Consider the following 70,941-nt stretch of genomic DNA (forward strand, 5'->3'; position numbering starts at 1 on the left):
GCTAATTAGTGGTTGCTGCACTCGTCCGATTTATCTCTTTTCATTTGTTTGCTCGTTTTCCCATCAATCAGACTGGCGAACTTCCCTAATCGATGTCGCCTCTCGCGCAGCCGATGAGCATGTCACATGTCAGAACCACTGCCGATGGGTTCGTTTCCACGCAACCCAACTGTTGGGCACCCACTTACGTGGCTATCTGACACCCCATAACAACCCTACGGCCCACTAGTCGAGATGGCCATCCGAACCCGTCTCGATTAGGGTTATAATTAAAATCCATCTACACCGTCGAAGCGATACGCGCCCGAATCACAGCCCTTATTTGGACGTCTCCGTCTCTGTAAATCCCGGCGAAGATCGACGCCTATTCGCAGCCGCGATCGCGTCGCCGCCTTCTTTCCTGTCGTCCTTTCGGTTGGCCTCCCTCCCGTGCCTCCGCCTCCGCCTCTGGTATTCCCGATTGTTTCCGTTTCCAATCCACGTTCTCCATCTCCAGAGGCAGGGAAGCTTCACTAGTTTCTTTTTCCTGATCTAGAGCAGGTCGGGGACTTCGCTCAGCTTCCTGGTTCTGGTTATCTGATGGCTGGCGGTAACTTCTTGGGAAGAGTCATCAGCTACGTCGTCAACGAGGTGGTCGTCGAAGGCCTCGCTAACAAGTAACCCTCTGTTCCTTTATTGGTTCCCATGCTATCTCGCAGCCTGTTCTTTTTTTCCTTGGGTGTATGCTTCTTAATCTTCTAGATGGGTCTTCTGATCCATTTCTCGTTCGACTCGTTCCTTCGAAGCTGCAAAGGCATCTTTTAGTTTATCTCTCTTCTTCTGTATTCCGTTCCTGTAGACTGTATTTCAGGCATATGCCGCCGGCTGGGGAGATCGAGTGCACCCTTTTAGCATAGCCAATTGACGTCCGTGTGGTAACGAGGTCACATTTGTTTGAGAACTGATTGCACCTGGTCTATGCTTCTGAGAATTGTTTGTTTTCCCTATCTTTTGACAAATATTTCACTTAGATGATTAAGAAACCTGCTTCTTTTGCAATTTATACAACCACGATGATCCCACAGGCCGTGATGATTCTATGGAAATGATCGCATGCCAGTTTATCTTTTTTTGTTTGCAGTATAATAAATACCCTTTAAAATTTTCTCCTTTTTATATATATTTTTAGATCATTTGGACTGCTTTATATTTTATGTTCTTTTCAAGCTTGTCCTGTTTACAGATTTTAGAATTATAAGAATCTTCTTGTTAGACAGCTCACAAAACTGTAATCATCCTTCGGATCTGTAATGACTACTGTGGAGGTGATGGACCATCTATAGGACCGAAGTCGTTGTCATTCTATTCAAGTGCTTTACAACATAAAACTATTTGCAGTGTTATATCCTTTGCATTCATTTTATATCGAATATGATTCGTCTGTTTTATGGTTTATGTTTGTGTTTGAAGCAAGAAAATTTTCCTTTTACTCTGTCTCCTTAGTTGATAAATGCATGGTATGTCTATTTTATGGTTTATATTTGTATTTGAAGTCAGAAAAAGTTGTCCTTTTGCTTTGTCTCATTACTGGAGAGATTCAGAGAGGTTTGTCTGCTTTATGAGTTTATATTTGTATTTGAAGCAACAAAATTTTGGTGCAAACTCACTGTTGCATTTGAATGATGGTAAGCCACATGTTCGTACCAACTGTTCTGGCTTGGTTGCCAGATTTTCTTTCTCAAGTTTTCTGGTTCATCCAAGAATGTTAATTTAGATTTTTGTGGTCATTTGATATAACCTTGACGTTATGATTCGGTGTGAACAGCCGTGCCTTTCAAAGGTTTGCTGTGAGAACTTCTAAAGCTATAGAAGATGTTTCTACTAAAGGTAAATTATCTTTGCTTTCTGTCTTTTTGGAAATGTAGATGTAATCCAGCTCATATTCCTGAGCCTGAAAAAACATATGCTTTTCCATCAACGGACATAAATATAACTCATGGGTTAGTTTGAAATATTTTGTGGATTTTGATTAGAAGTATTGCAAAATTCGAAGTACCAGAATGTCCTGTGGGTTTTTCTTAGGAATTGTTGTGAAAATCGGATGACCAGTACCAGGGTCTTTGATAGCTTTGTCTTTCACTGTAGGATTGTTGCTTATTCTACAATATGTGTGCTTGATTTGTGTTTTGTGAAGTATGCATCTCAACCGGTGGGATCTATGCAATTTTGATGCCTTTTAAATTGCAGAATTTGACCTTTTAAGTTTTACAGATCACCTTACTATTCTCAGGATACCAAAAAGAAAGTGCTAGACTATACTCATTGGCACATCTTAGCAGTATGATGCGGTATAGAAAGAACTTGCAAACTGTATTCATTGCTCAAACTGTGTCCATTGGTGAACATCGTTGCAAAGATCTTGTAGTTATGTAATATAAAGGCTAGCAATCTAATTTACAGTTAAAATATATGAAAGACTGATCATTTTTTGTAAATTATCATTCTGAGTTGGCAGTAAATTTCTTGCTTGATCTTGTAGTTATGTAATATAAAGGCTAGCAATCTAATTTACAGTTAAAAATATATGAATGACTGATCATTTTTTGAAAATTATCATTCTGAGTTGGCAGTAAAATTCTGGCTTGGGGCAACTTCGTTTTCATTTGCTACTTTTGATGTCTCTTGCAGCTGCTCAGGCAAGAGAACGACTTGTTGCGCAACTGAAGGATGCCACAAAAGATGATGATGTATGTCTTTATTCATAGAACAGTCTTTTGCTAGCCTCTAAGCTTTTCTGTTGAATTCTTCATGTGATGCCCTCTAATCTGTCCAGCTTCGTTTTTGCAGTCCTTCAGGAGGCCTTGAATACTTAAGAAGGTTCTTGTTAGATCCATGAAGTCATATTGTGAAGCTGTGTTATGCCAGTAGACCATGATTTGTGCAGCCGCAGAAAGAAATGCTTGTGGTGCTATACCGGCTCAGATAGTTTTATTCGTATCACGCTCTTTACTGTAATAGGTGCAATAAAGTGTCAGAAATTGATGTAGTAATACAAGTTATTTTGCAACATAAGATGGTGGCAATGAAATTGCTACCATGTGTTATTCTTTTTCTTTTTTTCTTTCTTTTTGTACCTCTATTCCTTTCTGTGTTGATTTTAACCTCGCTCGTCGACCAGTTGCTGCGGCAATGAAATTAAGATATCATGATTATATAATCAGTGATGCAGTCCAGGGTAAAAAGAATTATAACGTTCAATAAAATGATCTCCGAGGTTTTGTCGTGCCCTAAAGAATAGTTATTGGTTTTTGCTGGGTTAGTCCCAGAGAATTGCAATGTCGGTGTAATGAGCGAGGGTTGGACGAGGGTATAACTCGGTTCCTAATCACTGTAGAAGTCGGGGCTGCAGCTAGCCATGTCGATGAACTATCTGCCCATGCGTGATTCCTAAACATGATTATAGAATATGAATCAAATCCTCGATGGATTCTGAGCGAAACCCTTGGTAGTTTAGGCCCCTGGTTTTTAGGAAGCTGAGCTGTGTCAAAGCGTCATCCGAGTAGAGGGCAAAACAAGGGTAAAAATGAAGCATTTGGTCTCTGCGGAGAGGAAAGAAGAAAAATGCAGACAAAAAGAACGAGCAACCCACGCAAACAACAATCTCTTTGACAAAGACTGAAATTTGACAAAATTTTCTTTTACAACAATCTCTTTCCTTTTATACAGATGTACAGTCATGCAATCAAACTGCAAGAAGTACACAATTGTAATCCACATGCATTTCCAAGCTTCCAAAACCCACGAATTTACAGTTGATGAACATATTGTACTCATATAGGCCCTGAAAGTTCAGAAGATTCCTCCATTTACAGTTGATGAACATATTGTACTCACCTAGGCCCTGAAAGTTCAATTGCTTCTACCACAAACGAAGAATCCTCCATGAAGTCTATATACTTTGGAGTAAGCTGCTCTGAAGATCTTGACTTTGGGGTGTCCATCCTCTGTGAGGCTTCCCACTTTTCAGCAAGCCCATCACCTTCCAACATTCTTACCACCTCTGACATCTTTGGGCGCTGGGAAGGGTGAAATTGCGTGCAAAGCAGAGCCACTTGAATCATCTCCTCAAGCTCAACTCTGTTATAGTTATTTTTGAGGTCTTTGTCCACCATCATGTACAGCTTGTTCTCTTGATGGAGTTTCTTTACCTGTGAATGTCAAAGATAACATTAACCAAACTGCAGATCATTGAGCCAGTAACAAGGTTATAACCAACATGTCCATCTTGAGTTTTACTATTATTCATGCAACAATTTTGTGAAAGTCGAAACTGCATGTTTACAGATATATAGTACAGTGTGCTGTCATTGAATTTCTAACTCTCCATATTGTTATTGCAGCGTTATTTGTGGTTGGATGTATGAGTGAAGCAGGTTTTACATCTCCTTACCTAAATCACTTCTCATATTAGATATACCATGTGTGCATTTCAAATAAATGTAAAAGAAAACAACTGAACTACAGGGTACAACTATTCGATACATGTCCATTCTGAATAAACTATATTCATGGTGCGCACTCCAAGTCATGAGGAACATATGGCATTTCATCCATTTCAGTCAACAAAAGCTTCTTTGCATTATCTTTGGCAGTTTACAACAGAAAGTTCCATCTGACACCCCATTTCATGAATACAGTTGCATACGCAGATCTGCATTCCATTACTGATTTCTTTAGAAGCTTGAAAAAGATTACTTGCTAACTTCTCGTTCTCATTTTTTCAGGACATGTTAGTTTAAACCCAAAAGCATACGTGTGGTAATCTTGACATGTCTGGAATTTAGATAAGCATGAAACAGCTAACTATGAAGCACAACACCAGTGCTAACTGATAAAATGGAATGTGATTACAAAGCTTGATGAAAGTTTATTGACATGATCACTATTTATACAAGTTAGATGATAAGATTTTCCTCAACAAATCAGCGAGATTTCCTCGCGCATTTGGGGAAATCTTATCTATTGTTATGCCCCTGCGAGATTGAGCCCCTATCAAGGATGCTGATCTTGGACCGATGCAATGAAAATAGTTTGCGGATGAGAGGCTTTGTGAGTGAGTCTGCTAGTTGATCAGCCGTATGTACGTGAGAAACACATAGTTGATGTCTGACCATTTGATCTCGCACAAAGTGAAAGTTGATGGCAATGTGTTTAATGCGTGAGTGAAATACTAGATTGGCGCATAGGTAGGTGGCTCCGACATTCTCACAATATATTGTAGGAGTAAGGGTAGAGTTGATGTCAAGTTCCTTAAGCAGATTCGTGATCCAATTGAGTTCTGCAGTAGTGATGGTGATGACACAGTATTTAGCTTTAGTTGTAGATCGTGTGACTATCTTTCGCTTCTTAAAACTCCAACTGATTCGATTAGCTCCAAGGAAGACAATATACTCTCACGAGGATGTTCTATTATCAAAGTTCCCTGCCCAATCAACATTGACAATGGCATGGAGATGAAGTGAGGAGTGTTTATGAAGAAAGAGTCCATAATTGAGGGTCCCTTTAAGATATCGCAAGATTCGTTTAATTACAGACCAATGCATAGTAGATGGCCGATGTATGAATTGTGATAATTTATTAACTGCAAATGAGATGTCTGGACGGGTGAAAGCTAAGTACTGTAAGGAGCCAAGTACTTGTTGGCAAAGATTGAAATTTCATATTGTACCGAAATTTCGAGACTTATTCGGTACGGTATACCGAGTGATATATATATATATATATATAGGTAAACCGCTCGGTTTACCTCTATGCGGGGCAACGTCGCCTCTCTTCTTGGGCGATGTCGCCTCGATTAAAAAAAAAAAATTACGATGTCTCCTGCCTTCTCGGGCGATGTAGCCGAGGTAACGTCGAAGATAAAAAAAATTGCAGGCGACGTCGCCCGAGAAGGGAAAAAAAAATCTTCGCCTCTCTCCGCCCTACGACGACGATGCCTCTCTCCCGCGCACGAATGAAAAGTCGCCGACAGATGAGGAGAGCGACGATCTCTAGGTTCTCCATTTTTTTCCTATTTCTTTCTTCACCGTCTACCTCTTCTTTCTTCTCCCTCAGTCACCGTCGACGATAACTTCTCAATCGACGGTACCGCTCGGTCCATGTACCGGTCTACTGACGGACTGGTACGTACCGCCCGATACGGGCAGTATCATTTGGTATTGCAGACCTTGCTTGTCGGTATTGAGTAGGGTCCGTAGTAGAGCTTTCATCACATAATTTAAGTGGTTCACTAGTATAGAGGAGAGTTGTAACCTCTTTCGCGTCCTGCATATTCGTCTTTGATAATAAATCTTGAATATACTTTCTCTATGATAGGAAGAGTTCTCAAGATTTATATGTTGCTTCCACTTCTAGAAAGTAGCTCAAGGTTCCTAGATCTTTGAGGGAGAATCGACTTGCCAATTGCTGGAGAAATTCTTTGATCTTCATAGGATTATTGCCTGTGATAATAATGTCATCAAGTTGTCATAAGTGCCAACCTTTTGTGATGGCCAAACTGAGGATAAGTTGGATAGTTGTATGGAACTGAATGTCTCTGTGAAGTCAACACCAGGTCGTTGATGAAACCCTTTGGCCACTAGACGTGCTTTATATCTGGCAACGAATCTATCTGGGTTCCCCTTTATTCGAAAGACCCACTTACACTCGATGATATTTTATGTGTGATGAAAGAGAACAAGGGTCTATGTAGAGTTATGGAGGGTCAAGGACGTGACGCGGTTTGAAAATATCACTTTTAGAGTGTGTTGTCATTGAATGTCCAGGGGCCATGGGATTGTTACGTTATGTTGTAGGTATAAGTGGTGGAGAGTCAGTGACACGAGCCTGGTTAGGCTAAGGTACTTCAATGTCATTGGGTCCAGTTGAAGGTAAAGATAGTGGTTGTGTTTCTAAAGGCATTGCTTCATCAATAAGGGGAATTTGTAAAGAAGGAAGTGGAGAAGTAGTGGAGGGAGTGAGGAGCTGCGGAACTGAAGTAACAATAGAGTATGAATCCTGAGGGGAAGGACTGGACGGTGTTGTGGGAGGCTCGTTTGATAGGATCGGAGGTATACTCCAGTGATGTATGTTTGTTGGAGTGGCTCGCATGGCAGGAGACTCATGGTTTTGAAAAGAAAAGGTAGACTCCACAAAAATAACGTGACGTGATATAAAGACTTTTTGAGTTTAGAGATCGTAGTATCGGAAAGCATTATGTTCAAAAGAATATCCTATAAAAATATGAGGCTTAGATCTTGGTGTTATCTTATGTGAGGCACAAGGACATAGCTATGGATAATATAGACATCCAAATACTTTGAGTTTCTGAAGATTTAGAAGTTTATAAAATAGTTTTTCAAATGATGACTGATATTGTAGGACTAAAGTGAGCATACGATTAATAAGGTAGACTATAGTTTGAAAGACTGCTGACCAAAAGGTTGGTGGCATGGAGGCTTGATGTAAAAGTGTGAGACCAATTTCAACTATATAATGATGTTTGTGTTTGGCAGAGCCAACTAGTTGAGGAGTATATAAGGGTGACTTAAGGTGTTGTATACCACAAGCTAAGAGACATGATATGAGGGTTTGATATTCACCTCCGCCATTAGAGTAAACTGTTTTAATTGTAGACTAAATAAAGTTCTTGACCAACTTTCTAAAGTCGGTAAAGATTATTGAAACTTCATATTTTTTATGAAGATGATATAACCATATGTACTTAATGAAATAGTTTACGAAAATGATATAAGATCTGAACTTATCAAAAGAAGTGGTTGGGGCAGGGCCCCAAACATCGGTATAAATAATTTTAAACAATTTAGAGCAGGATATGGAAGATGTTCCAAAAGGTAGTCTATGACTTTTAGTGCGAAGACCAGCATCACAATGAATTATAATGCTACTTGTTTTAAAAGTAGGAAGAGAGTAACGAAAAAATAATTTCTGCTAGATAGAGAACGAGGGATGACCAAAACGACGATGCCACACATCAATTGAAGTTGCAAATGAAGAGTGAACAATGGGTTGGGTTATTTGTGGAGATGACGGCCACTCGTAAATGTTATCTTTGTTCTGGCCTCGGACCAAGGATGCCCCCGTGCTTAAATCCTTAACAAGAAAAGAGTCAGAAAAGAATTCAATTAAAGTATTATTTTGTTTGTAAAATTAAAAAATGAAAATGATGTTTCTTTTAATGTGAGATGCACACAGAACATCATCGAGTGTAAAAATTATGATATATGAATTAAGCGTTGTGGAACCAATATGATTAATGAAGATTCCTTTACCGTCACTGATGATGATGTCTTCATTTTCACCATAGTTGTTGTGGATAGACAAGTTCTGTAGATCATAAGTGATATGATGAGAGGCCCCAGAGTCAATAATCTAATTATGTTGACTAGTAGTCGGAGTAGTCATGAGATTCGCTTGAGGCCAATTTGATGGAGCAGGAAGTCTGGGTCAAGACGGATAGACTTTTGCGGAGTGTCCGACTTTATCACACAACTGACAAACGACTCATTGTTGGTTTATGTGGTCAGGACGCCAGGGATGATGGTTATTGAAGTTGTCACTTTGATAGTTGTTGAAGTTGTGATTGAAATGTTGATGATATGGATAAGGGGAGGTTTGTTTGGTACCCATAGGTTCAAGAGGCATCTTGGCCAAACCTTTATTGATGTTCTTGTTATACTGGTTGCTTTTATTCTTGGATTTTTGATTGACTTGAGCTGTGATGGTTGGTCCTGGCAACCTATCATCGCGCTTCAAATATGTCTCATAGTCAGTCAACTTGTCATAGAGTTCTTCGAATGATATCGGTGAGTCGCATGCCTGAATTGCTGCTGTCAGCGTCTCCTAAGCCATTGAGGGTGTGGACTATGACTTCTTCGTCACTGAGGGAATGATCTATCAAAGCCAAGTCATCGATGACAACTTTTATATTTTGTAGATAATCAACAATAGTACTTTCCTTTTGTTTTATTTTCATTAGACTGGATATGAGACTGAGCATCCGAGTATGCGAGTGATTTGCTAAGGTGGTTTGCAACTTGCACCATGCTTCTACAGTAGTGTCACATGAAGATATGAGTGGAGCGATGGATCCAACGATTGAGGCTTGAATTGCTTGGAGGATGAGACGATCTTGGCATAACCATAGTTTGTGGGTCGGATTTGATACTGGACTGAGTTCTCCTAAAATGGTGATCATCGTTGGTGAATAACTGAGAGAGCCATCGACGTAGCCTAGTAGATCATATCTAAATAGGAGATTAGAAAATTGTATACGCCAAGATACGTAGTTGCCACCTTTGGATAATTTGAAGAGGATTAGAGTTGCAGCATTGATGGAGATAAGGTTCGTATGTTGAGAAGTGCTATGGTTCCCTACAAGAACAATACATGGAGCGTTAGAGGTAGATGATGAAGACATTTTGAGGATAAGTACCGATCTGAGGGATCAAGTTGGGAGTCTACGGTAGATCAACAGGGAGTCGCTTCCTGGGCAGCTGGTGGCGTTGGTGATGATCAAGCTCGACTGCCTCTTGAAGCAGGCAAGATTGCAACCGCCAGATGAGAAGCAGCAGTAGATCTCAGCAGATTTGAGCAGAGATCTATTGGTGGAGGAAGAATCGACAAGTATGTGTTGCGACCGCAAATCTGTGAGAGATCTACAGTTCTTGCCACAAATCGGTGAGAGAACTACAGTTCGTGCCACAGATCTGTGTTGCCACTGCAACTTCCGTGAGTCGCAAGGAGGACAGTGCTGGGGTGTGATGGGGCAGAGAGCGCGACGAGGTTGTAGAGGCAGGGCAGTGTTTCTTCCTCTTTGCTTCTCTATTTTGCCACCCAAAACTCCCACCTTTCTTCGTTGAGGGAGAAGGTTAGGCTTTGCCTTCGCAGGAAGAAGGTGGGGGCACTTACGTCCTATTGTCCGCTAGAGGCTTGAAGTCCACCGACTGTGATTAGATTGGCAGCGAAGAAAGAAGGCCATCGAGCAGCGGCGGATGTGACAAGGTTGGCGCAGGTGACAACCTTGACGTCATAGGTTCATCGCTGAGGACAACAAGGAGATCGAGGTAGTGAGTGATCGGTGAAGAGGCTGTCGTAGAGTAGGACCTGTAGGGAGGCAAGGCCAGTGAGGGATAAGAGCGGCCTAGTGAGATATGGATGAGGTGCTAGTCATAAGTGCCCAGCAAGCCAATCACGTGAGTGATAGCACGTGTGACTTGATACAGAATCTTTTTGCTTATTATATTTTGGCGTATATCACTTTATAACTATTGCATAAATGCATATATATTGTGATGTCCTTGGATTTGTGCAATGGGAATCGGATCGTGATGAGATCACGATAATGAGATCGATTCACCTTTAAACACATATCCTAAATAATCCCGGTCATAGGTTACTCGAGAGGGACATCGTGATAACCGGATAGACTGGTGTGCTGTATACCCGTCCATATGATGGATGCAGCTGGTCTCATAGCTGCTCGTGTAGGGACACTAGGGATACAGTACAGGTGCTCATTGGAGAATGAGTTCACTGATTGATCCGCTTACGGAATGCTGGATGGTTGATGATGCCTTATTGTCAGACAACAATTCCGTAGTCCTAGTGGTGTATCTGGTTCTTAGACTTGAGACACCAAGGATGTCCTGTATGAGTGCTCCACTCTTTGATACCAGACTTATAGGTTTGGCTGTTCCCAGATCTAGTACAGCTGGTCATTGGGAGTGGTAGTCGACCTTACGAGGGCTATTGAGTGTCGATAGAGGATCATCCACTCTCGGTATCATGAGAGGAATATCCCATGTGTTCTTGCTCAGACAAATCCCTGGCCAGGGTCATTCGGGTTGAGAGAGAAAGAGTTCTCCGGGAGAATCCGATTAGAGCGAGACTCGAGTAGAAACCGTATGGGTCTGACAGCACCATGCTCGATATACGGTCTCTGGGATATTAGATGGATGAGGGACTATAGGTACATGGTAACTGAGGACAGACAGGTCCAATGGATTGGATTCCCCTGTATCGTCTGGGGACTACGGCGTAGTGGCCTAGTACTTCCGTAGTCGATGAGTCGAGTGAATTATTACAGAGATAATAATTCACTTAGTTAGAAGGAGTTCTGACAGGTATGACTCACGGCCAGCTCGATATTGGGCCTAGAGGGTCACACACATATGGTAGGCATTGCGATGAGTAGAGGTTTGGATATGAGATATCCGACGGAGCCCTTGTCTTATTGGATGCAGATCCAATACCCACTAGGGAAAGGACCCATTAGGGTTTTGACACGGGATCTCTATAAATAGGAGGGATTCACAGCCTCATAGGCTAGAGTCTTTGCTTACCCTTCCTATTCTCCTCTCCCTCTCCACCTCAGAGTAGGCCTGGAGTTTTGAGGAGCGTCGTCGCAACCCTGCTGTGTGGATCACCGCTAGAGAGGAGGACGCTTGACCTCCTTCACCCTCTCCTAAGGATCTGCAAGGAAACAGGGATATACGATCTCCCTAGGTAACACAATCTTTATACGCAGTTTTGTGTTTTGCGAATTTTTGCGCACCAATCTTCGCACGACGACGAACATCTTTTTGGGAATCGGGGATTTTGTTTTCTTGTTCTTCCGCTGCGCATATGATGTCGCCCCCAATGATTTCCCAACAGTGGTATCAGAGCCAGGTTGTTCGTGCGAATGATTGGTTTTGAACTGCGTGTATTGTGTTTAGGAAGAATTTTGACGTCAAAATCGTTGACGCAAAAGCAAGGAAGGGCAACAACAGTTGCTGCCCTCGATCTGCATGCCTGCAGCCACCTGCAGCGGCAGCCGCAGCCGTAGCCAGGCAGCACAGCGCCGGCGCATGCGCAAGCGCTGTGCCTGCAGCAGCCGGCCGGCGGCCTGCTTGCAGCAGGCTTGCTGCCGGCGGGGCTGGCAACCCACGGGCAGAGGCGCCGCAGGGCAGCGGCGCCTACCGCCGAAAGGAAGCGGCGCCTGCCGCCGCAGGGCAGCGACGCGCGACGCCTGCCGCCGCAGGGCAGCGACGCGCGACGCCTGCCGCCGCTGCTCCCGCGGGCGAAACCCCCCCCACAGGGGCGGCCGCCCGGCGGGACAGCACCGCCTGCGGAGGCAACGGCGCCCGAAGAGGGCGCCCACCCGCAGCGGCATCGCCGCCAGCGGGCGTGCCGCCTGAAGGCGAGGGCAGTGCCCTCGCCCCGCCGCACAGGCCGCCGCCGGCAGGGTGGCGGCGGCGGCAGCAGCGAAAAGGGGAAAGGGTATTAGGGTTTTCTGCGCAAAAGACAGTTTTGCCCCTCGGAATTTGAGAAATTCCAGTTTCTGTCTTTTGTCCAAATTACGAAAATACCCTTAGGAATTGAGAAATTCCCTATATATCCCTGATTTCAGAAAATATTAATTAATTAAAAGGTTTAGTTGATTATTATTTTTATTATTATCTAGTAGTCCTACATGATGATGATTATTTATACATGTGATGTATGATGAGTGGACGGATGATCATGGACCGTGTGATGTGTGTACTTGTGATTATTATTATTGAGGTCTGCGAACCTCCATTATATTTCTCGTTTATTGTCGGGCCTGCGTGCCTATGATTAAGTTGTAATCACATGAGGAGGCGCAGCGGGAGCGTGGAAGCCATAGCGGGACCCACGAGACGGACGATCGTAATGCATGGAGATGCATCAAGATGTCGACGGAACCGACGAGGACGAGATGGACGATCACAAGGCATGGAGATGCACCGTTGCACACATAGATCTTGATGTGAGTGATTAGGCCTACTGGCTCGGGCCTAATCATATTAGGTTGTGGTCCATGATCATCTGGTGTGATTGCTTATACACATACTAGATATGTATATATATTTGCATGCGATGTATATATATATTAAATATGTATATGTGTGACATGTCATATTAGGAGACCAAATCATAGAAACATCTCTCGATAATATTAAGTCGGTAAACGTGAGGCAATTAGATTGACCCACGTGGCCTTCCATCGTTATGAGTAGGAACCGAATCCCGGTGTAGGTTGAGTTGGTCGAGTCCCTCGAGACTCACCTATATCGCGATTCGCTATCTTGCTTACGACATAGAGATGTCACCGGTGACCTGAGGGCATGATATGCTTGGTCGAGTCCCTCGAGGGTATATCATCAAATCAGACTCATCTTGTAACGAAGGTGTTGACTTAACCGAGCATCATGGTTGGTCGAGTCCCTCGAGGCCATGGTGATTCGGAGGCCGAACAGGACGGGAATCACAAGGAATTGTGATCGGCAAGAGTTGTCTACCTTTTAGGCTTAGTGTGATTGGTCGAGTCCCTCGAGGTTACACTAAGACGCTGATTGGATCCTGATCCCCACTAGAAGTCTGCCGGAGACTTCCGTTTCACGTGCTGAGGGTGTCGCGTGACTCGTTAGTAAAATAGTGGGAGCATATTAAGATAGAAGTCCATATCTTGATAGTTTATTTCTTGCAAAATCTGCATGTTATTCATTTTTGCTACATCTTTATTTTCAGAAAATGTCGCTTTCAAATCCCTTACGTGGCATACTTGATGTCAACCGCCTCACTGGTCCAAATTATACGGATTGGCTCCGTAACTTGAGAATTGTTCTCACAGCGGAGAAAATCGTGTACGTCCTTGATACAGTGATGCCTACGCCCGAAGAAGGGGCAAGCGAGGATGAGATCACTCGTTACGTGAAGTACATTGATGACTCCACTCTTGCTCAGTGCTATATGTTGGGCTCTATGACTCCAGAGTTACAGAGACAACATGAAAAGATGGATGCCAGATCCATTCTCCTACATGTCCGTAAATTGTTTGAGGAACAGGGAAGGACTCAACGATATGAGATATCCAAGAGCCTTTTCCGCGCTAGGATGACTGAGGGGACACCGGTTCAGAACCATGTCCTAAAGATGATTGAGTGGATAGAGAAACTCACAGGTCTAGGAATGGTCCTAGAGGATAACTTGTGTGTGGACATTGTGCTTCAGTCCCTACCAGATTCCTTTTCACAGTTCATAATGAACTTTAATATGAACAAGCTTGAGGTGACTCTCCCAGAGCTCCTCAATATGTTGAGGGAGGCAGAGAGTACTATTAAGAAAGAGAAGCCAGTTCTCTACACTGGTGAGACCAGAAAGAAAAGGAAAGCAGAAAGGTCCCTTAAGAAGGGAAAGGGCAAGGGCAAACAAGGTAAAGCAAAGGTTGCTAAGAAAGACCCAACAAAGGACAAAGGCCAGTGCTTCCACTGTGGTAAAGATGGGCACTCGAAGAGAAACTGCAAAGAGTACCTTGCAGAAAGGGCGAAACAAAAGCTTGATGAAGCTTCAGGTACATTCATGATCAGTCTCCATTTGTCAGACTCTTATGATAACACATGGGTATTAGATACCGGTAGTGCTTATCATATATGTAATTCGTTGCAGGTTCTGGCAAGGCCTAGGAGACTAGAGAGAGGCGAGATGGACCTCAAGATGGGTAATGGAGCAAAAGTTGCTGTATTAGCTGTTGGCGAGGTCGCCCTACATCTGCCTAGTGGAGCTTTTATTGCATTAGATGCATGTTATTTTGTTCCTTCTATTATCAAAAACATTATCTCCATTTCATGTTTAACAGTTAGTGGATATAAATTTGTTTTTGAGAACAATGGTTGTTCGATATTATTAGATGATAAGATCATCACGAAAGGAACATTGCATAATGGTTTATTTATGTTAGACACCACTCCACATATCATGAATATAAATGTGTCCAAAAGGAAACGAGATGAGTTGAACAGTGCATACCTGTGGCATTGTAGGCTAGGTCACATCCATGAAAGAAGGATTCAAAAGTTGCTAAATGATGGATATCTAGATCCATTCGACTATGTGTCATATGCAACTTGTGAGCCTTGCATTCGTGGAAAACTGACCAACTCTCCATTTAGTGGAACTGGAGAGAGAGCCACTGAGTTGTTGGAACTCATACATAGTGATGTATGTGGACCCATGTCAACTCATGCCATTGGAGGTTACTCCTACTTCATTACATTTACTGATGATTTCTCAAGGTATGGATATGTGTACTTAATGAAGTACAAGTCCGAGGCCTTTGAGAAATTCAGAGAGTATAAGAATGAGGTGGAGAACCAGACTGGAAAGAGTATCAAAACTCTTCGATCAGATCGAGGAGGTGAGTACTTAAGTACAGAGTTTACTCACTTCCTCAAGGACCATGGGATATTATCCCAATGGACACCTCCTTATACACCTCAGCTCAATGGTGTCTCTGAAAGGAGAAATCGTACATTATTAGATATGGTACGGTCCATGATGAGTTTCGCTGACCTACCCATCTTATTCTAGGGATATGACCTAGAAACCGCAGCTTACCTTCTGAACAGAGTTCCAACTAAGTCGGTGGTGTCTACACCATATGAGATATGGAAAGGGAAGAAGCCTGATCTTAAAGTAGTTAAGATTTGGGGTTGCTCTGCCCATGTTAAAAGACACAACCCCGATAAGTTAGAATCAAGGACAGGGCGATGTAAATTTGTGGGATACCCCAAGGAAACTTGTGGGTATTACTTCTATCATCTCGAGGATCAAAAGGTCTTTGTAGCTAAGAGAGCAGTGTTCCTTGAGAAGGAACACATTCTTGACGGAGACAGTGGGAGAATGATAGAATTGAGCGAGGTTGGAGAACCAAGCTCAAGCACCACTCTACAGCCCGAGTCTGTTCAGGTATCTAATACACAAGTTTCAACTTTACGCAGGTCTGATAGAGTATCCCATCCTCCTGAGAGATATGTGGGACATATTAGAGCAGAGGATGTAGAGGATATTGATCCTCAGACCTACGAGGAGGCTATTATGAGTATAGACTCCGGGAAGTGGAAAGAAGCCATGAATTCTGAGATGGATTCTATGTACTCCAATAAGGTTTGGAACCTAGTTGATGCACCCGAAGGTATTGTACCCATCGGTTGCAAGTGGATCTTTAAGAAAAAGATCGGAGTAGATGGAAAGGTAGAGACCTATAAAGCAAGGCTAGTGGCTAAGGGGTATCGTCAAAGGCAAGGTGTTGACTACGACGAAACTTTCTCACCCGTAGCAATGCTAAAATCCATCAGAATTCTATTGGCTATTGCAGCACACTATGATTATGAGATCTGGCAGATGGATGTGAAAACCGCATTCCTCAACAGGAACCTGGAGGAGGAGGTGTATATGATGCAACCTGAGGGATTCGTGTCCAAGAACTGCCCAGATAAGGTGTGTAGGTTGCTTAGATCCATTTATGGACTAAAGCAAGCTTCCCGAAGTTGGAACATAAGATTTGATGAGGCAATCAGATCTTATGACTTCGTTAAGAACGAAGATGAGCCTTGTGTATACAGAAAGGTAAGTGGGAGCGCTATTAGCTTTTTGGTGTTATATGTGGATGACATCCTCATCATTGGGAATGACATAGGAATGCTATCCACAATAAAGGCTTGGTTATCTAGACACTTCTCCATGAAGGACTTAGGAGAAGCATCTTATATCTTGGGGATTAGAATCTATAGAGATAGATCCAAAAGGATGCTTGGCTTGTCCCAGTCCAGGTACATAGAAACTATTGTCAAAAGGTTTGGCATGGAAAATTCCAAAAGAGGTCTCATACCGATGAGACATGGGATATCGCTTTCTACGAGTATGTCCCCAAAGACTCCAGAAGAAAGGGCGAACATGGATATGATACCTTATGCCTCAGCAATAGGGTCTATCATGTATGCAATGCTATGTACTAGGCCTGATATAGCGCATGCTCTGAGTGTCACGAGCAGGTATCAGGCGGATCCAGGCTTGGAGCACTGGAAAGCAGTAAAGTGTATCCTTAAGTACTTGAGAAGGACTAAGGATCTTTTACTAGTATATGGAGGTAATAGCCTTAAGGTTGAAGGCTACACTGACTCAAGTTTTCAGTCTGATGTCGATGATAGCAAGTCGAATTCAGGGTATGTGTACACCTTGAATGGAGGAGCAGTATGCTGGAAGATTTCCAAGCAAGATACCACTGCTGACTCGACCACAGAGGCGGAGTACATTGCTGCATCAGATGCAGCAAAGGAGGGAGTCTGGTTGAAGAAGTTCATCACAGATTTGGGAGTCGTGCCGGATAGTGAGGAGCCGATTTCCCTATATTGCGACAACAACGGGGCAATTGCTCAAGCGAAGGAACCTAGGTCTCATCAGAAATCTAAGCATGTTCTGAGGAGGTTCCACCTTATCAGAGAGATCGTGACCCGAGGAGATGTAGCAGTGGAAAGAGTTCCATCCGAAGATAACATTGCAGATCCACTAACAAAGCCATTGTCTCAGATTGTCTTTGAGCGTCACAGGGGTCTGATGGGGATCAGACACATAGGTGATTGGCTTTAGGTCAAGTGGGAGATTGCTAGTCATAAGTGCCCAGCAAGCCAATCACGTGAGTGATAGCACGTGTGACTTGATACAGAATCTTTTTGCTTATTATATTTTGGCGTATATCACTTTATAACTATTGCATAAATGCATATATATTGTGATGTCCTTGGATTTGTGCAATGGGAATCGGATCGTGATGAGATCACGATAATGAGATCGATTCACCTTTAAACACATATCCTAAATAATCCCGGTCATAGGTTACTCGAGAGGGACATCGTGATAACCGGATAGACTGGTGTGCTGTATACCCGTCCATATGATGGATGCAGCTGGTCTCATAGCTGCTCGTGTAGGGACACTAGGGATACAGTACAGGTGCTCATTGGAGAATGAGTTCACTGATTGATCCGCTTACGGAATGCTGGATGGTTGATGATGCCTTATTGTCAGACAACAATTCCGTAGTCCTAGTGGTGTATCTGGTTCTTAGACTTGAGACACCAAGGATGTCCTGTATGAGTGCTCCACTCTTTGATACCAGACTTATAGGTTTGGCTGTTCCCAGATCTAGTACAGCTGGTCATTGGGAGTGGTAGTCGACCTTACGAGGGCTATTGAGTGTCGATAGAGGATCATCCACTCTCGGTATCATGAGAGGAATATCCCATGTGTTCTTGCTCAGACAAATCCCTGGCCAGGGTCATTCGGGTTGAGAGAGAAAGAGTTCTCCGGGAGAATCCGATTAGAGCGAGACTCGAGTAGAAACCGTATGGGTCTGACAGCACCATGCTCGATATACGGTCTCTGGGATATTAGATGGATGAGGGACTATAGGTACATGGTAACTGAGGACAGACAGGTCCAATGGATTGGATTCCCCTGTATCGTCTGGGGACTACGGCGTAGTGGCCTAGTACTTCCGTAGTCGATGAGTCGAGTGAATTATTACAGAGATAATAATTCACTTAGTTAGAAGGAGTTCTGACAGGTATGACTCACGGCCAGCTCGATATTGGGCCTAGAGGGTCACACACATATGGTAGGCATTGCGATGAGTAGAGGTTTGGATATGAGATATCCGACGGAGCCCTTGTCTTATTGGATGCAGATCCAATACCCACTAGGGAAAGGACCCATTAGGGTTTTGACACGGGATCTCTATAAATAGGAGGGATTCACAGCCTCATAGGCTAGAGTCTTTGCTTGCCCTTCCTATTCTCCTCTCCCTCTCCACCTCAGAGTAGGCCTGGAGTTTTGAGGAGCGTCGTCGCAACCCTGCTGTGTGGATCACCGCTAGAGAGGAGGACGCTTGACCTCCTTCATCCTCTCCTAAGGATCTGCAAGGAAACAAGGATATACGATCTCCCTAGGTAACACAATCTTTATACGCAGTTTTGTGTTTTGCGGATTTTTGCGCACCAATCTTCGCACGACGACGAACATCTTTTTGGGAATCGGGGATTTTGTTTTCTTGTTCTTCCGCTGCGCATATGATGTCGCCCCCAATGATTTCCCAACATGAGGAAGCTCTATTGAGGAAGAAGAGAGTGACTTGGATGACGCCCACGAAGTCCAATGCCGTGAGTAGTAAGTTGCCTTGTTGCGACGGATCTGTCGAGGGAGGCGCAGGTGATGGACGAACTACCGAGTTATGGTCGGCCGACCGACAACGACAAAAAGATGCGTCCGGTGGCCGACTTCAGAGTTGCGAAGAAGTACCGTAATCGCTATTGGGAAGAAAGCGACGGCTACTGGACAGTCGTTGTCGTCTCATATTAATGTCGCCGAAGGTGGGCCAAGGCAGAGGAGGAAGCTCAGGGAGATCGACGGCGAAAGCAGGACCAAGCATGGTCTTGCTAGAGCCGAGCAGGCCTCAGAGGACGAGGGAGGCGAGAAGAGAGAGTTCTCAACGTCGGCTCGGTGGAACAGGTCTTACTCTAGGAAGAAGAGGGGGAGGAAGCTGCAGTCGTTGTCGATCTGTGAGATGCATGCACAACTCACCAAGCACTTCTCCCGTTGTACTCAGCCATCTGGAATAGGTTGTTGAGGCAAGCGACCACTCGTCGACTCACGAAGGGAAAGGGAAGACGTCGGGGTATTATGTTAGCACTGTAAGTAGTAGTGTACTGTGAGTTCACAAGCTCACTGTGAACTGCGGCGTCTTCAAGCGAGAAATCAACCGCAGTGAGATGTTGCGCTTTTGCAGGAACGACGGTGGGGTTGCTAGGGACGAATGAGCGATTGGAGTAGAAGACGAAGGTACCACAAAGCAATTAAGGTTCTTCGTCAGGAGGTGGCAGGACTCGGTGAGGATCGATTGTTATTGTTGGACAACGAGAAGAGAGCTTACTCTAGGCAAGTGGCTATGATACCATGATAAAATGAAACGTGATTACAAATCTTGATGAAAATTTATTGACATGCTCACTATTTATACAAGTTAGAGGAGAAGATTTTCCTCAACAGATCATTGAGATTTCCTGCACTTGGGGAAATCTCATCTACTATCACTAACAATGCTGCTCAGCGTTGCCATTATAATCATTTGTTCATGCCCCATTTAGGATTTTAGGTCTTTATGTGTTCTTTTTTAGTAAGAAGCATGCATTCTTCTCCAAGGATTACTTGGCATAAGTCTTAGCATTCGACTCAAAAGATTTTTCAGTTGTCTAAGTTAAATTGATTCTTAAACTTGAGACACCAAAGAAAATGGATAGATGACTATAACCAGTTTTAATGAGGACTCTTGCTAGAGTTGCACATGTCACTTGAGCATTTCTTCTTGTCCTAACCTAAATTTACACAATTTTATCTTTTACCAGAATTGACATGAGAAAGCATAAAGAAAACTTACCCAGTCAAGCATCACCCCTTTTTGATTTGTGAGTCTTCCAAAATCCAGTGCTTTCTGACCAGTAATCAGCTCAAGTAATAATATACCGAAGCCAAAGACATCAGTCTTCTCTGATGATTGACCTGTTGAAAGATATTCCGGCGCAATGTGTCCTACTGTTCCACGTACTGCTGTTGTAACATGTGACTCCCTGTGATCCAAAAGTTTTGCCAATCCAAAATCCCCAACCACTGCTTCAAAATCTTCATCAAGAAGAATATTGGCAGCTTTTACATCACGATGAATAATTTTTGGATCACACTGCTCATGCAGATACAATAATCCTCGGGCTGTCCCCAGTGCTATTCTCTTTCGCCTTGGCCAGTCTAAAGCTGGCTTACCATGAACATGTTCTGCAAGAAACAAAACTAATAATAAAAAAATGTGTTTTAAAAGCAGTGCCGCATATTTTTCATTTTTAACTCCAAGAAGGTTCGATTACATCATGGCATAAAACTTTTCTCTAGTTTTTTTACTGTTGAAGTATGGAGCAGATGCATATCATAAACAAAAGAGGAAAAATACTACAAAGCAAGCCCAAAGGCCGTAATCTGAGATAGGAAGCAAGAGAAAGGTCACAGGAAACCATGGTGCAGTGTGCACAAGAAACTCTCTAGGATATTATAATGAAACTCAAGGGAATCACAGGCACATAATCTGTCACACCATAATGTGAGGGAGAAATATTAAGGAATATCAATTTGTATTGATGACAGCATTTTCATGCAAGCAATTGATGGAAAATGTCAAAAGAATACCTGGAAAAATGTTGTAAATTTTCAGTATTTTCTGATAAAGTATGCAAATCATACATTGATTAAAAGATAAATTAATTCTAACAAAAACTATTGTGTAATTTTAGCTTACCTGAGTCACCAAAAAATTTGCTGAAGGATGCTAGACATCCAAAATTTCTTGTGTTCTAAAGTTACTGATGTATCAATGGCTAGTGGTTACTATGGGAAAGGAATGCTTGTGACAGAACATGCTACAACTTCATATTGTTCACAGGCCATGTTATATGAAGAAGGCAAAGACATAGGACATTCACCTCTTAGTTGAGAAGCTACACTCCCATTAGGCATGTAAGGATAGACAAGGAGTCTCTCATTTTCTGTTGTGCAGAATCCACAAAGCCTAAGTAAATGACGGTGAACTGCCAAGCTTATCATTTCAACCTCAGTTTGAAACTGAACTCCTCCAATGGTGTTATAGTCTCTCAAACGTTTAACAGCCACTATGGTGCCATCACGCATACAACCTTTGTAAACTATTCCATATCCTCCTTTTCCTAATATATTTTTGGAATTAAAGTTATTGGTGGCTACTCGGAGCTCCTTAAATGAATACCGCTTCAAGTGCCCAAGGCATACTTCTGGATCATAGTGATCTGCAAAAGAAACTGTCTTGAGAGAGAAACAAAGATAAAACTCGCAGAACCAGGTCACTAACTATGAGAAAATAGTTTATCTTAAGTCACAGATTCATACAAAGTTTCGTAAATTAGTGCCTGACCACAACATCAAAAGCAAGAGGTTAATCATGCAATGACAAGAGCCTTGAGAAAAGGACCATTGCAGTGTTTCAATTGATCAGACACTCATCTTCTGAGCTAATAATGGTTGATGAATTGCTAAATTTGAACCTCAATACAAGAAATCTGATTTAGCAGAGCAAAGGAAAGTGGTGGCTTTTTGTGACTTCAAGTTACTCGAGAAATTGCTAACCTTATCTCTCATAGCAGGTCCCTACACATGTCAGTGACAAAGTACAATATGTTGCATGCAGCAGGGTCTCAATATGAAGAGAAGATTAATGAAAAAGTAGCAAGGTCTGGGAGTAGATCTAATGACTGTTGGAAGCATAAAATCAATGGTAAGCAACCGGGAAGCTAGGAGACTATAGGAAGTAGAAAACAGCACCTAACATAATTACAAATATAAATGGTGGCTCTTCAAATTGCCAAAGGCAGCATAAGAGTTTGTCAAAGATCTGGCATCAGTGTTAAAGAGAAATTGTCATAGTCAAAATAGATTTAGTCCATCCTTACAAAATTTGTAGTTATTCCATCCTTTACAAAAAAAGACAGACCAAAGAGAAGAAGATGCAAAAAGAAAGACCATCAAAAAGTACCTGATTGAAAGTACAATCTAAAAGAATCTCAAAGTCCCTTACCAGTTACATCAAAAAAGATTTGCTGATTATGTCTGTGCTGCCACCAAAGAAACAAGCCAATAACAAATACCAGTAATGTAACAGAACCAACACTAACACCAAATGCAATAGCAACACGCTGACTTCTTGTTCCTCCAAACCTTGACTGAGCTGAAGAATCCAATACGCCTAATAATTAGAGGAGTTATTAAAGGATTACTTAAGTTCTCTCAAAATTTCCTTAACAGTGGGAGCAGAGACTCTACAGCATGAGAAACAGCAGAAGATACAGCTTACCATTTAGGTCATCGGGTGGATATGAAATTGGATCGAGTGATGTTGAAGAGCAGTTACTTCCCAAATTTGTTCCACATATTAAAGGGTTTCCAATAATGCTGGTAAAAAATTTGAAAACAAATTATTAAAAAAATTGAAAACAAATTACTCTCCTAAGAGGAAAAAAAGTTGGAGAGCACAGAAATAGAGACTGAATGTGTTACTTGAAGGTTCTCGCAGATATTCTTGGCAAGGAACCACTCAAGTTGTTATAGGAAAGGTCCCTGTAAGTGTTATCAGCTTTTAAAATTCTATCTTTAGTTTCAAGTGGCATGTTTTACAGCAAAGCACTCAGGGCTTACAGATTGCATTAAGCTGAGTTAGAGAAGAGAACATACACAAGAGTGAGACCTTTGATATTTGACAATGAGTCAGGGCAAGATCCAGATAGACTATTGTTGTTTAGTCTCCTGAAAAAGAAAGCAAAAAATCATAAGCCTCTTGATCTAAAGATCAACAATGTAGACACTAAAAGAGACTATGAAACTGGAGAAATCATACAGATAATTCAAGTTTTTAAGGTCCCCAAGTGAACTCGGAATAGTGCCCCCAAACTGATTGTTGGATAAGTCCAGTGTCTGGAGTTTCTCTAGTTTGCCAATCTCAGCAGGTATAGGACCAGATATAGCATTGTTTTGAAGCAGCCTACAAGAGGAAGCACCAAATCTTACCTTCTTCAAATACACAATTTAAAAATAACTAGCCAAGCAGGGCCCTTCAATCATTGTTAACTACCCAAATTTTTATAGAATCTCTGAATTAATATAACATAACTTTGGTATCCACCCAATTAAACTTGAAAAATCAAAACTCATAGAGGTATTGCACGCTTACACAGACTGTAAATTCGTGAGATTTCCCATCCCAGGAGATAATTTTCCAGACAAGCTTTGGCTGGGCAATCCCCTAACATGATAAAGCAGAAAAAATAAATCAAGGATGTACATTACTGAGAGGTGTAAAAGGAAAAGCAGTTCAATGCTGCAAAAAAGAAAAGTGTCAATTAGTCTTACAAGGCAGAAACATAACCATCAGACGTGCAGGTGACCATCCTCCAGCTGCATGGATCTACTGAGTTGATATCCCAATTTTCCAAAACATTGTAGGGGTCATTTAATTCCATTTTGATCGCCACCAATGCTACAACTGCATTCATATAAAGACAAGATCAAGCATCAGAAAACAAGTTATAAGAAAGGGATTGACAAATACAAGAACATTCAATAATTGTTAGATTACTATATCTGAATGGCAAAGTGACAATATTTCTTCTGCTAGAAATTTACTAATAGATGATCAGGGCAAAAGGTGAAGTGGCTTCTTCAGGTAAAGTGTAATGCTTCAAATTTAGATGGTACACTGGGTACTGGTGCACTGTGTCAACTATCCTAACAGTCGAGCTGTACAGAAGTTGCCGAGTCAAATGAGTGGAAGAGTTGAAATCTAGGCAGGTGGCATGGGCTTCAAGAACACCAAATCATAAGAGATTACTAGCATTTCAAAAAGCAACTGCACATTGCCACCCAAGGTAGTAAGTAGTAAGCAATTGCATTATGTCATAACAGCAGAATTAAAGGTAGGGAAATTCAGGGAAAAGCAACACAGAAAGTTGAACTGGCATCTCACTTATCTCTATCATTATGAATATATAACAAGGTAAAAAGAAACAGTCAGAAAATTATGGGAGTTAGATGCAGATGCTCTTACTGCTGAAATTAAATAAGATAACAGATGAAAGGGGAAACAAATGGTCCGAACACAGAAGCATATAAAATGGAGGGAAGGAAAAGAAACAAGCGAACGCAAGGAGGCATCTTCCAAGAAATCTGACGTCTATCAAGCCTTGCATACATGGAAAAGCAGAGGACCATTAGGAAGAGCTCGAATTGGGAACCACTAGATTGGGGCAGATATTAAAACAATTACATGGCGTCTTTGATAGTGTCCTCGTTTAAGTTCAAGAACAACAAAAAAAAAAAAAGGAAGGGAAATGAATGGAGAGCTACTGACCTTCGTAATTTATACCAGAAGGCGAGAGCGTTGCCGCGGACAAATAGAGAAAGTGCAGTAGCACCAAACAAAGCGTCCAACAAAAGAAAACAACTTTCCACTCCATGCTCCTTCCCCAGTCCAAACTCTTCCCTTCTTCTTGTGTCGTTATGGCTACAACCCATTTGCCACGGCCACCATATCCGCGCCAATCTACAATCATACGACCATCCAAGGCAGCAAAACCACAACAAACCAGCAAATTACCAGTTCGAGATGAAGATAGCAGAGAGCCAAAGCCAGCGGGAGCCCCAGAATGAAACACCCGCGATACGATAGCACAAGAAGCCGACAACACAACCTTATTCGCTCTCCCAGATCTTTAAAAAGATCGGTCCTGTGAAGGAATCACCTTGGCTCCTCACCTATGTCGACCAAACTCTTAGCAAATAACCCTCTGCCGGAACCGGAAGAAGGAGAGAAGCAAAATCCAAGGCTGCTCCTGAAGACACGAAATTCCTCACAGATCTGATCAGAGAGATTTCAACCAACCCGGAAGAAATTTCACCGACCCAGCCCCAGAACTAATTAAGAAGGCGTTCACGGAGAAATTAAGAAGGGAAAGAGACGTGGAGAAGAGGGAGGAAGGGGCTCTCCTTCTTGAGTCGGTCCTGCTTCCCGAGACCGCCTTAGTGCTCTGCGGGCTGAAGAATGGAATTGATAGAACGAGCGTCAGGGAAAGCCACAAATGTCGCTGCCAGATCTGTCAAGGAGTCTATTCTTTTCATTCATCGCGAAAAAGAAAAAGGTATATGCAAGAGATATACTGCGCCCGCCCGCGCTGTTACTGTTACTGTTGTTGTCGTTGTATCTGTAGCTGTAGCTGTTGTCGTTGTTGCTCGCCTCGCCTCGCTGTGGCAGCACAGCAGAAGCAACAGTGGCAGTGGAGGTGGTGGTCTCTCGGCAGCGGCGGCAGCAGCAGCAGCAGCAGCAAGAGCGAGGGAGATGGAGAAGGCGAGGGCGAGGGCAAGGGCGTGGATGGATTCCTTGGGTTCTGGCAGGCAGAGTCCCATATCGTCCTCCTCGCTAGTTCCCTCCCTCCCCAGGAAAAGGGCAAAAACCGCGCTGCAACCAGACACGCAAAGAGCCAATGCTAACTGACAAAGCCGACACGGGCGCAGATGTACTACAATGACATCCTTGCTGTGACCGTGACAGAGAAGGAGAGATGCTTCTCAGTTCTCACACTACATCTACCATGCTGCAAAAATATTATATATGACAACAATAATAATCCAATCACCACCCGGCATCCATCGTTGCATCGCGTCGTGACGGCCGTTGATCAGCCATAATTTATTTGCATTCTGTAAATACAGAGGACGCAGGAAGGAACTTTGTACTGTTGCACTCTCTCTCATCCATTATCCAAGAAGAGGAGAGGGAGGCTCTGCCATATCACGTAACATGCGGTTAGGTTAGGTTTTACATCCCGACCATCTCCATCCGGGCGGGGTCCTTTTGGTCTAATTCGATTCACAATGCAACACCTACTGTTCGTATGCACGAATGAACAGCCACCTTTGCTATTCATTCACCTATTCCTCATCCTGATAGAACGAACATTGTAAGGTATCTGTAAGCGCTCGCTCGACAAATCATGTATACGTACATACATACATACATAGATTTTAATAAAGTGAATAAATTTAAAATATTCACGTTGATATGTAGGTGGGATTTCTTGGACGTTACAAACTTATTTTCGTTTAAGATAGGCGGGCGGTTGAGACAAGAGAGAGAAATGAAGGGTTCAACGTTCCTTTTTCTCGAATCAATGGGTAAGAACAGATGTTGTTGTTGTGTGTGCGCGCGCGCGCGTGGTTCTTTTCCTAATTTTAAAGACCTTGCTTGTTGTGGTGGTTTAAACATGGGCAAGGCGATGGCCGAAGGTACTCCTAGGCAGGCGGGCATGCATGCATGCTGGAGGTCACATGGGTGCCCCGACCTTTTTCTTTCTGGTCTCGGCCTTTTCCTTGTTGGCTTCGCTTTCAACGGTACGTCCTTTTTTTTGTCTTGTTTATATATTCACAAACATCTATATATTTAATATTTTTTTAATTAAAAAAACCCTCTTTTCATTTATTTAAATTAAACAATTCCTTGAAATCACAAATCCTAGCGCACGTCACTCGCTCCTTGTGCCTGCACCAACGAATCACTTGATGTCATTAGACAATCATGACACTTTCCCGCGTGAAAGTAATTGTATATTTACCGTTTGAAGGTACATATCATTTCTCATTCATTGTATATTTTTTTCTCCTCTGTTTTGTTTTTGATTATTCATTGTTTAGGGATTCAGAATTCCCTTCCCAAATTTCCAGAATATTAAAAAACAAAATCTTTGGCATCTGTCTGTCTTCTAAGACCAATATTTGAAGGAATCAATAAAACTAAGGATTGCTTTTTTTGTATGTGTGTCACAGTGAGACAAGTAGAGACCAAATTTGCATTATAATGCAATATCTCATACGAAGATTTGACTCATGTGAAGATGGAAGAGAGCACATGAATTTCTCTTTATATATAAAAATGTGATTCTTCGATGAAACCAACACAATTGTGCAAAGGAACATTGATTTATTGGAAAATTATTAATCACGATCAGATAAGTAATCTTTATTATTATTATTATTATTATTATCATCATCATCATCATCATCATCATCTTTGTTTTTTAAGATCCTCCATGCAATTTAATACATTGAATTGTGAATAAAATATGAGGGTTGTGGGGGCATGCATGCAACTTGCAAAAAACCCTATGGCCGAGAGAGAGAGATGGTAGCCCTTTTTTTTATTTGGTAAATGTAAACATCAAATGATAAAATTACCTGAGGATCGCCTCACTAACTTCAACCGCTCTTTGTTTGGCCCGAGAGCACAAACGATAAGATGCTCGCTCCGACAACAACCAGCAAAGATATTCCCCTTTGCAAAAGAACAACACTGTTGCTGAAGGGAATGGTGAAAGGAATATATCTATATACCAAACGCGGGCAACTCTCTGAGGCGTAAAAAGCGATGATACATGGGGCAGCGGGCCCTTCCAATGCTTGCGAGGAATGCGATACAAAATAATAATAATAATAATAATAATAATAATAATAATAATAATAATAATAATAATAATAATAATAATAATACTACGGTAATGTGATTGGACATGTTCCTAATATACTAAAAAAACAAAAACAACAAAAAAAAACCAAGCCAAGCCACTTCGGCATGACCTCTCGGACATCCCCGAACTGGTGATTCCGGTTCTAAATTGTTTAGAATCAAATCGAATCAGGTTTAGATGATTTCGATTTCAGTTCGAGACTTATTAATTTTGTTTCTGGTTCCTAGATGGATGGTTCTGTTTCTGATTTCTATTACAAACCGAAAACATTTTTTTTTTATTTTTTTGTTTTTTTTTTAAATTTGTAATTATAAAAAAATTATAGTGATAAAAAAATTATAATTTTATTTCGAAATTTCATCCGTCATAAAGTGGATGAATTTATTTACTAAGTACTGACATGAATATGTACAAAGCATGGATGATTGATTATCGTGTCATTGATATATTAAAGAAATATATTAATATATGACATGCCACCTAGGTGGTTCCATAGTGTCGAGATGGCTGACGTTTCGTGTGCAGCAGCGGGCTGTAGAAAACAGCTCGTGGCACACGAAAACGAAACTATTTTGAGACTGCTTTACTTGGTTCGGTGAGCGATCGCACTGTAGCACTGCAACTTATTCGAACTCACATTTTTACAAGTAAAATGATTTAAAATTAAACCAAAACATATTGCTAAGCAACTGTACAAGTAGATGAGAACGATAAACGGTTTGTTGAACAAAATTATTACGGATGCACGGTAACCATTCGTGATAGTATGTTAACTCGGACTTTATAAAAGAGACTTATAATATCTATCAACCACCGTAAGTTCTCACGTATTAACGTTCATCTCTCGCAAGATACATTAACATATACATAACACATCATGGCACATTGAAAATTTGTAACTCTCTCGAAATAAAATAGGTAAAAGGACAAATAATCAATGAAGGATACTCGGCTTATAATCAATGATAACTTATGCTACAAGCATCAAGCACAAAAACTCACGTTATCTAAGAGATGTGTTATATTTCAAAAATAATTATCCTTGTCAGAAGCCTCTATGGGTATATATAGATGTTTTGCCACATAACAATGCACTCTTAAATGAGGTATTCAGATCATCATGTCACACTAGGATTGTTAGCGCAAAAAAAACATTAGCATAGCTTTAGAGCGAGAAAGAGCACTTATGCTACAGAAGCACAAAAACTCACGATATCTAAGAAATGTGTTATATTTCACGGATAATTATCCTTGTCAGCTGTCTCTATGGATATAATAGATGTTTTGCCACGTAACAATGTACTCTTAAATGAAGTATTCAGACGTTAGCAAAAAAGATATTAGCATTGCTTTAGAGCGAGAAAGAGCATTTACAAGACACCATTATCTCATATGAGTATGCAATGTTTCCCTCCTCTGTGTAAATCGTCATTTCCCTTTTTATTTATTTATTTTAATGTTTTTGGGGTTGGGGTCAGGCCATCTTATGAACAATGGATCCGCCGGCAACTTCGCTCGCCAAATTGCTTGCTTTGTCATGCGGCGGCTCCTCTCCACCGGGGCCATGTCTTCCTCTTCCCCTTATTCGTCGTTCCTACCAGGTAAAAACCCTAGCTCGATCCGCCTCACGCATCAGCGGCGACTCAATGGTGTTCGTTTCTCTTTTCCCACCCGCTTCGTCGTCGTCGGTTCTTCCGTACGCTGCCTTGCCTCATTCTCACCGGCCGAGCGAATCAAAGTCCACAACCCCATCGTTGAGATGGATGGTGAGCGACATCCCCCTAGTGTGTGTGTGTTTGCTGCTTTTTTTTTTTTTGCTCTCTTGGTAGTTTTCCCGATTTCAAACGCTTATTCTTCTCTCCTCGGTACGTTCTATCGATATCTTCTTTTTTTTTTTTCAATTCAGAAAAAAAAGAGGTTAAAACCCTACCTATCTGATGTACATAAAAACTATTTGATGTCTTCTCAGGCGATGAGATGACGAGGGTCATCTGGAGGATGATAAAAGAAAAGGTGTCGATCTTCTCATTCCTCTTATATATCCTGCAAGTCTGGAGTCACTTGGAAATGATTGATTGATTTATTTCCTGACTGCAGCTAATTTTTCCATTTCTCGAATTGGACATCAAGTACTTCGATCTGGGCCTCTTGAATCGTGATGCCACCGACGATCGGGTAACCGTAGAAAGTGCCGAGGCAACTCTCAAGTAACGTACCACGACCTTCTTTATAGTAGCACTTCCGCTTCCTCCTTTCACTTAAATGGTTTATTGTGTTTTCTTATAGTGATAAACTGAATACCAATTTGTGTATAATTAATGTTTGTGCATATAGGAAACTTGCTCTACCATTTTGTACATGCTTGTATCGATTGGTGTATTCAATCTTCCATTTCACCAGATCTATCGAATTATTTCTCAGAAAGATACGTGGGAACACTGTTTGCGTAAACTAGCATCAGCATGAATTCTGCAGTTCAGCGTACTGTTTCAAAACTTAGGGACTCCTTTCAGAAATATACTAACTTGTCAAACTAGTTGGAAACTCCGAGCGTCTGTTTCACTCTTTTGTTGCTAACCCAGTTTTAATTATTCTATTTTTTGATCTTTAGGCATACCAAGCTAATTGATGTTTTGACATTATGTCTACATCTTTCCCATTTGGATGTTGTTTAACTTTTTCTTGTGATCTTTTTGTGCAACTTGCAGGCACAATGTTGCTGTGAAATGTGCAACAATTACACCTGGTAGATAATTTGATGCTTTTTTTATTGCTTTATAAGAATGAGGTGATATCCAATGATGAGATGATATCCAGGATCATCTGATGTGAAATATTTACATGTTCTGGTTTCATCTTCCTTGTTTCTAGCTTTTAGAAATACTTAGCGTTGGAGGTTATTTGCTAAAATTAAAAAGAAAAAAAAGATCCCTTATGGCTTTTCATCCATTCATTTTTGCAAATGTATATAAGAACAAGTTTTTGATAAGTTATTTAGAGCTTGGGAGGTTCTATTGTGCTTCATCTGAAATCAATTAAAAGGGAAAAGCAAAATCAGAAGGTTGTATTGATATTTACCATGTGTAGAAGGACTAGAAAAGGGACATTGGTCTAGATTGCTTACATTTGTTTACAGCTTAGGTTGAGGAGTCTGTGTAGTCATTACACATGATAGGCGTATGTGCGATTACTAGGAAATTTATAAGTATAGAACTGATGAGCATGGTTTGAAGATGATGATTGTAGTTATAGGTTTGCAAACAACGATATACTACTGTTCTGTGAAATGAAGATTAAAATGCAGGGTTGTAGAGGACTTAAACTGTTTTTCAATCATTAATATAATTTGAGGATAACAAAAGCACTGGGGTGAACACTCATTGCACCATGTAGTCCTTAGTTTGTGCAGCTCCTCTGAAATGTATAAATTGAGGATTATACTCTTTGGTTTTTAAAGGGAATTAAAAAAAAAGAAATGTATAAATTGAGGGTAAGGATGCCTCCACAAAAACCCAACAGGCATGCAGAATTATTTTACTCTTTCTTGTCTAGTGTGGATTTTTTAGCAAGCATTTTTGGCCAACAATGTTTTGGTGTCATTTGTTTTACATGGATTTAATGTGACTCTCATTTGACCTGCAGATGAAGCTAGAGTTAAAGAGTTTAAGCTCAAATCTATGTGGAGAAGCCCAAATGGAACAATAAGGAATATTTTAAATGGTTTGCTTTACAGTGCTTGGTTTTGTAATTGATATTTTTTTATCATTAATTGCATTCCTCTTTGGCCATATATAAATCCACACAATTATCTTTTATGTCAATTTTACTCCACATGGTCATTCACTTTCAGAAAACAACTTTTATCTTTTATGTTGGATATAATGCTCATCTAGGTTGCTTCTTGGAACTTTTGTTATTGTTAGCATGATTTGTTGCATATGGTTGTCCTCTGCATCTGTTTTCTTGTATTTAAGATTTAGGGAATATATAAGGACTATTCCTTAAACATTGTTAAATTTTTTTGGTAGCATGAGATTACAGAGTTCTTCTCAACCAATCAACTTAAGAATCCATTCAAGTTTTAATTGGTACCGCTACATTTCTCTTATCTTGAGTACACAAGGAGTGCCCTCAAACTTTAACTTAAGTTTTTAGGTACTACTAGTTCAACTTGATCTATGATGGCTAATTTTGACTGATTGAATGATTTAGGATCATCTTGGTTAATGATCCTAGTTCATCTCTAGCTATTTCTTGCTTATTTTAATATAAGTATTTGAGTCAATTACAATAATAACAATAACAATAGTAACAAAGCCAAAAGCCTTAACTATTTGGGTTGGCTACATAGATTTTTTGCCGTCATTGAGATTTGTGAAAGGTCATACGTTTAGCTAAGTTTAAACTACTTAAATCTTTAGTTATAATTTATATTAGTCGTTTTAGGTTTTCCTCTATCTCTCCTCGTACCACTAACATTAATCACTTCATATTTTCTGACTTTCATATCTGGAGGTCTCCTAAGCACATGCCAATACCATCTTAAACTATTTTCTCTTATCTTATCCTCTATTAAAGTGATACATAGTCGTTTACGAATAAAGATATTTTTTTTCTTATCTTTCTTAGTGACTCCACATATCCATCTTAACATTTTCATCTTCGCCAGTAATTTAAAAAGCACTAGGCGCCTTCCAAAAATACCTGAGGCGCTCTCTCGAGCGAAGCGAGATGCTAAAATATAAAAATATAAAATATAATTAATAAATATAATTATTTAAATAAAAATATGATATTAAATTTAAAAAATCTTACAAAATCACAATATCACATTAACAAAAAATCTCAAAATTCAACACAATAACAATAATTTCAAATAAATAAAAATTAGTAGTATTACAATCGAAATAATATATTATTAATCTAATAAATAAAAAAATATTGTTACTAGTATACAGTTAACATTATACTGTTAACAGTATACTATCGAGTCAATGTGAGGAGAGGTAGCAACGAGCAACGACAGCGGGAGCTAGAGAGGCGAGCGGCGATAGTGGCAGCGGGAGCAATGAGCGGTGATTGTGGCAGCGACAGTGACAACGGAAGCGGGAGCGGCGAGCGTCGAGTGACGTGTGACGATAGTGGCAATGGTAGCAGCGGGAGCGGCGATAGTGGCAGTGGTAGCAGCGAGCAGCGACAGCGACGAGTAGGGTTAGGGTTGGGAAGTCGCGAGAGGAAGGCTGATATCGGTGCTTTAGTTGGTTCGATTGAACCAACTAAAGCACCGGAGATCGAACCATATTGAAAACGCTAGTTCGGTAGCCTGGTTTAACCCGGGTGCTCGCCCGAAGCGCCCAGTGCCTGGGCTTGGGCGAGCGCCTAGGCGGCGCCTCTTTGAAGCGCGCCGCTTGGAAATGAAGCGAGGTGCTCGAGCCTTGTCTCGCCCGAGCACCTAGGCGAGCACCCGAGCGCCTATTGAAATCACTGATCTCGGCAATACGAATTTTTTGTATATGTTTTTTTTAATTGCCCAACACTCAGATCTATAAAATATTGTTGGTCTTACAACTATCTTATAATAATTTTCTTTTAATTTCAAAAGCATCCGATGATCACACAAAATTCTAAATTTGGTTTCAATATCTTAGCATGGTTGGTTACTTCAAGTTTATCTGTAATAGGTTTTTCAACATTTGGTTTTTTAGGGACTTTGTTTTTCTTTTCTTGACTACATTGGTGATTTTCAGAATGACCAGTCCATAGTCATCAAAAGCATTAGGTGCTATGAGGTGCCAAGCTTCCTTATTGCTTGTGGCACCAAGCTCGTGCCTAGGCCCTTGTCCTAATATAACAAGGTAATTTTCTTATAACAATTCAAAAATATTACAAAAAATTGGATCACTACATGAGTTTTTATCACTACATATGCAAAATGATTAATACGAAGACATCAAATTATACACATATGACCATTTATAGAACACTCAATTATGACAATGCTAATGAAACTAGTCTGTGTCTAAATAACAAAACAAACAAATTTTAAACAAACTAGTTTAAGACATCCAATCATCAAATGAGGTAAATGATTAAATGATTTAATCTTTTGTTTTTTTCTCATTCATATAAGCCTGTAACTTCTGCTTTGCTTTCAAAGGACACTTTCCTTTTTGCATGATGATCGATTTTAGATTTTCCATTTCATGTTGTTTTGTCTGAAAATGTTCCACCTTTAGTGGTTTTATCACAAAACATGCAAGTGGCAGCATTAGGGTCTTTTGGATCATCATCTTTAATGGTTCTTGATGATGATTCCTCTAACGTCGCTTTAGTTACCATTGTATATGATATTTCCATGTTAATTTAGATCATCATCTTTATTGTTTCTTGATGATGATTCCTCTTAACGTACCTTTGGTTACCATTGTATCTGAAATATAGTTTTGATTGCCATGTTAATTTGAATGAGAGGAGAGAGGGAGAGGGATCAAAGAGATGGAACAATGGAGATAGGAGAGAAGAGGGAGGTTGAAGGGGAGAAAGTGATAAGAGGGAAGGGAGGGCAATGAGAATGATAGTTGTGAGCTACAAAGAAAGCAGAGAAGAAAAGAGCACATAGGAGGAGAGAAAGGACAAAAGAAGGAAGAAAGGATGGTAACAGCAGGTACGAGCCATAGAGAAAGGAGAAGAAGGAGAGGGAGGGGAAAGAGGAGGGGAGAGAAGAAAAAGAGAATGGTGATGATGTAGGGTGCTGGCCACATGCAAAGGAGAAGGGGAACGGAGAGAAGATAGGATGGTAACTGCAGGTGCAACCCAGCATTCGCAAAGAGAAAGCAGGAATAGATCAAGAAAAGAGGGAGACATACTGGATAAAGAAATGACGTGTGGCTGATGGCTGAAAATCAATGCTAGGGCATAACATGGGCATCAAACGTGGAAAATTATGTTCGGATCAAGGGAAAGGGGGGAAGGGAATTGGGTTTGGATCGAGCCGAGGGATTTGGGTCATTGAGTGCCCTGGTCGTTGGACTTTTTTTTCCTTTTTTTATTTAAGTCTATTTCCTGTTTAGCTCGCTAAGGGAAGTTGAAGTAGGAAAGATATAGTTTAATTAGGGGCTAGAGTTGTTGCAATGCCATGCTATGGTGCTAGTTAACTTCTGACATGGGTCATTAGCTCATACTGCATGCATTATTTAAATAAATCAGAATAATAATTCACATTTGAGACACAAAACAGGATTGTATTGGTAGCTTGGCATATCGCACATGTTGCACTTACCTGGGGTCAGCCAGTCTACTACCTGGAGTAGGAATCCTTGCTGTTACAGCCTCATTGCATCCGGAAGTAACTCATTTTACTGTTTTAGTTTCTCTCTGTTGGGTACAAAAGTTGATGGTTAGTAATTGCCAATTGTAGTGCAGCTTTTAAAGTTTTCTCATCCATGGATGGTTGACTAGTAGCTTCCCTGGCATGGCTTTGTTTGTATTCTCCATGTCATGTCTGTTTTCTGTACTTTTGAGTTTGCACCCCTTCTTTTTGGTACTTAGCATTTTGATCTATACGTCTGGTACATATTACCTTATGATTTCCTCTTATGCTTGCTGATCTCTATGTTACTTTTATTAGCTTGAATCAGTCTTGTTCTAATTCACTTCAGGAACTGTTTTTCGTGAGCCTATTCTTTGCTGCAATGTGCCACGCATTGTTGCTGGTAAAAATGAAATTTTACTTGGTGATAAGTTAATTTTTGTGTGTATGTATGTGCGTGTTTGGAGGTCTTTGCTTATGCTGTATACTTTTAGGCTGGAAGAAACCTATATGTATTGGTAGACATGCATTTGGAGATCAGTATCGTGCTACTGACATGATTGTAAAAGGTCCTGGAAAGCTTAAAATGGTTTTTGGTGAGTTCTAATACTGACTATTGCTGATTTGATTAATTTATTGTTTTCTGTTTGACACATATAGTGTCTACTTGGTTGATTAGTTGGTTTTTTTTATTAAATTAGTCCCTGCAGATAAAGGTCCACCTGTGGAGCAAGATGTTTATGAGTTTAAAGGCTCTGGTATTGCATTATCTATGTATAATGTGGATGAGGTTTGTCATATATAGTCTTATGTAGGAAATTTTACAGAGATATTCTTTGTTGATCATATAAAATTGGAAACTCTTTTCAGTCCATTCGGGCTTTTGCTGAGTCATCAATGTCCATGGCATTTGCAAAAAAGTGGCCACTTTACTTAAGCACCAAAAATACCATATTGAAGAAATACGATGGCAGGTACTGTTATCTTTTCTGTGCTAGCTTATTTTCTTACTAATCTATTAGTATCGTATGTTGTTTTTCATCGGGAGATAATCACAATGTGTATCTTTTTGTCAGCATATACCATGTACAGGTACCCCTGTTTTTTCTTCCTAATATGAAGAGCCAATTGTATCATTTCATTTGTAATTAATCTCTCGCTCTCTCTCTCTCTAAACCCTAAACCCCTTTCTCTCTTTGACTGCAAAGTTTCATTAGAGAATATGCCTGTCAACGAAGTTGTAAAATATAGAAAATTATACAGATTCTTGCTTGCTTTTATTCTCTATTTCTTCGATTTGTTAGTATCCTTATTGCAAAGCTCAATGAATAATTGTACCATAATTTAAATTGTCCTTACAAATTGCGAAGCTCAGCTATAGAAAATATGTCTGTCAACAATGTGGAATTTTCATGCTCAGGATGCAATATATATCCAAAAATCTGGTTTTGTCCTTTTAAATTTCAGATCTTTAGGCATCTAAGATATACGGAATGAGACATTTGAAATATTGTAGGTTTAAGGACATTTTTCAGGAGGTTTATGAAGAAAAATGGAAGTCAAAGTTCGAAGAACAATCAATATGGTGGGAACATATGTTCTAAGTGTTTCACCTTTTTTGCTTAAATAAGTCTTAAATTGATGTCTAATAATTGTTGTATTCCTGTTATCAGGTATGAGCATAGGCTGATTGATGACATGGTAGCTTATGCATTGAAAAGCAGTGGTGGTTATGTGTGGGCCTGCAAAAATTATGATGGAGATGTCCAGAGTGATTTCCTCGCCCAAGGTCTTACTTTTGAATTTATGATCTTATTATAACAGTAGTTAATATATTGGTATCAAATTCCTGTATTCCAAATATGTTTTACTTTTCACTTTATTATTTTAACTGAAGAATAGGGGTAGTAGCACGTTATTTTTCATAAGATATTTTTGGAAAATTTATTGAAAATTTTGAACATAACGTTATAGCATTCTGCAGCATATCACCCTAAAACTAAGGTGATTAGTAGGAAATAATTCAACACTTCCTTTATACATTATTTTTCTTGGCTCCACTGTGCGAGACCTTAAACTAATCAATGGAACAATGGCATTGAGTTTCATAACCTTAACAATATCTTGCAAGAGAACACTATGATCTTTATCAATTGAACTTGGGCGAAAATCATAGATGTCCTCGTGATTGTTATTGATTTGAGTTTTTTAGGTTGGGTTGCCCATGATCTGTGTTGTTAAACCTTTTATTGTTTGGCAGTTGGACAGTTTTTTTCCACCTCCCTTTTGCTCAACTTAAATTATTCTCAATAATATGATGTTTTAAGATTTATTTGTTGTTGCAGGATTTGGTTCGTTGGGCTTGATGACGTCTGTATTGGTAATTACCAAAGTTTAATTGCTCTAGTTTCAGTCTCTACTTATCCCATGTATAGGTAACAGTGATTGTAACATACTTATAGTTATCATCTGACGGGAAAACATTAGAAGCTGAAGCAGCACATGGGACTGTGACTCGCCATTTTAGGCTCCATCAGAGAGGACAAGAGACTAGCACGAACAGTATTGCATCCATATTTGCATGGACACGTGGTCTTGAGCACAGGTACTTGTAATTTTTCAAAACTCTTGGAACAAAATTTTATGGAAGGCCTGACTTTCTGAAACAGGCATGAAATTTACCTTGAAATTGAGAATATGTGCAATTATTTGTCTTTAGATGTTTTTGGTTAGCTCCCTGGTTGAGGCCAATTTTTCTGCAGGGCAGAGCTTGATAAACATGAAAAACTACAAGACTTTGTCCAGAAGCTCGAGTCCGCATGCATTGAAACAGTGGAGTCTGGTAAAATGACCAAGGATCTTGCACTTCTTATCCATGGTCCAAGGTATGCTCAAGCAAATTTTTGTCCCCTTCCTTTTTTTTGCTTGAATATTATATAGTTTCTTTTAAATATTGAAAATCTGCTTCATCGTGACATCAGTGTAGTGCTAAATTCAAATCCTTGTTTGGTACTTCCAGAAACACTTGGAAAGGTTGAAGAAACTGACTCTTAACTAGGAATTGCAGAAGCATTGTAATTCAATTGAAAAAGAAAAACTAGCATGATGGAACATGTTCCTTAAATGAGAAAAGATCGGGAAAGCACAAAAAGGAAAAGAAATGCAAGGCAGTATACCTTTTAAAACAAACCATAATTGATAGATAAATACTTTTGTTTTGGATATTTAATTTGTAATGGTTTTTCATAATCACGCAAATACAAGAAAACAGTTGACTTTTCCTTCAAGGTTGCTGTTATCCTCATCTTGATTTTCAGAAAGTTTGGTATAAGCTGCACCAAAAATAAGATTTCCACTGTGATTTAATTTGTTATCTTTTACAATTTATCGAGTATTGTGTATTTGCTTAAAGCCGCTTTTTACAATGATCACAAAGTGAACTTTTCACAGCTAAACTTCCATGAACTGGCTTCTTGTTTTACTTGCCTGTTGATGCTGTTGATTGTTCTGAGTAAGATCCATGAAATATGTTTAGTTTATTTAGTATACATGGAGTCTAAGATCTCATATAGGCACATGGTTTTATCTTCTGTGCACGAGTGATTGTTCTTTTCTCAGTTGTGCTTTGTCTTCATTTATTTCTTTTGCAGAGTGTCCAGAGAATTCTACTTGAACACCGAGGAGTTTGTTGATGCTGTTGCTCAGAACCTTGAAGAGAAGATCCAAGTAGCAGCAGTTATTTAAATGCTTTGTTAGTTTTCAAGATGGCTGATGTTTTTTCTCAAAAAAAAAAGAAAAAAAAAAGAGAGAAAAAGAGTTGGCTTTGAAGAGTAAGTCAAAAAGTTACAGCATCCGATGAACATGAAGGCTATTAATAATGAGGTTTTGTCTATGCAGCAGACGGATATCTGAAAAAAAATAGTTGGTTGTTGCTCTGACAACATATCAGGAATAACAATGGTAAGCCTAGTGTTATTGTCTTTACCGCAGCTTAGTAGTGCTCGAGGCATATGATTTATATGCATATGGAACAATAACAGGAAAAACATTTCATAAAATGCCAACTACAGTATCTTCGCATCATACAAGTCATCTGAACGACGGCATCGAAGCAAAAAACTGACAGCCAAATGTTCTGACTGGCTTAAGAAGCCCTTGAAATCATTTTGATCTTTATCGAAAGCCCCGAAGATCAGCGTGACAATGTTTCATGTCAGATTAGATCTAATTCAAATTTGAAACTGTATGGCTCCGATTCACATAATTTTATTTGTTTATTTATAAACTTTGATTTCAGCTCTAATATTTGTGTCACTTGGAATAGTTTTAATTTTTTGTAAAAAAAAAAAAATACACGCCTGCATGGTGCTAAATAGTTACAACATAACTCGAACTTTACTAACTCGAATTTTACAACTATGGACAATGCAAATACCTTCTCAAAAATAAATACCAATGCTCTAAAAGGCAAATACCTTCTCAAAAATAAACCACACGATCCGAGAGTAACATGACACACGAAAGCCAGTAACACTCCTCAAAAAAAAAAAAAAAAAAAAAAATCCTTTTCGGATTAAGTGAAGTGGACGTATTCCATTGTTGAAACGTGTTCCAAATCCTCGGGACATTAAGACGCTTGATGAAAGAACTGGGGAAACCATATCTTGAGAAAATTAAATCCTGAACCAACCATTTGTCACGCGGATCATTCTTTTTCTATAAAGTGGATGACAATATATTCCGGAAAAGTAGGAAACCTGCACAAGCACAAATATTATGTCATGATATATTTTCTCTAGTTAAATGCCAGATAACAAAGGACTAAAGGTGCAAATGCTAACCTCCTACTAGAGTCGCCAATGAAGGCTTGGGCATGATGCTCGGTTCGGATGAGCTTTCTGCGATGGGTCAAAAACATCGACCTTCAGTCACGAACAGTAATAAAACTCCCAAGTGTAGACATAATCTCAAAAAGTTAAGATTTTATCAAATTCGTTGAATAGCTTATATCCATGGTAAATTGCACAGTGAATATTTGCTTGTCAACATATAAATGCTGATAAAAAGTACCATACTTGTCCAGTATATTTAATAAATTGAAAAATATATCTAACTTGTCGTAATTTACTAATTAATTTGGGCATATTGGACACCATATTCCCACGCCGACATTTAAGTTTGGGCATATTGGTCGTCTGACCATTTAAAGAGTCAATTTTAAAAATTCAATGAAAACAAATTCTGAGAGGGAAGTAACCCTACAATCATACCAGCAGTGGCAGCCGCATAGGCAGAGTCACAGTTGGAAGTAGAGTTATAGTGGTGACATAGGCAGATATCAGCATCCGTCCCTTGGTCGTAGCCGCATACGCCACCTGTGGCCTGGCACGCTCCACAGAACCCCTGGTAGTCAGCCGGCAGCGAGTAGGCCACACGAATCCCATAAGCCCAGGCCCCCGGTCCCGCCGCCCGCAGCGGCGCCAAGCTGTAGGCGCTGCTGTACCCCTCGCACCTCAAGTGGCTCACATTGATGGCCCGGATGGCCCCGAACTCCAAGGCGCAGCACTCCGGCGGGCTCACGACCCCATAGGCGGAAGCGGAGGCGGAACCCCTTGGCCTCCTGCTGCTGGGCCCCTCATCCCAGGCGGGGCACCGGTAGTACTCCTCGCAGCCCATGCCGGAGACGTTGCGGCAGGGCAGGTGCTTCCCCTCTGGCGAGGGGAAGCCCTGGAAGAGTGGCGAATCGGCGCGGCAGCCCAGAAGCATGAAGACGTTGTCAGGGTCGGGCTCTAGGTAAGGCGCCCTCCAGGGCTCCACCACGAAGCCATTGCCTAGGCCACCGGGGGAACGCAATAGGGAGTAGCAGTCGGACATGCCAGGGTCGTGTAGGGTGACGCCGCGGTAGGCGTAGTCGATGTCGAGCACACGGTAGGAGCCGGAGGGGATGTGGAGCATGAGGACGCCGTTGATACAATAGAGGAGGTCTCGGAAACCGGAATGGCCGCAACCGGTCCGGAGGGCGAAGGGGTAGTCCACGGTGATGTTGCCGCAGTAGGAGCGACAATACGTGCTGTGGGGGGCAGCGTTGCTATTGACATTGTTACCTTCGGAGGACGTTGCTGCTGTTACTGGGAGAAGGATGAGGCGGAACCACCACCACGGCCACGTCAACATCAACAACAAAGAGAACATGCGACAATGAAGTCGGAGGAAATTTGCCATGTCCGAGGACGCAGCTTCTGTGGCGATTTGTTTGAGGAGGTGTTGAGTCGGGGCTTCGAGGCGGACATGCAGAAATGTGCAAGCCACCGCCACTGGTCCCTTGTGTCGGTGGTGCCCCTGTAAACAAAAATACCGGGCGGAGGAGGGCAAAGGGAACATATTCCTTCCTTGGTACGAGAGGAGCAACTAAAGAAAAAGACACGAATCAGCTCTCCGTCCTTCCTTCCTTCCGTTGGGTTCAATTTAAGCTTCTTCCTCCCTTTCGGCACGTGACAAGGAAAAGGAAAAGAGAAAGAGGAGGCAGAGGATGATGTCGTCCTCCTTCCGTACTTTTGAATATAAGAAAGAACGATAAAATGAAAGATGTGAAGGAATCACCTTTGCGCCTCAACTTGTCACATAGTTTCCCAGCTAAACTCCCAACAAATAACCCCCTGTCGGACCAGGAGAAGAACAGAAGCACAATCCAAGGCTGCTCCTGGAGAAATGAAATTCCTCCCAAGAAAATTCGAGATCAGATCAGATCAGAGAAATTTTGACCAATCCGATCGACCCAGCCCCAGAAACAATTAGGAAGGCAGTCCCGGAGAAATTGAGAACGGAAAGAACGTGGGGCCAACGGGAGGCAGGGATTCTCTTGTTGCTAATTTCAAAAAGCTTGTGCTTGGAGGATGGAAACAATAAATAATTTAAAAAAAACCATTCATCTAAGTATTATTAATGGAAGGAGCTCGAACAAAAGAAGAAGAGTTATCATAAGCAATTGAGTTTCAAAAGGTAAAGTCTCAAAGCAGACACTCAATGCGTTGAAAACAATAATCCATTCCGCAAGATCAGAAAAGGGTAAGACTAGCTGTCGTTGAGTAGTTCTGAATCCAACAACGATGATAAAGAGTTGTAAAGACTTCAGATGAAAGCAATACATTTGTTGAATGCATTGGGGGGTCAAGTGGGGAAGCCTACGAAGGCAAATCAACACAAAGCAAGGAGCAACAAACCAATGTATATGAATATCAAGCTCAATGGCCAAACAACTTATGCAATGGTGGATATAAACACTATCTACAACTTTATCGTTGACGATGAAATAAGAAGACTAGGGTTAAATATATGAAAAAGCTCAAGTTGAATGAAAGCTATGAACTCAGAGGCTAAACTCCTTATCTATAATATATTCATAATTGACTATTTGGATGATATCGTTATCTACAACCAAATATTCGAGGAGCATATCATGACCAAGATGGTACCTCATTTCTAACTTCTTATCTCTAATATGTTCATAATTGTCTACTTGGATGATGTTGTTGTCTACAACCAAATATTTGAGGAGCATATCAAACACCGAACAATCTTCAAGATTCTCAACATTTTTTATTGCACCTCTGTACCTCTACGTTGCTCAACGTAGGAGGCGATCAAGTTGATAAAAAATGTGATGAAATATTAAGGACTTTCGCACAATATCATGAGATGCATAATTCTTGAGGTGGTTTTCAATCTAGCTGTTCAAATTGCTAGGATCCAAGTTATACTTCTCTATAAGTCTAATTTCAAATGGATGACAAAACTGAAAGAATAAATTTATCACATGAGCAATATCTTCGATATTACATGAGTGACAATCAATAAGATTGAATGAACTTGTTGGACATAGTCTAGTTCTCATACAACTTGCAGCGAAGCTTAACACCCAACAAGAGCTCATTTGAGATCATTGTTGGATAGTAACCATCAACTATTCACACTTTGGTGATCAGTTATACTAGAAATAACACATCAGCATAACACTTCATCATAATATAGATATTGCATATATATACTTAGAAAAGGCGACCAAAAAAATAAAAAAAAAGATAAATATAAAAAGACAACTACAGGAGTCCAATTAAGTGACCAATGTGCACCCGTCAATTGTTGTTCAAACCTTCATACAAGCTCTTCGACCCTTCTAGTTTCGTGATCGATCACCAAAAACACTCTAGCCACCTTTGTTGATCTTTTACAACAAGCAAATAAATACATAATCATCGAGGCTCTTATATCAAGCAAGAGGCAAGAGGCAAGATAAAGAGTGAAAATACCTATTAGAGTGAGGAAGCGACCCAAGTGAAAATACATAATCATCGAGTGCTCAAGAATCCTTGTTTGATATGGCTATTCTTAGTCGGATGAGAAAAAAATAAATAATATAAATACAGTGTACCCACTGTATTTGCTTGATGATTGGTCAAGTGATAAAAATATTATATCTTCCAATACATCATTATGAATCGGATTAGTCTTTTTGATAGCTTTTCTTGATTCTCTCATGTCTTAAACTATCCAGAAACTCCATTCCTTCTATTTTTAATAAATTTAATAAATTCAGTGAGACACATTAAGCTACAATTTGAGTTCCGATAAAAAAATATATTTCATTTTTGCATTTGAATATTTGGCCCCATACATCATCTAGATGTATACATGATATATGCCACGCATGTGTGGACATACATGCACGCATGAAAAAAATGCGGATAGGTTGAATGTTACAATTTCTCTTTGACAAGGAGAAGCTACGGGTTCGCTTCCCACTATCCACCCATGATGAAATAATGTATTCGGACACGATATGAAATAAAAACTAAAATTAAATTCAAACTAATAATGCTAACTACTATGGAACTACACAAAATATAGTCCCATTCCAAGGGTAGAAGTTGCATCTTATAAGGCTTCTCTTACTCTATTCCCCATGTCTCAAGCTTCTTTATCCAAGATGAGCCTCAAGTTTAGTTTCAAGATTGTCAAATCCTTCACCATCTTCGTTTCTTCATCTTAACCAATGTGGAAACAAGTGAAAGGAATGAAACTCTGCAAATCTATCATTAAAAATCAAAACCTTCTATTGACAAACATACCACATAAATCATTTACTTTCTTGGCCAATTCCTTGATTTCTCTCTCGACCTTCTTAACGTTTGTAGAGTCAGCTCCCAGACCGTCATAGAACAATATCAGACATATAAGAACTACAGCATGAAGGCTAATACTCATAACCAGACAACAAGAGATCCCACAAGCCAAGGTGAACAACGCTCAGCAGCTTGGACCAGCGTCTACACAAAAAAGAATGACCTAATTTAAAGAAAATATGCAAATTGATAAAGCAAGAAGCTTGAAGCAGCAGTGGCATAAGGAAACCGTGAAAATAATAAATTTGCATTAAAAATCTGAGTGATCTAACCAGTTTTCTACACTTGACAGTGACATGACTTGATATCAAATGGAAGATCTCAGAGAGAAGGGGTTAAAAGAAAAGTATCGTAAAGGTTAAGTGAACACAAAATACAGCTAACACATCAGAAACCAAAAGCTCTAATCAAGAGCGGGCAGCCAAAAAAAAAAAAAAAAAGATTAATGTTAAACTTGAAAAGAGGAAAGGAAGAGACATTAGGAACGGTAATGGAAGGTTGTGAGGAGACCCTAGCTAAGGAATTATTATCCAATGAAAATTACATACGTAAGAAAAGATGAGAGCAGGGGAATCGAAGGATTAGATCAAAGAGGAGTAGAAGAGGATTTCTCAGGAAGAGACCGACTGAATGAAGTATCTGAGAAATTAAAGACTGGATGGAATATACTTACGGATGAGAGAAAAGAGATGAAAGAAGGAAATCACAAAGGGAGTTGGGATAATCAGAATGCAATGCATGACGCATTTGAGCTTTGATGGCATAAGAAAGTGTATCCATAAGAATATTTTAGAAGTCAAAAGGTAAAACCAGGATTAACTAATGCCTTAAAACAAAATTAATTTTGTTTGAACAATTAAACAGGAACAGATATATATAAGGAACAGATAAACAGGATCGGCTTTAAAAGGAACAAAAGGAATACTTAGACATACATTCTAAGAACTGATATATATAAGGAACTTAGGATAATAAAAGGATTCTTACAAAGATCTGGGGGGGGATTTTTGCTCAAGTAGAACTTCAGTGTTCGACTGCCTGTTCTGCAAGAGAACTACTAAGAGGTTTATATAGAAGAGGCGGATAGAACCGGGTACTCATTGGGCCCCATCGTGTTCTTCTCGCTTTCTCTTTTATATTCCCTCTGGTACAATTATTTAAATTTTGAGCGGCTCCCCGAGGCACAGCTCAAAAGTGCTACTGAGTAGTGAAGGTACGCTCTATATTGCGTGCCAACTTATTTTGTTGGGCGGCTCCCCGAGGCTCAGCCCATGACTATCTAACTTATTGCATTAGGTGGTGGTGTTTTGCATGATTTCAGCATAGTTAGGGGTCCACCGTGTTCCTAGATGCTGAAGTTTGGCGTCCTTTGGGCGGTGTCTTTTGTAAGCGCCAGGGCTCTTTCCAGCTGTTGTTGTTGCTGGAGGACAACTGGTAGCCAGTCTTTATACCAGTTGTCTTTTCCTGAGCTTCGCCGCCGGTACTCTTCCACTTTAAGTGAGTGGATGTCTCTGTATTGTTGTAAGGCATTGATTGCTTGTTCTGCTGCCTTCTGCTGTAAGATTCCGAGCGTTCTTTTTGTGGAGTCTTCGTCATTAAGTAACCTTTTCTTTCCTTTTTGAAGGCAGGTGAGCTCATCAGTGTACTGGAATAGGAGGCTATTATTTTGCAGGCTATTTGATTCAGAAAGGCTTCCGCCTTTGGGTTAGGCTTGGCCTTGAGTTCTTGGGTTGCTTCCGCCAATAGTAATAGTTGGTCCTTTTGTTCTTCCTTCCATCCTGCATTTAAAAGAATATTGATTAATCTAGATAAGGAGTCGGCGAGGATGTTACTTGTTCCTTCAATGTGTTCAAATTAGACTTCAACCCCACTTCCGGTGATATAATCAATGAATGTCATCCATCGGACTCTTGACGGTTTATTTTGAACTGATTTGTTGAAAAAGCTGATTATGGCTTGACAGTCTGTTCTTATCAGGTTCTCTCTTTTGTCCAGATAGTAGATCTTTAGGGCTTCACGAGTTTTCAAGACTGCGTGTAATTCTGCGTCAATAGCTGATTTGATGGGGCTGCGTAATAATTCGGCTTAAGTGAGTGGAACTTCCTCATCGCTGAACGTCTCGTCATCAGCTTATGGGTGTTCAAATCGTTGTTCGTAATAATTCTTTCCTGTAAACTGTTGGACTAGTTTATACAAACTGTAGGTTTCTTCCTATTTTAAGACATCAAAACTAGTGGCACAAAGGCTGGACCTAATAAGTCCACTGGACTTGAAGCCTTAAATAACCTTGAATGAAGTATCCGATCTAGAAGTAAGTCGATCAAAAGACGTAAGGTTTCAAAAGGGCAGGGAGACCCGAAGGAACACCGATAAGGTGAGACGACTAAAATCTAGAAAGGATAAAGAAAACCAGGTTATGAAAGTCTAAAAGTACATGTCTGAAAAATGGGAAGAAGCCATACAGCAATGGTACACTAGTTCTCACACTTCAAAGCTTGACTACCTTGACCTCGCTGAAACCAATAGCCCCACCAGGAAAGAGCTAGCCCATAATCTTACGATTATTTACGATAGAACCTGTCTATCTAGTAAAGTCAATTTAAAAAACTTCAAGGTCATTATTGAAAAAAATCAGAATCTGGAGAGGGAAATCAAAGGACTCAAGCACTCCATAAAAACTCTCACTGTCTTACACTCTGAAAATAGACCCCTTACGAAACAAGAAGTGCGTGATTTAGTTTGCTGGCCCCATAGTAGAGTCTGTAGGTGGTCTGTAGTTTGATACGGCAGAGGAGGAATATACTTGTTAGGAGAGTTTTGCTAATTGTGGGTATTCCACTTCCCAATTTTCCTCAAGTCCTGCTGCTATAATTTCTTCTTGAAATTTTTGGGGATATGACATCTCCCCATCATCTTCTGAAGCGTTAATATCCTGAAAATAAAAATTCAGGTTTTTCCGCAAGCCTTCCGCCTCATTGTCTTCGCTGCCTGCTGTTGAAACGCTGAGGGTAGGTTCCATGCTTCAGAAAAATCCTTTTTTTTTGAATTTGGCCTGCCTAGTATATCCTTCAAAGGTAGGCTTCTGGATGGTTGACTCTATGTTAATGGCGGGGGGGTAGTTTGCTGGCCCCATAGTAGAGTCTGTAGGTGAGTGGATACCATAAACAGGATTGTCCAGATAGTAGATCTTTAGGGCTTCAAGAGTTTTCCTGACTGCGTGTAATTCTGCGTCAATAGCTGATTTGATGGGGCTGAATTTTCCGCTAGCATAGGCGCAGATTCTTTCTGTGCTCCTTGGATCTCCTTTCTTATTTTTCCATTTACACACTCCTCCCCATCCTTCCATGCATCCATCAACTTCTAGAATTATATAGCAATCTGGGGGTGGTACTTCTAGATCAGGAAGCAGTTGGACTTTGCTTTTGACTTCCTTGATAAGCTTCCAATCCTGTTCATTGAGTCTTTTTTCTCCTGTTGGGCTTGTTTTCGAGTAGAGAGGTCCTAGGAGTTTACCGAGATTTGGATTGTAATTCCTTGCATAGTTTAGAATCGGCTTAAGTGAGTGGAACTTCAGAGGATTATGGTATCAGAGTGGAACTTCCTCATCGCTGAACGTCTCGTCATCAGCTTATGGGTGTTCAAATCGTTGTTCGTAATAATTCTTTCCTGTAAACTATTGGACTAGTTTATACAAACTGTAGGTTTCTTCCTATTTTAAGACATCAAAACTAGTGGCACAGAGGCTGGACCTAATAAGTCCACTGGACTTGAAGTCTTAAATAACCTTGAATGAAGTATTCGATCTAGAAGTAAGTCGATCAAAAGACGTAAGGTTTCAAAAGGGCAGGGAGACTCGAAGGAACACCGATAAGGTGAGACGACTAAAATCTAGAAAGTATAAAGAAAACCAGGTTATGAAAGTCTAAAAGTACATGTCTGAAAAATGGGAAGAAGCCATATAGCAATGGTACACTAGTTCTCACACTTCAAAGCTTGACTACCTATGATTAAACAGCACAACACACAAATCCAACTCCTCACACAGATCGCTGAGGATATAAAGGGGATACGAACAAAATTACAAGCTATAAGGAAGCTTCAGCAAGCTAAGACAGAACCACCCCAGAGCATCCCAGAAGATTTGATAGCAAAGCTCTCCAATTTAAGCCTAGGTCCCTCAAAAAGACCTAAAGAGGCAAAAGGAAAAATTTTGGTGTTCAAAGATCCTATACAAATCCTGAAATAAGTCCAGAGATGACGACCAGAACTGAAGAAGTCTCCACATCTGCCCCCTTGATCGAAGATCAAATCCGAGATTACAGAAGAAATCAACGTAGGATCTTTAACGCTCGCCAAGCGACAAGACGTGCAGGACAAAGATTATTTGGAGGTTCAGCCTCCACCCAACATGTCCTAGAACAACAAATAGACCCTCAGGCACAACTAAGGTTATCTATGCGTGAAAGATCTACTATAGCACCAGCTGAAGTGCTATACCACTCAAGAAGGGGCGATGCCCATCACAGGGTATACGTTCACAGATCTGAAGAAGCCATGCTGGTTACAAATAACCAGGACGATAGACCCTTCATCATAGAGGAAAGTTACGAAAGGCTTCAGAGGAGTAGAATGCAATATATCCACCTGGGAACACTCCAGATACGGCTACAAACCCTGCATCGACAGGAAGAAGGGACACTGGCACTACTAGTGTTCAGGGACAACAGATGGATGGATGATCAGTCCATCATTGCCACCATGGAAGTAGACTTGACTCGAGGGAGTCAGCTGGTCTACGTAATCCCCGACATCATGATGACAATAGGGGACTTTTACCGCAATATTCAACTCTCAATCCTCACCAGAGGATATGACACATGGCGAAATGGTGAAGCTAATTTGCTTGTCACCATTGGAATGGTGGGGCGACTTTCAAATACCCCGAATGTTGCCTTTGCGTACGAAGTATCAGGGGTGGTGGACTACCTCACCAGCCACGGTGTAAGGGCACTACCAGGGAGGAGGTACTCTACAGCAGACATACAAGGAAGAGACCGGGTCATCCGACCAACCCAAGTCTCAATACCAATGCAGCCTTCAGAAGCACGAAGCCGAAACTTATTAGATGGAAGGATATCTATCAGCTTTGACAATTACAAAGCTGCATCTACATCAAGCCGAATCAACTACAATACTGCTGATGACGAGATGTTCAGCGATGAGGAAGAAATCCGGAGCCACACAATAGCTGTCATAATACAAACAGCAGGCAGCGAAGACAACGAGGCGGAAGGCTTGCGGAAAAACCTGAATTTTTATTTTCAGGATATTAACGCTTCAGAAGATGATGGGGAGATGCCATATCCCCAAAAATTTCAAGAAGAAATTATAGCAGTAGGACTTGAGGAAAATTGGGAAGTGGAATACCCACAAGTAGCAAAACTCTCCTAACAAGTATATTCCTCCTCTACCGTATCAAACTACAGACCACCTACAGACTCAACTGTGGGGCCAGCAAACTACCCCCCCGCCATTAACATAGAGTCAACCATCCAGAAGCCTACCTTTGAAGGATATACTAGGCAGGCCAAATTCAAAAAAAAAGATTTTTCTGAAGCATGGAACCTACCCTCAGCGTTTCAACAGCAGGGAGCCATGTTCATTATCCCTACACAATTATGGATGTTTGATGAAGTTTTTATGAGATGGGAGTCAATAACTAAGAATTTAGTTTACTCCAAGGATTCACAGATTCCCAAGCAAAGATGGAATTTATCGAAAATCTGCTCGGTGAATCCGAGAAGCTAGCTTGGATCCAATGGAGGATGGCGTACCCTGACGAATACCAACTACTACTAGCAAACGCCGACGGAGCAGGAGGTACCAAAAATATCCTATCTCAATTACGAACAATCTTCATACTTGAAGACCCATTTCAGGGATCAACCGGGATGTAAGAAGAAGCCTACAGAGACCCGGAGAGGCTTTCGTGCAACAGCCTGAAACATATTATCTAATTCCTGAATGACAGCCTCAAAAACGGGAAGGCTGTTCACAAGCCCCGAGTTATCTGAAAAACTATGGTCCAAGATGCCCGGAGAATTAGGAAAAAGGATAAAGGACGCCTTTGAATCCAAATACAGGGGCAATACGATCGGGGTGATCCCTAGGATCTTATTTTCCTACAAATACCTGGAAGCAGAATGCAAGGACACCGCATTCAAAAGGGCGCTCAAAGACCTGTCGTTCTGTAGTGAAATACCCATCCCAGGATATTATAACAAGCCCGAAAGGAAATACGGTGTTAGAAGATCAACAACATATAAAGGCAAGCCCCACTCATCACATGCAAGGATAGAAAAAAGAAAGCACTTGGTAAGAAACAAAAGGTGCAAGTGCTATTTGTGCGGTGAGGAAGGACATTTCGCTAGGGAATGTCCTAACGACTGCAAAAACATAAAGAGGGTTGCAATGTTTGAACAATTAGACCTTCCAGAGGATTACGAAATCATCTCTGTCCAAGAAGGAGAAAACCAAAGCGACGCAATCTACTTAATCTCTGAGGGAGAAGACGTAGAGGAATTACAACATGGTATACACTCCTTCACCCATAAGATATTTGCTCTTGTTGAAGATAGCAAGACCTGGTGGATTGGACCAGAGTCAAGATACAGAGCAAGAATACAAGTCTTACAAAAACAGGCCGAGTGCAGCCACATCTGGAGGATAAACGAGGAACTACCGACAAGGCTGGAAAGGTGCAACTGCTGTAAAAGAATCTCACAACAAAGGCACAGGCGACATTGCCCGCTGTGTGAGCTCACCTCGTGCGGGATGTGCAGCATCTACTACTTCAATAAAAAGACCCCTGTAGCACTGGAGGAACCAGTCAAGTTTGAACCCAAGAATCTCCAACAACAGCAGGATTATATTAACCACTGTGAGGCAGAGATAAAGAAACTGAAAGCCACACTGGAAGCAGAAAAAGAAAAGGCAAAGGAAATTGAGGAAGCCCATCGACAAACCATTATAATTGCCCAGGAGAACCTCCAGCTAAAACATGAAGTAGAAAAGCTGAAAAGGAAATACCAAGAGTTGGAAAAAGAAAATATGGAACTTGATAGACTCAGCATGGAAAGGGCAGACTTACAAAAGGAGATCAATCTCCTAAAACAAAAGAAAAAGGAAAGCACCTATGTCTTACTGATGGAGGAAAAACAGCAGATACTATCAGCTGAGACAAAAGAAGGCGCCAAACCAGAAAAAGCAAAGAATATGCTGTTCAACCTAAAGGTACAACTTGAAATACCCAATATTCCTATAATCAAAGTAAATGCCATTCTGGACACAGGAGCCACCACATGCTGCATAGATGAAGGCGCGATACCAAGGGAAGCACTGGAAAAGAATCCATACCTGGTACATTTCAGCGGGATTACATCAAAGACAACAGCAGATAAGAAATTGAGAGGAGGAAGGATGGTGAGAGGTGACAACTCCTTCAGAATCCCATACACATATGCGTTCCCTATGAAATTAGGGGATGACATACAGATGATAATCGGGTGCAATTTCATCCGCGCCATGCAAGGAGGAGTCAGAATTGAAGGAAATATGGTAACCTTCTATAAGAACCTGACTACTATTAACACCCTCCCATATGTTCCAGTTACAGCTGCTATAGAAGAACTACAACTAGAAGAAGAAGACTACATTCAAATTCAGGAGCTGGTTCTATACTCGGCCGAACCTCAAAAGGACGAAGACAAACTCAGAGCACAGTTTGGAAGCCTGATCGAAAAATTAAAGGCCCAAGGGTACATTGGTGAAAATCCTCTTCAACACTGGAAGAAAAACGGGTTGATGTGTGAACTGGAGATCAAAAACCCAAACCTTACAATAGAGGACAAGCCATTACAGCACCTCACACCTCAGGCCAAAGAATCCTTCTCTAGACATGTCAAAGCACTTCTGGACATTGGTGTGATCAGACCAAGTAAGAGCAGGCACAGGACAACAGCAATCATAGTCAACTCTGGCACAACAGTAGACCCAGTCACTAGCCAGGAAAGAAGGGGAAAGGAGAGAATGGTCTTTAACTACAGAAGACTAAATGACCTCACTGAAACAGACCAGTACAGCTTGCCAGGGATAAACACCATACTAAGAAAGGTCAGCAACAGCAAGATATACTCCAAGTTTGACCTAAAATCTGGATTCCATCAGGTGGCAATGCACTCGGACTCCATAGAATGGACGACTTTCTGGGTACTAGATGGACTATATGAATGGCTGGCAATGCCATTTAGGCTCAAAAATGCCCCTGCAATATTTCAGAGAAAGATGGATGCCTGCTTCAAAGGTACGGAACAATTTATAACAGTCTATATAGACGACATCCTAGTATTCTCTGAAAATACAAAGGACCATGCTAAGCATCTTCATAAAATGCTAGAAATCTGTCAAAAAAAATGGATTAGTATTGAGCCCGATAAAAATGAAGATTGCAGTCAAAGAAATAGAATTCCTAGGGGCAGTATTAGGAAACTCAAGGATTAAGCTGCAGCCCCACATAGTAAAAAAAATTACTGAGTTCAAAGAAGAAGACCTTACAACCAAAAGGGGTTTAAGGTCTTGGCTAGGGATTCTAAACTATGCAAGGAATTACATTCCAAATCTCGGTAAACTCCTAGGGCCTCTCTACTCGAAAACAAGCCCAACAGGAGAAAAGAGACTCAATGAACAGGATTGGAAGCTTATCAAGGAAGTCAAAAGCAAAGTCCAACAGCTTCCTGATCTAGAAGTACCACCCCCAGATTGCTATATAATTCTAGAAGTTGATGGATGCATGGAAGGATGGGGAGGAGTGTGTAAATGGAAAAATAAGAAAGGAGATCCAAGGAGCACAGAAAGAATCTGCGCCTATGCTAGCGGAAAATTCAGCCCCATCAAATCAGCTATTGACGCAGAATTACACGCAGTCCTGAAAACTCTTGAAGCCCTAAAGATCTACTATCTGGACAAAAGAGAGATCCTGATAAGAACGGACTATCAAGCCATAATCAGCTTTTTCAACAAATCAGCTCAAAATAAACCGTCAAGAGTCCGATGGATGACATTCATTGATTATATCACCGGAAGTGGGGTTGAAGTCCAATTTGAACAAAGGAACAAGTAACATCCTCCCCGACTCCTTATCTAGATTAATCAATATTCTTTTAAATGCAGGATGGAAGGAAGAACAAAAAGACCAACTATCACTATTGGCGGAAGCAACCCAAGAACTCAAGGCCAAGCCCAACCCAAAGGCGGAAGCCTTTCTGAATCAAATAGCCTGCAAAATAATAGCCTCATATTCCAATACACTGATGAGCTCACCTGTCACCTGCCTTCAAAAGGGAAAGAAAAGGTTACTTAATGACGAAGACTCCACAAAAAGAATACTCGGAATCTTACAGCAGAAGGCAGCAGAACAAGCAATCAATGCCTTACAACAATACAGAGACATCCACTCACTTAAAGTGGAAGAGTACCGGCGGCGAAGCTCAGGAAAAGACAACTGGTATAAAGACTGGCTACCAGCTGTCCTCCAGCAACAACAACAGCTGGAAAGAGCCCTGGCGCTTACAAAAGACACCGCCCAAAGGACGCCAAACTTCAGCATCTAGGAACACGGTGGACCCCTAACTATGCTGAAATCATGCAAAACACCACCACCTAATGCAATAAGTTAGATAGTCATGGGCTGAGCCTCGGGGAGCCGCCTAACAAAATAAGCTGGCACGCAGTATAGAGCGTACCTTCACTACTCAGTAGCACTTTTGAGCTGTGCCTCGGGGAGCCGCTCAAAATTTAAATAATTGTACCAGAGGGAATATAAAAGAGAATGCGAGAAGAACGCGATGGGGCCCAATGAGTACCCGGTTCTATCCGCCTCTTCTATATAAACCTCTTAGTAGTTCTCTTGCAGAACAGGCAGTCGAACACTGAAGTTCTACTTGAGCAAAAATCCCCCCCAGATCTTTGTAAGAATCCTTTTATTTTCCTAAGTTCCTTATATATATCAGTTCTTAGAATGTATGTCTAAGTATTCCTTTTGTTCCTTTTAAAGCCGATCCTGTTTATCTGTTCCTGTTTAATTTTTTTTTAAAGCCGATCCTGTTTAGTATTCCTTTTGTTCCTTTTAAAGCCGATCCTGTTTATCTGTTCCTGTTTAATTTTTTTTAAAGCCGATCCTGTTTATGTCTAAGTATTCCTTTTGTTCCTTTTAAAGCCGATCCTGTTTATCTGTTCCTGTTTAATTTTTTTTTTTAAAGCCGATCCTGTTTAGTATTCCTTTTGTTCCTTTTAAAGCCGATCCTGTTTATCTGTTCCTGTTTAATTTTTTTTAAAGCCGATCCTGTTTTTGGTATACAATGCAATCTTAAAATGCACCATCAACAAATAACAACAATGTCAATCAAAAGTGAATAACCCATAACTCAATCAAGCTAAAAATCATTATCACTGTATACAGTTTACAATTTACTGCCAGGTCAACAACAAAACAATATGGAGCCTCATTGCATTGAAAAGATCCATAGAGAAGTAGCACTGCTATACTAATATTTATTTAAACAAAAATAATATTAGTGACAGACTACAATAGTGACAGGCTGTCAACAAAACCAACATTACTATCCATTTAATAATAAATTTTTGACAACCTATCAATTTCTAATAATTTCAAAATCATACCAGAATTTTTAATAACCAAAAAATCCACATCATTATTAAAGATAATACAATCATAGAGTCTATCATTTTGCCCGAAAGTTAATATTAAAATTGATACAATAACAAATTCCACATCATATCGAAAATAAAAAACTACATATCTTCTACATCCTATATGAATGATAGAAAAGATATTTTCACGACTTTATTCTTCAGCACTTTCTTCTACATTCTCTTATGCATACTATATGTGGTCTCAATCACACAATTACATAATGAAAAGTCGTTAGATTGATAAAAAAAAAAATGGAACATGAGAACACTTCTACGCCTTCTTCAATATGATTACCATAAGCATCAAACATCTGACAATTTTAATTATTTAACCACACAATTTGAAGGGATAAGATAACCAAGAAAATTTCAAATTCAAAAGTAAAATAAATCAAGACTAGATTGGAATTAATTGCTAAACATGAAACAATCTTTTACTGCTTCAAGTTTTGAAAAAACCAATTCAAAAGATACAAAATTGACATGTGTTACCTTTGGACATGTCTAATGAGAAATATGACACAATTAGTGACAATACCATCATTCCACGCAAGAATACATTCCCAATCTTCAGCTCAGCTGAACCGATTATTGAACTCATTGTGCAATTGAAATTTTGCAGCTGAGTTGGGAGGATTGGTACCTTAAGGATCTTTTTCATGCAGAGCGTATCAAAAACCACATCGTCCAAGGATGTCATACATATGCATGGAGAATCTGGTCTATATACAATATAGTTTGCAAACAGTGATTGGTGACAATTGAATGTTACCAAGATCCTTGGAGAAATTGGTCTACATCCACTATAATATAAAATTATTGTTTTCCTGCAAAGAGTTAAACAAAGGAAAAAAAAGCCCAAGAGCCATTTGACAAATAATTTTGTCAGCATGATCTGGAGTTAATGATAGTGGATATACTGCAGAGAACTAGGGAGATCCACTTATTGACAAGGTAGGTCCATCATATTCATGTTGAATCATTTCAGAATATATCAAAAATTGATAGAATCAGCCAGCTTGATATGAGAAACAAGGCCTGATTTTAATACATGGTTGTCTTATGTCCTAGATTTTATCATTAAGATTATAAAACTAGTTGGGTAGGTAAAATAAGTTTCCAACCATCGATTGCTTATTCCTCCAATTTGGGTGTTTATCATGTGCTTGTACTCATATATAAGAAGATGGGACATGCACAAGGACATAACCAGCATGCATACTGCACAAGACAAACAACTTATAGCTACAAAGCAAAGCACATGTATCATTGTTCAACTTATCGCCACAACACAGAGCAACGAAAATGGGACATGCTGGTAAATATGAAAGTTTTACATAAGATTCTCTTCATGTATCATTGTTCAACTCTCACGGATCTCTTAGGTAAAAGGTTTCCAGAGATAGGAAAACAAAATTGCCAAAGTAGTTGAATCACCAAAGACTAATCATATTAAATTCTGCATGTGGACACAAAAGCTCATGGAATTGCACAAACAGTTTTATATGAGCACATGAAACATTTGCATTTTTAATTAGCACACAAATCTAGCTTAGGACAATTACCTCTAATACAAGTTTTTCAATCACTTCTTATGGAATCAAATATTCTCCTTCCTCGAGAGAAGTTTGCAGCCTCACCGAAGATAAGGTACCTGGCATGACTGTCACAAATATCAAGTGAATATTCATGCACTAGATATAGTGTTTAAATAAACATGACAGCCTTTATAAAATTACTGAAAAGAACAACCATTACACGGAATTTCAGCAGAGAAAAAGACCATCTTGTGAACATATCTCCAGCACAGCTTCATAACTTGGCTGAATCATGTCCATCTTGCTGCTTTCAATCAATATATCCTGCAATATTAATGCAATGGTAAATATCACGTATGGCACACACGAAACTGAATAAAATACAACGAAAATAGCATATGCTTTCTATAAACCTTTAATTCCAACAATAACTGATAAGATGAAAGGATCATTTTCATTGTGTCAACATGGAGAAGCATCAATTCTTCCACGTATTCTTATTGTTGCTTCAGGTATACTTGAAAATGGAATTCGATATGAGTATCGATAAAGACACAACAGAAAGATATGAAATATAGGAACCAACCTTCAGGAAAGACATGTCATGTTCATACTTGTCTGCCTGAAGGAAGAGAGACCATCCATGGCCTTTTACACACTAGACTAAATTAGGTCAAGAAGCTTCAGGCGAAAGCAGATCCAGATCCATGAATACAGCAAAGCAGAGAGCAAAGAGTACTAACCTTTGTCTTAGCTCTTTAATCTTTGACAGGTATCATGTATCAAGGTGTTGTCATCTGCATATTAGCTGACATTATTGATACCAATCATGATAAAGAAATAAATTCTTCTGATGGTTATATTGCAGAGCATTCAAAACGATTAACCAAGTGCAAGGACGCTTCATATGTGATCAAGGATTCCTTGACCACTTGTTCATTATAAATCTCCAACTTCAAACTGTATTCTCTTTCCAGGTGTCTCTAGATGACATAGTAAGAGTTTTCCAGAAAACACAAAAAGGAAAAATTGCCTCTGTGTAAATTAAGGCCATTCAGAAGAGATCAAACTTTCTTATCAATGACACATTCAATGCAGAGAATCATGGACAACCTCCTCGAATTAATGAAACATGCTACAGATCAAAGAACGAGATATAGTTCAAACTTGTTCAACAAATCTTCTCCAAAGAAGGGAAAAGATAGAGTTAAAGCAACCTCAGTTTCTAGGTAACCATTTTCCACATATGCATTGATACACTTCAAGACTACTGACTAATCCTCTTGTGAGGAAATCATTCTCTTTTAATGCTAGTTATTTCTGTATGAAAGAAGTTGACTTCTCAGAAAAACTAGAACTGCCATATCTAAGTGGTAAAACCTCATCTGGGTCTAAAAATGAACAGAGGAGAACTAGAAACAAAAGATGATTTTTTGCATCGCTGAAATGGTTTGCCCTCTCAAGCAATCCTGAACTTTTGCTGTTGTTATCAGGAAAACAAAGAACCCCCAACCATTGATCAGGATTTGTTCTTCATCAAGAATCTCTTCAGCTACTGCTTCCTGCTGGAAGCTAGCCTGCGGTAAGGAATACTTTTGTTGTTGAGTGATATATATATATGTATGCAAGTTATAGAATTTACAGCATCAAACATGACAATATCTGATTTCCAAAGTCCTCACAAAAGCCACAGTCATCAATAAACAAAAAAAATCTTCTCAGAGCAATAGAAGAAGATCATTTCCTAGAGTTTAGGGATCATCCATGCTCTAACATTACCTATGACCTCAGCACTATTCAGAAGCAAAGGGGGGTGGCAACAACGATTGGGGTAGGGAGGGCTGAGGGCTGTCTTACGAAGATAGTGAACGGAGAAGATGAGATAGGGGGTTTGTTGAATCCTAGATTTTGATGATGAAACTGTTAGAACCCTTGCAGATTCTAAACTTGGGGTTGATCTCTTTAGGGGATCGGCCTCCTTGGAACTCTATAAGGGTTCCTCCCTCCAAGTTGCTGCTCAAAGGCTGCAGAAAAGATTCATCTATTACTTATCAAAAGAGGTGGAATACATGACTATTTATAGGGCTTCTAAACCCTAACTCCTAATAGGACTCTTACTTAAGACTCCTACTTCTAAACAACTCCTAATAGGACTCCTACTTCTAACCAACTCCTAATAGGACTCCTACTCAAAACTCCTATTCCTTTACAACTCCCTATTCTTCTCTAAGAAATAACCTCCTAAACCTAACCGGCCTCTTCACCTCTTTAATAGGGGTCGGCTTAGGTAGGTTTTACATTAATGTCTCTCTCAATTAGGACTCTCCTAGCTACAGTCCTAAAAGACCCGCCCTCTTCAAATCAGCCTTGTCCTCGAGGCTGACGATTCATTAATTTTGGGAATTTGATCTTCAAGTCATCATAGTTCTCCCAAGTGGCATCTTCTGTTAGTAGGTTTGCCCACTGTATTAGCAATTCAGTAGTGGATCGTCGTCGTCGAGTCACGATCCGTCAACCAATAATAGCACTTGGCTGAGTCTGAAGTTCTCCATGGGTAGTCATATTTGGTGGGTGGCTTTGGGCTGTTTCCAAGCACCTATTTACAACTTCCGTTTGGCCGTCGGTTTGTGAGTGATATGCCGTACTCCTTTTCAATTTATTACCCTGCATATGAAATAACTTTGTCCAAAATATGCTCGTGAAGATGCAAGTAGAATTTATCATAAGCACAATGCGTCCCTTATAGTGTAATTCTTTTGAGTCCCAATTGTAATGAGCCATGGGGCTTGGTGCTTCCTCCAATTTTTTTATAATCTTACTAGTATCTGAATCTTCCTGCCATTCCATCTTAATATCCTCAAGGAAGTCGCTGGTCGGAAGTGAAACGGCCGAAACTTCAAATTGCTCGGGTAACTTCGAAAGCGCATCTGCAAGAACATTCTCTTTCCCCTTTTTGTAAGTTATTTCAAAATCAAATCCAAGAAGTTTTGTTACCCATTTTTGTTGCTCAGGGGATTATATCTTTCGCTCCAAAAAGTACTTGAGGCTTTTATGGTCGGTTTTATTTTGAAATCGTCGACCAATCAAGTAGGGTCTCCACCTCGTTGCTGCGCGCACAATGACGAGCATCTCCTTATCATATGTTGACTTATTTTAATGGGAGGGAGATAATGCCTTGTTAGTGTATGCGAGTGGTCGACCATCTTGCATGAGAATGGCTCCAATTCTGACTCCAGATGCGTCGGCCTCAATAATGAAGGGTCGGTTAAAATCTGGTAGTGTTAGCACCGGTGTCGTCGTCATGGCTACCTTAAGTTTGTCGAAGGCAGCGGAGGCTCTGTCCGACCATTGGAAGACATCTTTTTTTAGTAAGGAAGTAAGTGATGCACTGATCTCGCCATAGTTTTTCACAAACTGGCAATAGTAGCCTGTTAAACCCAGAAAGCCATGTAGCAATTTTACGTTCCTCGGGGTAGGCCAGTTTTGCATTGCTTCAATTTTGAAGGGGTCCACTGTCACACCTTCCTCTGATATGATATGCCCAAGATATTCCACCTTCTATTGAAGAAAGCAAAAATTCGTAATGGTTGTTGTGTGTTCAAAAGGTGGTTTTCAGTATGTCTTCTTCGCACACTCATATTTGATGATACCCAGATCAAAGGTCCAGCTTTGTAAAGATTTGTGCTCCCTTTCATCTAGTAATTCATCTGCTATTGGAATAAGGTATTTGTCCTTGATGGTTATGCCATTGAGAGCTCGGTAATCAACGCATATTCGCCATGTTCCGTCCTTCTTACGTACAAGTAGCACCGGTGAAGAATAGAGGTTGCAACTTGGCCGAATAACTCCTGTTTTGAGCATTTCTTTTACAATCCTTTCTATTTCATCCTTCTGGAGATATAGATATTGATATGGCCGAGTATTTGCTGGAGGTTTGCCTGAAAGAATTATTATATAATGATCATGCCGACGAGTAAGAGGTAGGTCGTACGGTTTGTCAAATATATCTGAAAATTTAGCAAGCAAAGGAAGTAGGTTTGGATCTTCAAATTGTATTGGCTCTCCCTTAGTTTGCTGCTCATGTTGTATAAAAAATCTGCTGCATGCTTTATGCAAAACCTTCTCCATTTGTTGTGTGCAAATCGTCGTTATGTCGCCCCCACGTTTCCCGTTCAATATCACCTGTTTCTCCTTACGGTAAAATTTCATAATTAGTTGCATAAAATTCCAAGAAATATCACCTAATGTCGTCAACCATTTAATTATGAACATGGCCTTATGATCATCAGGAGGGAGACGGAAGAAATCTGTAATTATCTCTTGGTCTTGCAGCAATAGTTTCTCCTGCGGGCGCCTACGATCACAATTCAAAATTCGTCCGTCGACGACCTTAACGTTAAACCTGCTGCAATTCTCAATAGGTAAGGCCATCTGGATAGTAACCTTACTGTTTATAAAGCTATTAGAACTGCCCGTGTCGATGAGAAAAGTGATCGGTTGTTGTTTGAGAAGGCCTCCAACTTTCATCGTTTCCGGGTTTGAGTAGCCGGCTAGTGCATGTTCCATAACTTCAGTCGGTTGTGGCTCTTCTTTTGCATCTTCTTCTTCATGTTCAAGGCTCTCTTCTGGATGTTCAATGGCCTCTTCTTCTATTGGTTCAATCATAAGAAGTCTCCCTTTACTACAACGATGCTCACGGCCCCACGGCTCGTCACAATGCCAACATAACCCCTTCGCATATCGCTCCCGAAGCTCTTCTCTTGTTAACCCCTTTGGTGTAGGGACTTGGTCGACAGTAGGGGGGGCTGAGGGCTTCAATATTACTGGTTGAGGAGCGACCCTAGTCCTCTGAGCTTCATGATTCAATTGCTCCTCTTGATGTCGTGCAAAAGAGATGGCTGCCATAAGCATATACGGTTGTCGCGCTTTAACTTCTCCTCGGATCTCTGGCTTCAAGCCCTCAATGAAGGTCCTCAATAGCTATTTTTGAGACCAATCATGAGTTTGATTAGATAACCTTTCAAACCTGGTTTGGTACTCTTGAATGGTGTAGGTTTGTCGGATCTTTGCTAGTTGTCCGTCAATATTCTCGTAATCGGTTGGTCTGAAGCGGATCAGCAGTCCTTCTTTGAATTGTCGCCATGAAAGGACTCCATAAGTATGTTCAAACCAATCAAACCACTGTATAGCATCCCCTTCAAGATGTATAGCTGCAATTTTCTCCATAGATGCATTCGCGATTTTATGGTACCGAAAATATCGCTCCGCACGCGAGATCTAACCAATTGGGTCTCCTTCCCATCCAGGGAAATCCACTCTCATGCATGGATAGTTGGGGTTGGTCATAGAGCTTCCCCTCTCTTGAAAGTCATATCTTTGGGCTTGGTACGATTGGGTAAAGTTCTCTCCTTGATGTGATTTCTTTGGGCTTAGTAGTCGCCCAATCTGAGTTCGGTAAAGAGCGTCCGAATCTTATCCTCCATTCGTGCCTCGAAGGCTTCGAATTTAGCATTGATTACCTCCTTAAATGCCATAGTATATGCCACCAAATCTGTGATGTTAAGATCTCTCTTTTGTTGTTGGGTTAAAGGCATGTATTGGTTGAGAGAGCTGATGGTCGAAAGGGTTGGTAGATCGTTGGATGTAGGCTACGATTTAGGCTTGTTTTGTGGCTAATTTGGGTGTAGTTTGAGGGTGTGGTTTAGTGGAGTTTTAGGGCTGTAGATGAAAGTTTTGGATCTGTGGTAGATGGTAGCAAAGGTTTGATAGAAATCAGTGGAAGTTGCAGCAAGTATGTGCTGTCTTGTAAGAGTAGAATTGTCGTCGAAGAAACAACGGTTTCTCGACGTAAATTCCACCAAAAACTTGAGAGAATTGAGGAGGGAATTGATAGGAAAATCACAGTTTATATGACAGTAAGGATATCTAATTTAATCAAGAAAATTTCGGTAGTATAACAACAAGGAAATTGGTGCAAGTTGCGATTGCAGAATTCTCGTCGAGAAGTTTTAGCGGGTTACGATGAAAATTTGCAGCAACACAAAATCGTTTTTAGAGATGAATTTTTTAATAGATCAATCATAGATGGAAGCCAAGATGATCTATGAAGTGTATAAGAAATTTCATTCAAAAAAGATTGCAAATAGATGGGTTAAGGCAACAATATGCGGTTGAAATTTTCTACAACACAGATATTTTAGTATAGTAGATTGGATGTAAAAGATCAGTAGGTTATATTGAGAATTTTTTGATGAAACTAAAGGGAAATCCACTATTAGGAAGTGTCAAAGCTATCATAAAAATTTCGTAGAGATTTGGATAGAAACAACGTAGTATCAAGATCAAACAAACAATGCTATGTGGCTGAAATTTTATAGTGCAGATTTTCAAGTATAGCAGATTAGACGTAAAATATCAATGGTTTATATTGAGAATTTTTTGACAAAACCAAAAGAAAATCTGCTGTTAGGAAGTGTCAAAGATGTCATAAAAATTTTGAAGAGATTTAGATAGAAAAAACGCAGTAGCAAGATAAAAAAGACGGTGCTATACAGTTGAAATTCTGCAATGTATCTTTCGTCGTAGATATGAAAACTTTATGACGAAAAGTTTATGCAGCAATATAGGAATAATTTTTTTGGGATTTTCAAATAAGGATAACTAAATTGCAGTAGCAGTAAGGTAGAAAACCAAAACCTGTTGCAATTCAAGGGGAGATCAAAGGATGATCCGTGGTGGTGGAGATGATGACGGAATTTGGCAACGATCTCTTAAGCAATTGTGGGAATTGCTTTGGGCGGTTGTGGAGAGTTGATGGATGGCTATGGAAGGGCAACGAGACGCCAAGAACGCTGCTCTGATACCAGGTGTTAGAACCCTTGCAGATTCTAAACTTGGGGTTGATCTCTTTAGGGGATCGGCCTTCTTGGAACTCTATAGGGGTTTCTCCCTCCAAGTTGCTGCTCAAAGGCTGCAGAAAAGATTCATCTATTGGAATACATGACTATTTATAGGGCTTCTAAACCCTAACTCCTAATAGGACTCTTACTTAAGACTCCTACTTCTAAACAACTCCTAATAGGACTCCTACTCAAGACTCCTACTTCTAACCAACTCCTAATAAGACTCCTACTCAAGACTCCTATTCCTTTACAACTCCCTATTCTTCTCTAAGAAATAACCTCCTAACCCTAGCCGGCCTCTTCACCTCTTTAATAGGGGTTGGCTTAGGTAGGTTTTACATGAATGTCCCTCTCAATTAGGACTCTCCTAGCTAGAGTCCTAACAGAAAACAATTGATGAATTTGATGAACTAATGCAGTTTTGAGATAAGTGAAGCAGGAAATACTTCAATCATAGACGTGGACCACCAAAGGGCTAAATGTCGAGTAGGAGATTTGGACATCGTATCGGAAGAGTGTTGTGCTAGAAATTAGACGTCGAGCTGGAGGATTGGTTGATGTGCTAAAGAATGAACTTTCTGCTAGAGGTTCGAATATCATGTCAGAAGGATATAATATCATGCCAGAAGATCAAATGTCATGATGAAATCGACATGCCGGAGGATTGGACGAAATGCCGAAGGATAAAACGATGTGCTGGGGGTTCAAACGAAGTGTCGAAAGATCAAACAACATGCCGAAAGGTTCGGACAATGTGCCGAAAGCATCGAAGATGTGTCGGATGAGTGGTTGATTTGTCAAGGTCTTGATTAAAACCATTTTGAGTCAATTTAAGTCGATATTGGGCCAAAATAAAGCCTTGTCATGAAAGTGATTAAGCTTGAAGCAGGACTGAATTGGGCTCGTTAGAAGGCCAAATCAGTGGCCTAAACCAAGTCTAGGCAATGGTACCACTAGACCCATGCGATGTTACCGCTTGGGCCATGCAAGGACATCACACTATGTATGGTCTTCTATATATCACAAATGGTATTGGTGTCACACAAGGACGTCCAAGGTTTTCTTAGCCTTGATGTAGCCTCATGCTGAAGACCACACAATACTTGCTATAGTCCAAGGTAGTGATCGACATAGGTTGACATAGTCCCTGCACTATTTCATCTATTTGGACAAACTCATGAAAGAGATCTTGCTTTTTCATTTGTTCATATACATGCTGCTTCATGTTTTTCATAATAGGCTGAATTCTTGCGAAAAATCGAGGGCTTTCTGGTTGAGTTAGATTGATACTAGAAATTTCAACCAAATATCATAATTTCATCAGGTTTAGAATGTCTTTAAAAAATATAGTTAGATCACTTCTTAAATTTCTAGTAAATACAAGAATGAGTAACAAACGACGCCTTTAAACATTCTTGTCATCATAACACTTTATTGAGGATGATCCCTTTCCCCTGCTTCGTGTTGCTTCCTCTTATGATCGATGGCTTCTCAAGGCCATGTGAAGCCCATAGACCTCAACACTCAGTGTGTGCTTCGTTCTCCCACTATGACATGTAAGAAGCATCATACACACATTAGAGAAGGCAAAGCCTTTGATTTAGCAAAATGTTTAGATTGGTAAAGTAGCTCACAATCGTAAAGTCCCCACGACCGTCATAGCATTTGTACTGCCATGCAAAGCCTCTCTTCAACATCCCCTCTAGCATTTGTAGACTCACAGAGTATTAAAAGGTAGCCTACGACAAATTTAGAAAAATAATAGACAAAATTCAGAAAGGAGAATATAAATTATGGATACGAAGTTAAAATAGCAGCAAATTTTGTACATAATTAAACATGAGTGAAGTTCTAAAAGAACATTGTTGATAACAGAGCTGGCTTAATGCATATTGTAAAAAAAGATGCCATCTCCTTCCACGATGATATTGATGCTAAAAAATACCAGAGCTCATCCTTGTCATTTGATCCTACATTAGAACAAAAAGAGGAGGATCTTTTAATTCAATCCAAATTTCATAGCTATAAACCTTTGTAAACTTTTATTTCAAGCTTTTGATTAAGGCACGAACCAACAACTATGTAACATCAAACCAATATATATTTTTGGGAATTTTTAGGCCATCTACAGCTGCTTTAAAGCCAGCTAAACTGTTCTGAACTTTGATCTTATTATACATTTAAATCAAAAAAATCTTGAAAATTAATAGATGAAACAATTATTATTTCGTCAAATTATTGTTATCCCAATCATAAATATAAATTGACCATCAATGAAAAGCCCAGTAATTGTTGTCTATATTAAGAAGTCAATCTTGTGTAGACTATGTTATCTTCTGGCTTAAACATAATTATATTAAATATCATTTGTCTAGCCTTTTTGACCTTTTAATAAAAAAAATTATACTGGGTGACCACAAACATCATAAACCTAAAAGGATGGATACCAAGAACATAATGAAATAAAAAAAAAGAGGAAAAGAAATTATACCATATTCTAAAGAGGAGATTATCTTACTGGCCCTACTACACTATATAACTTTCCTTTCCTCCAGAAAGCATGAGCGAAAGAGAAATAAGCAATTAGGCAAAAATTTTATAACAATATGCAAGCATGTGAGAAATTAAAATTGATGGTGCTTTTCAACATCAATTGCCGAGACCGCAGACAACAAAACAATCATCAAAATCAATCAAGATCTAGAGATAAGGTTCTAAGAAAATCCTATAGGGCTCAATGAATGTGAACTTCAGATTTTATATTAAATAAAAAATTAAATAATTCCATATATTGACAATGTCAACAACGATGACATAGAAAAATGCTAAATCCTTAAAGATGGGAAAATCCCATCTCCTTCCTTGTTCAAGAGAAATTAGGCCTTGTTAATTCATCCAACAACTACTCTTCCATAGATTTTCCGAGATGCAAAGGTGATGACAAACATCCTTTATCTTGAGGAAGGGCAGAAAAGGGACAAATGAGACGATAATGAGAATGTCTAAGGATTGAGCAAATGAGGCTCAAGAAAGTAGTTGTGGGGAGTTGGGAGGAGGCGAGTGGAGGGAGCCATGGAGAGCAATGGAGACGAAGGGATTTGTCACATTAACATGAAGGGTTTATCTTATTAACATCATGATTTGGTACAAAATATAAATATTACTAAAATATATGAATAATAACCAGGCCACTTTGGCGATAGTTAATGACTAGCCCATTACCGTGTAGAGCTAGGCCATTACTACTCACAATAGGCCCATTATTGTTCATTAATGGGAAAAAAGTAATACTAATTGAAAAACTAGAAAAAAATAATCATCATAAGTACAGCAATGCAAGAGAAATTTTTATGTATTATTAAAATTATATACAAAATTATTTAAATATTAATAAAATAAAATATTAATTCGAAAAATTAAAAATTTCAACATTACAAGATGGATTCCCACTTTTTTGGCACAAAAATAAAATTTAACAAAATAAATGCTAGCTTAATTATTAAACTTACAATGAAAAGGAAAATACAAAAAAATCGAGAAAGATTGAAAACTGAGAGGGAAAAATAGGGTAATTCAGAATTTGATAATTTTAGGGTTTAGGGGAAAATATAAATGTTAGATTCATGAATGCATATTCGTCAAGCCATCCAAAAGTCTTATATAAGATGACGTATTGACATGTATACAAGACAGATGTAACAGAATTAGTAATGAAAATGCATTATGGAAAGAAAATGCAAATCAATTATATAGCTTCTATTACTTAAAAAGAGATTACTAAAATAATTTCATGTGATACAAACCTAAGTATAACATGCCATAAAAAAAAAGAAAGGAGACAAAACTAAATTGCACAAGAATATTCACTCAAGCATTAGAACTACGAAAGTCCAATAAGCTTCAATCAAAACAATGCTTACCTGAATAAATATCATATTCAATTACTTGCTGTGGTCGGTGCCTGCCTTGGCTTGCCATATAGAACTTCCCACACTCACTAAGCTGATCATAATATTACAAACAGATTAGCTGGATTTATCAAACACTAATGAATAAACTTTCTCAGCCACTTATCGGCAACCAATCCAATTATCTCTTCTTCATCCATAAGGAGCACAAACAGCACGATCATAGCATCACACTATGACCAAATAATACTACACCTCAGGTTCCTTTATCAACAAAATTATGCCATTGACAGAAGGTTTCCTCGCCAATGGGCAGAAATCAATCATGTGGCAAAGGAACACTCCATGTCCCAAAGAACCAACCTACTAACTCTTCTCCTCTGGACCATTAGATCAAGAATCTGTGATCAAACAGCAATGATAGGGCTGGAAGAAAGACAAAGCATCACCGGCCTAATGAGAGAAAAAAGCCTCCTCGTCAATTGCCATCTTCATTGCAAGCTAGGCAGCAGCATAGCTTGCTATGAAAATCTGTGACCGAAAGAATCTATTCAAAAGAATCTTTGAACCGACACTTCTCTGCACCAAGTATCAAGAATTTGCGAAAGAATGGCCACCATAGGATAGGAAACAAGAAAAAGCATGAGATCACCATCGATGCAACTACAGAAAACCCTCCTTGTTGATCGCCACCTTCGTGTTTAGCCTCTACCAAGGAATCTAAGCTGATGATGGTGTCTACGGCTAGGTTTCCACCATCGTCGAGGAAGGGGCGGTCATGAAATAGACCAAAAGAATCTTTCCCAAAGAATCCCTGTACCGAACCATCTTTGGACCAAGGATCAAGAACTTACGACGGAACGATGACAATAGGATGGAAGCAAGCAAAAGCATGCCATCATCATCGAAGACCGATGCAACGAGAGAAAACCCACCTCCACCTCGTCCATGAAAAGTAGCCTGTCGCCACCATCGAGTAAGTGGTTGGGCAGCCACGAAAAATGACCAAACGAATCTTTCCTAAAGAATCCTCGTATTGACCCTTAATGCTTGCTCGTGGTTCATATAGAGAAGAATATCCCTTGCCATCAACCACATTAAAATGTCATCTCTAGACAACAAGAGAAGGGAGCAGTAGCTTTCAAGAGATTCCTTGCTGCCATATATAATCTGAAGAATGAAAGATGAGCAGTGTTCAAGCATGGAAAGTTGATTCTGCAAAATAGGTACCACAGCTAATTCCTCAGCTGTCACTGTCACTGTCTCCAAGTTCTAATTTTCTGAAACTTACTAAGAGACCCTGAGCTTTTTGAACAAATTCAGAGATATCAATGTGGTCAAAGTCTTCAATACCAGGTACTACATATGTGACTTGTTGGAGCTTTATTAAGCAAATCACTCTATTCTTCTTTAAAAATTAAATAATAAACTAAATTTGGTACCTCAGAATCAGTAATATCAAATATAACATAGAGTAGTCAGAGGAGATATAAAAGATAAACAAAAACCTAGAGATCTATTTAGCAGCAGAAATTGTTCATAGGAATCTGATCACAAACCATCCAATTTTTCTTCCCATCAGGCTTTTGGACAACTGGTAGCAATGTTTTTTGGGAATCATTCATAAACTCGAGTAATAATCCTGTAAGTTTTCTTCTCCAATTTAGCATCAAATAACTCCCTACTGCTTGGTAATCCCACTCTGGAAAGATAACAAACATAAAAAATACCAAATATTTAAGCTAATGAACAAATAAAGAAATGCCAACTTCAACAAAAGTAAAATAATGTCCTACTGGTTTCATAAAACAAATTAACCTTTGAGAAAAATTCAATGATCCTCGCCTTATATCTGGGATGTACAAGTCACCGAAGGTCTACTTGTGCATCCTTACCAATCAGTCTACATTGCACAAGGCAACATGCAGCTCATGCCATTACATGCAACTAGAATGTACTAACGTAACCAAGGACTTGTATGGTAAAAAACTCATAAATGGGGGCAATCCCTTAATACAAATGACTTTAAAATTGAGATTAATCTTAATACAAGGTGAAGATTGCCCTTAATACAAAGGCAATCTTCACATGCCTTTAGCATTCACAGATCAGAGCCAATGGCTTTAAAATTGAGATCATCATCCGTACCTTTTCTAGAGGAGTGAATGATACAATGACATTTTAATGTTTGAGATATACCCTACTATTGAACATAAAGATGCTTGATAGCCTCTATTTCGGTGCAAGCAGTCACTTCATCAATGTTATGACAAGAGATGCATGTACACACTGTACGTTCTCATTTGAACTGAAAGCTAGGTGATAAACAGTATGACCTTTCTATGTTGCACCACCAATATCTCAAATAAAACATGGGTCAAAGATGTCAGATGCACCAATGAGTAAAGGATGGTCAATTTAAGGATTCAGAAAAAGAAACATAAATCTCAGTTAAAATAAGATAATTCCTTTAATATACAAACTTCCTATGGTTTTAGTTCTGTTAAAAAGAACTATGAGCTACCACAGGGACTTCCAACTTATTATTTATTGACCAAATTATCAATAAGCAATACTCCACTAAATTATTTATTCACCAAAAGAGAAGATTATCCAATAGCCCTACTACACTATATAACTTTCCTTTCCTCCAGAAAACACGAGCAATAAAAAGAAGAAGAAATCAGACATATTTTATAAAAAAATACAAACATGTGAGAAGTTAAAATTGATGGTGTCAAAAAGATGATCAGCAAACCCATTAACTAACATTCCACCAGGAATCAGAGAATATAAAAAATAACCTACTCTCAAGATTAAAAACACCAATTGCCAAGATCGCATACAATAACCTACAATATCGAGATTTTCCACATCAGTAACCTACTCTATCGGGGGTGGGGGCGGCGGTTGCGGGGTGTGTTGGGTTTGGGGGGGTGCTTCCAGGAAGGGATGGAAGAGGGAGGAAGAGCTGTGGTCCCGGAGGGGAAGAGGAGGGGAGGATGGTGTCGGAGAAGGGGGAGGAAACGTGACGAAGGGGGAAGAAGGAGGGAAGGGAGGATGGTGTCGGGGAAGGGAGGAGCAGCGAGAGAGGGGTAGAGGGGTAAAGGGTAAAGAGGGAGGAGAAGGGAGGGGGATGAAGGTGTCGGCGGAAGGATCGGAGCTGCGACAGTGGAAGAGGGAGGGGGAGAGAGGAGGGATCGGGGAAGGGGGGGCTGCAACGGTGAAGGAGGAAGAGGAAAAGAAAGAGAGAGATACCGGGGGGGCGGAGACGCTGTTTCGTCAATGGAGAGGAAGACGCGGCAGCCGCCGTTCACCG

General features: G+C 40.1%; 4 protein-coding genes across 17 annotated transcripts; 2 read left to right on the top strand and 2 right to left on the bottom strand.

Moving 5' to 3' along the window:
* Positions 1 to 243: 243 nt before the first annotated feature.
* On the top strand, positions 244 to 3,100 carry LOC103976619 (uncharacterized). Of its 2 annotated transcripts, none has more exons than XM_009391887.3 (5): positions 244 to 450; positions 536 to 656; positions 1,805 to 1,866; positions 2,668 to 2,726; positions 2,827 to 3,100. In XM_009391887.3, exons 2-5 carry the CDS (start codon positions 580 to 582, stop codon positions 2,842 to 2,844), a joined length of 216 nt encoding a protein of 71 aa, XP_009390162.1. In that variant the 5' UTR covers positions 244 to 450; positions 536 to 579; the 3' UTR covers positions 2,845 to 3,100. The 2 variants fall into 2 exon arrangements, with proteins under 2 accessions (XP_009390162.1, XP_009390163.1); XM_009391888.3 differs by having other exon boundaries at positions 246 to 450; positions 541 to 656.
* A 525-nt stretch (positions 3,101 to 3,625) lies between these two features.
* LOC135585100 (protein NSP-INTERACTING KINASE 3-like) lies at positions 3,626 to 25,932 on the bottom strand. Of its 6 annotated transcripts, XM_065138845.1 has the most exons (12): positions 25,657 to 25,928; positions 24,851 to 25,533; positions 23,854 to 23,986; positions 23,675 to 23,746; positions 23,342 to 23,485; positions 23,179 to 23,250; positions 23,005 to 23,064; positions 22,802 to 22,899; positions 22,526 to 22,693; positions 21,402 to 21,740; positions 20,312 to 20,703; positions 3,626 to 4,187 (listed from the first exon to the last, which is right to left on the bottom strand). In XM_065138845.1, the coding sequence occupies exons 2-12, from the start codon at positions 25,050 to 25,052 to the stop codon at positions 3,870 to 3,872; spliced, it is 1,998 nt and encodes a 665-aa protein (XP_064994917.1). In that variant the 5' UTR covers positions 25,053 to 25,533; positions 25,657 to 25,928; the 3' UTR covers positions 3,626 to 3,869. The 6 variants fall into 6 exon arrangements, with proteins under 6 accessions (XP_064994917.1, XP_064994918.1, XP_064994916.1 ...); XM_065138846.1 differs by having other exon boundaries at positions 22,526 to 22,675; positions 24,851 to 25,929; XM_065138844.1 differs by having other exon boundaries at positions 24,851 to 25,928.
* Positions 25,933 to 29,393: 3,461 nt separating this feature from the next.
* LOC135632085 (isocitrate dehydrogenase [NADP]-like) lies at positions 29,394 to 39,628 on the top strand. Of its 8 annotated transcripts, none has more exons than XM_065140453.1 (16): positions 29,394 to 29,412; positions 29,495 to 29,782; positions 29,986 to 30,029; positions 30,114 to 30,223; positions 30,725 to 30,762; positions 31,659 to 31,736; positions 35,675 to 35,728; positions 35,820 to 35,921; positions 36,027 to 36,115; positions 36,196 to 36,299; positions 36,842 to 36,910; positions 36,999 to 37,114; positions 37,671 to 37,705; positions 37,788 to 37,930; positions 38,088 to 38,210; positions 38,976 to 39,309. In XM_065140453.1, the coding sequence occupies exons 1-16, from the start codon at positions 29,409 to 29,411 to the stop codon at positions 39,067 to 39,069; spliced, it is 1,491 nt and encodes a 496-aa protein (XP_064996525.1). In that variant the 5' UTR covers positions 29,394 to 29,408; the 3' UTR covers positions 39,070 to 39,309. The 8 variants fall into 8 exon arrangements, 6 of the variants coding, with proteins under 6 accessions (XP_064996525.1, XP_064996528.1, XP_064996523.1 ...); XR_010494607.1 differs by lacking the exon at positions 29,394 to 29,412 and adding an exon at positions 39,366 to 39,628 and having other exon boundaries at positions 29,468 to 29,782; positions 38,976 to 39,285; XR_010494608.1 differs by lacking the exon at positions 29,394 to 29,412 and having other exon boundaries at positions 29,463 to 29,782; positions 38,093 to 38,210; positions 38,976 to 39,007.
* Positions 39,629 to 39,701: 73 nt separating this feature from the next.
* LOC135632086 (uncharacterized) lies at positions 39,702 to 42,752 on the bottom strand. Its single transcript, XM_065140459.1, has 3 exons — positions 40,596 to 42,752; positions 40,167 to 40,223; positions 39,702 to 40,082 (listed from the first exon to the last, which is right to left on the bottom strand). The coding sequence occupies exons 1-3, from the start codon at positions 41,704 to 41,706 to the stop codon at positions 40,042 to 40,044; spliced, it is 1,209 nt and encodes a 402-aa protein (XP_064996531.1). The 5' UTR covers positions 41,707 to 42,752; the 3' UTR covers positions 39,702 to 40,041.
* Between the last annotated feature and the right edge of the window lie 28,189 nt (positions 42,753 to 70,941).

The sequence above is a fragment of the Musa acuminata genome, chromosome BXJ3-2 (genome assembly GCF_036884655.1).
Source record: "Musa acuminata AAA Group cultivar baxijiao chromosome BXJ3-2, Cavendish_Baxijiao_AAA, whole genome shotgun sequence".
Classification (NCBI taxonomy): Eukaryota; Viridiplantae; Streptophyta; class Magnoliopsida; order Zingiberales; family Musaceae; genus Musa; species Musa acuminata.

What these genes read in the sequence shown, in the direction of transcription:
- LOC135632086 (XM_065140459.1), bottom strand. Translation starts at nt 41,706, where the DNA reads ATGTTCCCTTTGCCCTCCTCCGCCCGGTATTTTTGTTTACAGGGGCAC. An exon ending in CTATGCGGCTGCCACTGCTG is followed by an intron (nt 40,224 to 40,595) that starts GTATGATTGTAG and finishes GACCCATCGCAG; the next exon opens with AAAGCTCATCCGAACCGAGC. An exon ending in ATTGGCGACTCTAGTAGGAG is followed by an intron (nt 40,083 to 40,166) that starts GTTAGCATTTGC and finishes GTGCTTGTGCAG; the next exon opens with GTTTCCTACTTTTCCGGAAT.
- LOC135632085 (XM_065140450.1), top strand. Translation starts at nt 29,473, where the DNA reads ATGTTTTTGGGGTTGGGGTCAGGCCATCTTATGAACAATGGATCCGCC. An exon ending in AGTGCCGAGGCAACTCTCAA is followed by an intron (nt 30,224 to 30,724) that starts GTAACGTACCAC and finishes TGCAACTTGCAG; the next exon opens with GCACAATGTTGCTGTGAAAT. An exon ending in TTGAAGAAATACGATGGCAG is followed by an intron (nt 36,300 to 36,841) that starts GTACTGTTATCT and finishes GAAATATTGTAG; the next exon opens with GTTTAAGGACATTTTTCAGG.
- LOC135585100 (XM_065138845.1), bottom strand. Translation starts at nt 25,052, where the DNA reads ATGATTGTAGATTGGCGCGGATATGGTGGCCGTGGCAAATGGGTTGTA. An exon ending in ATATCTGCGAGAACCTTCAA is followed by an intron (nt 22,900 to 23,004) that starts GTAACACATTCA and finishes ATTTTTTACCAG; the next exon opens with CATTATTGGAAACCCTTTAA. An exon ending in TCCACCCGATGACCTAAATG is followed by an intron (nt 22,694 to 22,801) that starts GTAAGCTGTATC and finishes TCTAATTATTAG; the next exon opens with GCGTATTGGATTCTTCAGCT.
- LOC103976619 (XM_009391887.3), top strand. Translation starts at nt 580, where the DNA reads ATGGCTGGCGGTAACTTCTTGGGAAGAGTCATCAGCTACGTCGTCAAC. An exon ending in GTCGAAGGCCTCGCTAACAA is followed by an intron (nt 657 to 1,804) that starts GTAACCCTCTGT and finishes CGGTGTGAACAG; the next exon opens with CCGTGCCTTTCAAAGGTTTG. An exon ending in AGAAGATGTTTCTACTAAAG is followed by an intron (nt 1,867 to 2,667) that starts GTAAATTATCTT and finishes TGTCTCTTGCAG; the next exon opens with CTGCTCAGGCAAGAGAACGA.